At 38.6% G+C, this 60948-nt stretch overlaps 1 protein-coding gene across 4 annotated transcripts; it reads right to left on the bottom strand.

Moving 5' to 3' along the window:
- Positions 1 to 6335: 6335 nt before the first annotated feature.
- tax1bp1.S (Tax1 binding protein 1 S homeolog) lies at positions 6336 to 55336 on the bottom strand. 4 transcript variants are annotated; one of them, XM_041567130.1, is made up of 19 exons: positions 55069 to 55336; positions 48363 to 48545; positions 41453 to 41555; positions 38063 to 38250; positions 37316 to 37474; positions 29875 to 30023; positions 29484 to 29574; positions 27768 to 27953; positions 24940 to 25188; positions 22848 to 22997; positions 20974 to 21064; positions 20132 to 20250; positions 17969 to 18094; positions 16759 to 16854; positions 15171 to 15336; positions 13979 to 14148; positions 13751 to 13753; positions 7651 to 7748; positions 6336 to 7084 (listed from the first exon to the last, which is right to left on the bottom strand). In XM_041567130.1, exons 2-19 carry the CDS (start codon positions 48537 to 48539, stop codon positions 6883 to 6885), a joined length of 2523 nt encoding a protein of 840 aa, XP_041423064.1. In that variant the 5' UTR covers positions 48540 to 48545; positions 55069 to 55336; the 3' UTR covers positions 6336 to 6882.
- Positions 55337 to 60948: the final 5612 nt, after the last annotated feature.

The following is a 60948-nucleotide window of genomic DNA, read 5'->3' as shown; positions in this document are numbered from 1 at the left end:
AGACATGGAGAAGGAACTAGAGAGCCCTGTGAGGCCATTTTAACCCTGGGCAGCGGCGTTGGCAGCGCTACAGAAAGCAAAGTACAGTATCTCTTTGGCCACGTCCCTCTGTATCCCAAGCAGGACGTTAGTGGAGAAGCAAAAACAGTTGTAAAATAATGTCCTTGTTGCATGGAGATTCTGTTCAGCTATAAAAGCGCAACTCCCATTTCTACTTCCCCATTGTGACAGTATTATTATTATTATCCAGGTAAGGATGGGACTATTTTGTTATATTGTGTATAGTGAATGTATTGTATGGTGTCTGTGAAAACAAATGTGCTTAAATTATATTTTCATATGTTTTTGTTGGGGACAGAGTCCATTCAGTCTGGAGGGGCCAGAGTTTTTAGATTTCCAAACTGAAGGCAACGTATTGAATCAAAATCTACTGTCAAAGCTGCTTATAAATGTAAATGAGAGTTAAATAAACTGCCTCTGACTGAGCCTTGGGACAAACGCCTCTTTATTCACTACGTGCGGCTTTAAAGGTGATACATTTGTGGCTATAAAAGAAAGATGCAAAGGAGGAAGTCAGGGATCAATTTGGAGTTGTTTGTAGCCTTCCTGACATTTGAGGTTTTTTCCCGAGAAAAATTGAAATTGAATTTGATTCGAGTTTTCGGGTCGATCCTATTCAGCCAAGTTTGAGAAATGCGATTTTTATAATACATTTCGATTGGTCGAATTTCGAGTTCATGGGAGTTTTAAAAAAACATGAATTCGAAATTCGACCCTTGATAAATGTGCCTCTACATGTTCCAGATGAACCCACAAGCATCACTGTGTATTTACACAACTCAATGTACCACAGGGTAAATCCAGGTTGTGTAAAGCGACCGCATATTCCATTGTTCGGCACAACCATGAAGAGCAGTTACTGGACCAAATGGCTTCTCCTATTATTATAGGCAATTCTTTGGAAACCAGCACTGTGTGTTTATTCAGATCCAGTTGGAAATATAATTGATTACACCATATTGGTCCCACTACAGGGGGATGGGATAGGGATCCAAGTTTTGTGCCTTACCAGGTGATGTACAGTACAGTGTTCAGAATAATAGCAGTGTGTTTAAAAAAATGACTAAAGCTCAAAATCCTTGTAATAACGTTTATTTCCATACACACAAATGCACTGGGAACGCCGCACATTCTATTCCAAATCAAAACATGAAGAAAAATGTATCACATTTCTGTTTATTCCATCACAGAAACTAAAGTAAAGGGACTATTAGGCTGTTCCAAAAATAGCCGTGTCTGCTTTCTTCTTTACAAACTCAAACATTCATTGTATCAACTGAAAAACGTGTCAAGATGTTGCTTTCCTTTGAATCACTGCACTAATATTTAGTTGTATAAACAGTGTTTCTGAGAACTGCTGCACATCTGTGTTACATGGAGTCAGGTCCGGACTGAGAATTAAAATAGGCCCTGGCTTTTCATGTACACAGAGGCCCAATCAGCCCATATAGAGGCCCAAACAGCCCCCCACCAGCCCACTAAATACTGACTTTCAATGGGACCTTATAGCAGCCCCTCTGGCATTTGCTAGAACCCACAGATTGCCAGTCCGGGCCTGCATGGAGTCCACCAACTTCTGGCACCTGTAACGTTGCACAATTCTTCTGCTTTTCTTGATTTTGCCTCAGAAACAGCATTTTTGATGTCATCCCACAAGTTTTCTATTGGATTAAGGTCTGGGGATTGGGCTGGCCACTGCATAACATCAATCTTGTTGGTCTGGAACCAAGATGTTGCTCGTTTACTGGTGTGTTTAGGGTCATTGTCTGGTTGAAACACTAATTTCTAGGGCATTTCCTATTCGGCATAAGGCAACATGACCTCTTCAAGTATTTTGATGTATTGAAACGGATCCATGATCCCTTGTATGTGATAAATAGGCCCAACACCACCGTATGAGCAACATCCCCATATCATGATGCTTGTGCCACTATGTTTCACTGTCTTCACACTGTACTGTGACTTAAATTTAGTGTTTGTGGGGCTTCTGACAAACTTTTTAGACACAAAAAGAACAATCTTGCTTTCATCAGTCCACACAATGTTGCTCCATTTCACTTTAAAGGGCATGTAAAGGTAAAAAAATAATATCCCATGTTTACTTTCTTTAATGAAAAAGAACCCTATCTCCAATTTACTTTAATTAGAAAATGTGTACCATTTTTATAAGAAACCAGACTGTATGCAGTGAAATTCTCCCTTCATTTACTGCTGTGGATAGGAATTGTCAGATGGTCCCTAACTGCTGAGCAGAGAAACAATCATACTTATGAACAGCAGGGGGAGCCCCGCCTTACTTCCCAGCCATGCAGAACTCAAGCAGCTTTGTTTATGACGATCCCTAAGCAGCCCAGACCACACTGAGCATGTGCACAGTCTTAGTCTTAGACTTGTGGTGCAGCAAATTCATGTTTATATTTAGTATACAAAATACAGCATTTTTAGCCTTATTCTATTTTAGACTTTACATGCCCTTTAACTATAACAGTATCACAGGTAACTTTAGACCTTCTTTGATCTTTCCGGAGCGGTCTTTGCCATTTTGGCTATTCTTCTATCCATTCGAATGGTAGTTTTCCATTTTCTTCCATGTCGGGTTTTGGTTGGCATTTTAAAACATTTGACATCATTTTAGCTCTTCATGTGTTTTCCCCTCTCCAATCAACTTCTGAATCAAAGTACGCTGTTCTTCTGAACATTTTACTCCGATTTTCAGAGAGAAATGCTCTATAACCAACATGCGCAACATTTGCTGCCCTCCTTCTTTCCTTCCTTCAATAAGGGCCGTAATGGACATCCGTTTTTTCAAAGAATGAATGAGCTCACTAATTGAACCCCACACTGCTATTATTTGGAGCAAGCTGTTAGTATTTTGAACACTGCTATTATTTAGAGAAATGATTCAGTTACACAGAATCAGCAGCATGAATGTCACGACTGTTTGGTCGATTGGTTTTCTATTACTCTACTAAACCTACTAGTAAATTATTTGCCATGTAGAAATATAATTTCTACCAAACACAGTGATTAATCAGGTTAGAGAGGTCAGACTGCTATTATTCTGAACACAACTGTACTTGCACCCCCAGAATGTACTCCTAATGCCTATAGTTGTGCCTCTCTCCCTCTACATGGCACTACCTGCACTTGGCAGCACTATACACAGGAGGAATAGTGCATATGGGTGCCCTGGCATGTTCCTAGCTTGCATACTAACTACTGAGGAGATTTAAGATAAAAACACTAGGAACCCTCTACTCACTGTCTGCCTAGGGCCCCTGTTAAGTACTCAGCTTACTTGTGTCAGTCACCACTGCATTTTGCCCCAGATTTCTGGCCCAGAACAAGGTGCACAGGGCAGACTGAACAGTCTAGACACAAGTGCATTATGGGTTTCTGAGAGCTTGATTGGCATCCCATAGCATTCCTGCACTTACACCTACAGAATTGATCCCAGTTTTTATATATATATATATATATATAGATAGATAGATAGATACATACATACACACACACACAGTACATAATTACAATATACGATAACATAGTAATTAACTCAGATTCAATCTGCATGGCAGTGCAGAGAGCAACCCTGTAACCTTTTCATGTCAAATGAACCTTATTTTTTCCTTGGATGTTTCCAAACCCCTAAACTCACTCCTCAACAAGTTGCTTGAAGCTCACTGAGCATGTGCAGGGTCACTGACATTCAAATGATTGCTTGACAAGATACAAGATGAGGAGCTGCAGTGGATAAAATTGTCCCTAGTGTTGCAGATATACAGTATTCTGCCAATTTGGGAGCTTTACACTGATTCTGCAGTTTATCTGCCTCTGTATGGGGACCTTCGACTGGCCCATCCAACCAATATCAGGCTGAATATTGGGCAGGTTTGATTTTCCATCTTATCAGGGACCACTCGGCTAGTTGAGGCTCCAATGGCTCGTATTTCTGCTCTTGTAATCTGATCATTTAGCCCTAGAGCTCTTGATCATATTAAAGCGTGATATTGTCCACCTTATGTAACACGCTTGGTGACCTCACTAAAGGAGAGGATTTTATAGTATATGGCCAATCTCTGTTGTATACATTTCATGCTCTACTTGTGCTTTCACGCCATCCAGGATAATGGTTTGTAATTCAGGATGGTTTGTTTGTAAATAAACAGATGAGACTGAAGTTAGCGAGTTGGAGGTGATATAAAGTTTAATCATTTGATTTACAGGAGGAGTTGCACTTGTACATCCCGGTTGCATTTAATCTAACAGAATTTCGGACACAAGCATTGTATAGTGGTGCAGAGTAGCTGCTTATTACCAGGGCACGATACACAGAGAGATACACAGAGACAATTGTCCAAGCTACGTTGGATGCGCTCAGGTTTCTCACAATTGGAAGCAGAAGGACCTTCAAACATGAAAGCACCTGATGGTTTAACTGAACAGAAAGAAACTTAATACAGACATTACAAGAAAGTGTTAAAACATAAAGGGAACAGTGAAAAATTGCTGAGAATGCTCTTCAGAGTACTTTTGCAAAAATATGACATTGTTTTTTCAATTTCACCAAAAATACTAGCAGCTAATATAATGTAGTGCTCCTACAGTTGAGCTTTGGTGAGGGCTGAGTAGAACAGCAAAAAGCTCACTTTACTAAAGCAGGAAGTGCCTTGTGATGTTGCCCTGCTCAGTCTTATTGCTCAACGTGACAGGAGCCTTAAAGGAGAAACAAACCCTTTACCAAAACAACTCCTGCCCCCACCCCATGTAGACCCCCTCCCTCCTCCTCAGCCTAGCTGCCCCCCTGGAAAAATGCTCCTAACTTTTTACTTAACCCTCCGTGCAGATTCAGGGATCGTAGTTCACCGCAGCCATCTTCTGGCTCTTCGTGTCTTCTTCCGGCGCTTCGGCAATTTCCATCCATTTCGGCACAGGTGCAGTTGTTGCAAACCCATAAATTGTCTTAGCTTACCGAAGACCCGGAAGATGGCTGCTGTGTTCTGCGATCCCTTAATCTTCACGGAGGGGTAAGTAAATAGTTAGGGGCATTTCCCCGGGGGTGGAGGGAGGGGGTTTGGGTTTTTTGGTAAAGGGTTTATTTCTCCTTTAAAACTGAGTGTCAAGAGAAGCTTCCTGCCTGAGTAAAGTGAACTTTTGCTGTTCCACCTGGTCCTCATCAAAGTCAAAGAGCAGGGAGCACTCAGGTTACACTAACATGATGTTGCCAGTATAAAAACTGCTAATAACATAAATGTAATAAATCTTTTAAAACAATTCAACTACAAAGTGCTCAGATGATCATTGAGAGCAATTTTACAATGGATACATATGTCAGGATATACGTTTCCTTTATAAACTTCTTAAAACAAGTGATAGTATGTGAAGCCCATCTCATCCAATGCAAGTATTCTAGTCAAGTAATAGGCAACTGTGCATTGTAACTCATTAATGTGAATGGAATCTTATGAAATGACTTTGTAGAATATCAGTTCAGATTTGGAGGGCTATTTATCAAGCTTTGCATGATGTTTTACTCCAAAAACAAATTCCACACCTTGATAAGCTCCACCTTGTTTTGCTCAATAATTTATACTGAGCGCATCTGGCTTTAAAGGCAGTGGCACATGACATGAAGGTGCGGTTTGCCATTGTCTTTAAAGTAAATGGGGATCAGAATAAATTCTTGAGCGCACTGTGGTGCTGTTTTTACACCAGAATGATCCCCTCTGCTTCACATGTATTCACAGCCTGTAGTTATGTGTAGTGTACTGTAACTCCACTTTTGTTTGTGGCACAATTTGATTAATAGAATAAATGCTGGGATTCTCCCGGTATTAAGCACATCAAACAGCTCCTGTAAGAAACAAGCTATTAGCGTAATGTTACATCAGGGTAGAAACGAATAGAAAGCAACGGGTAGATTTCCCCAGTGCTACTAATATACTCTATCAGAAGGATAAATAGGCATGCTGCAATCAGTCCGGCCAATGAGATCACACCCAAACTAGTATATGCCATTACTAAATTGCCCTTCTACTACCACTGATAATATTAAGTTTCGTGCCCCTTAGGGTTGGGGCAGACTGGGGGTGACTAATCGCCTCTTCTGCGTGGCGACAATCTCCCCGAACTGCCTTCAGTCTGCTTGAATTAAGAATTGCCTGCGCTAATGCACTCGCGGCGCTTCAGTTTTCGAAGACGCCTCACGAGGAAACTTCGGGCGACTTTGGAAATCGAAGCACCGCGAGTGCATTAGCGCAGGCGATTCTTCATTCAAACAAATGGAAGGCAGTTCGGGGAGATTGTCGCCACGCAGAAGAGGCGACTAAATCTCCCCGTCTGCCCCAACCCTTATACTGTGGCCTCTTCTGTCTTTAATGGATTAACTGCAAATGAAAACTGGGTTAAATCTATCTTACCCTTAAGAGAAGCAAGAAATTATATTGAAATCATTGCAGAGCATTCCTTAAGGAAAATTAACCCCTCTTCCTTGTTTGTAAGTGGGTTCTCCCACTCTCCAGTAAACAGACAGGTATTAGAATAGTGACTCGCACAACTATAGTCTATTATAAATGTCTACTCAGATCAAATAACTACAGCATAGTAACAGCAACTGGACCAGGCATCTGTTGCACCCATTATAGAATATACTGCCATATTGCTTGCCTTGCATGAGGTGCCCAAGGATAGTTTCCGTCTGTTTAAGGGAAAGTAACGAGAGACCCTACTTCCAAGCAGCTTCTTCAAAGTGATGCTTTAAGCTACATTTCACATCTAGTTTTTAAGGTGATCTCCTCACCACTACATTACAAACATACAACTTTATTCAAAACTTAAGACATTGCCATCGAAGTGGGTTTGGACATGTCGTTCGAAGATCTGCTGGTCACAGTCTGGAGGGAACTGCTCGCTGCACATGGGACAGACTTTCCAGTGACTCTCCACGTGGGCCTCAAACTGGCCCTGGTCATAGTTGGGAGGAAATGACAGTGGACAGAGCGGGCACTTCTTATTTATAGTGTACCTGAAATACAAATGCAGCTGTTAATGGTGTGGTGCTGGGGTAATGAGCTTACAATCTACGACTATAATCTGTTATAAAAGTCACCCATGAATAGAAAACTCCCTGTGCACAAAGACTTAAAATATATTTTATTTGCAAATTCAAATCCAGTTATTTCCGTACAAAGGCAGCTGAAAGTGGACTCTGCCCTGCACCTGGGATGTGCGGGTATTAGAATGGAAACAAACATCACGATGTCTGCGGGTTTACTGGTATTTGGTCCCAGTGACTTTACCCAAAGACACCAAAAAGGAACACATGATAGTTCAGGTATGATGCTGAGGAAGGTTATGGGACAGGCAGGGCTCCTCTATGTGTCTTGGATCATTGAATGTGGAGATCCAGGATAAGCACCTCCAATACACTTATACAAACTCTCCCTGCATGTGTATCAGCCAGTTACAATTCCCAGAGGGGTCAGTTAAAATAAAACCCCATTATATAATTAGAATTCCTAGCTACTGATTCCAATGGAAATGACCAGTATAGTTCATGTACTTTCATAAAAATGTCCCAAAAACTATTACCCTGCTTCGAAGCAGAAGCCTGACTGGTTAGGCATGATGATGTGTGTAGGATCAGGGGTTTGTTCAAAATTCACATTATAATCATCATCATCTTCATCCTTTAAAACAGAAAGAAAGACCATCAGAGCAGTGTCAATATGACAACATTATTAGAGAGATTTATTCTAAATACACACTTTCCATCCAGTTGAGTATACATGACTGCTGCTGATTTTATATGGCAGACTGCAAAATAGTTGGTGCAGTAAAGGGGCAATTAAAGGGGAATGTAGCAACAGTACAGAAAAGGAAATATGTTAGGCTGTATATGTTGAGTACACCTGTGTGTGTAAATGTGTGTGCTTCAGTGTAGAACTATAAAGAAGGAAATGTGTGTAGAGCTGAATGTGTGTGTCATAGTACATATGAATATTAGAGTCCAACAGCAAATGTGAGTACAGCTCAACATGTGTGTTACTGTAAAGAGGGAATGGTGGGGGAAGCTCAACATGTGTGTTACTGTACAGAGGGAATGGTGAGTGAAGCTCAACACATGTGTTACTGTACAGAGGGAATGGTGGGGGGAAGCTCAACATGTATGTTACTGTACAGAGGGAATGGTGGGTGAAGCTCAACATGTATGTTACTGTACAGAGGGAATGGTGGGTGAAGCTCAACACGTGTTACTGTACAGAGGGAATGGTGGGTGAAGCGCAACATGTGTGTTACTGTACAGAGGGAATGGTGGGTGAAGCGCAACACGTGTTACTGTACAGAGGGAATGGTGGGTGAAGCTCAACACGTGTTACTGTGCAGAGGGAATGGTGGGTGAAGCGCAACATGTGTGTTACTATACAGAGGGAATGGTGGGTGAAGTGCAACATGTGTGTTACTGTACAGAGGGAATGGTGGGTGAAGCTCAACACGTGTTACTGTGCAGAGGGAATGGTGGGTGAAGCGCAACATGTGTGTTACTGTACAGAGGGAATGGTGAGTGAAGCTCAACATGTGTGTTACTGTACAGAGGGAATGGTGGGTGTAGCTCAACATGTGTGTTACTGTACAGAGGGAATGGTGGGTGAAGCTCAACATGTGTGTTACTGTACAGAGGGAATGGTGGGTGAAGCTCAACATGTGTGTTACTGTACAGAGGGAATGGGTGACGCTGAATGTGCTTTGTGTCTTGTGTATGAGATTACAGCATGACTGATTACATTTCTGCTTCTCAGCCAGGGCTCTGAGAGATGGTAACCAGTCACATATGTCCTTGCCCCAGAGCTTACAATTGAATCATCCTGCTACAGACAAACACAATAAGGTGAATAATCTGGATATGTATGCAGGGCTGCAGTTCCCTGAATAAAACAAAGCACAGCCTGCTGACATATAAACATGTACGTAGTATCCCATGGCCCTGGGTGCTGCTATGCAAAGCAAGGAAGATGCAACTTTATATAAATCTAGAATAAACTGATATAGTTGCCAACAGAGTCAGACAGAGAGTGCTATGTAGGTAGGAGGAGCCCCAAAGGAACTGATTAGTGCAGAATCATAAAATGAGATGTGCTGCTCATACAGATATCTGATCTGGGCTCCCAGCAAACCCATGCAAGTTAGACGGCCGTCACATCTCAATAGTTCCCCCTGACAAGCAGGGAATGAGCAAAGGCAACATGAGAGTGGCGTGTATGAGTGATGAGCGGGCAGCAGTGAGTGATGTGTACATGGAGCCGGCGCTACCCAAGCATGTCCTATGTGTCTCTTCAATTGCCCTGTGCAACTCAAACTACATCTCGTCAGCTGCACTAACAACACATAAATCTATAGCTGCAGAGAATGGATGGGAATATCTGCGTTGTTGCAATATCACAGGAAAGCTCATGGCAGCCGATACAATAAAACTCTGCCAGCCACAAACTAAACACCATCTATTTCCATGTGCTTCATGTTTAACCCTTGCATGTAGGCAAAATACCCAGGGGCCATGCAGCGGCACAGAGACGCCGACACACAGCTGGTAGGTGCACGCTGCATCTCAATGTGCCTGTATCCTCCTTGTCAAGAACAAGTACGGCAGGTTCTGTGACATTAAAGTGAATTCCTCCTGTTGCTACAGTCTATTCCATCTATCTGCTAGGTGTTTCCACTCATCTTACTGCCTGATGGAAGTGCCAGTTTGTAAGCTCATGGCGACGGAGGGCAGTCTGGGGAAGGAAATGATGAAGGGCAATTTGAACAGAACATAAAGCAGAGAACATTTCCTAGCCAGTTAGGGTAAAACTGGGGGCGGGGGTTTGAGACTATACAAGAATGACATATGAAATTGTTGTAGGATTAGGGACTAAAATAGACTACTGAAATATAATGGCAAACCACATTACCTCCTATCTGCACCAAGCACCAGTCATTATGCAACCAAGTTTTGGGTACTGCCTGGAGTGTGAAACGAATAGCTAGATAATCCGATGGATAGATCAGATAACAATTTCATGGCCAATATAATTATGTAATCATGTAATGCTGGAAAAAACAGATCATGGGTATAGTTTGTGTATTAAGGCTACAGTGTTTACAGCAGCCCCGTGCAGCTCTATCATCTCAGTAAATATATTTCTAATCGGGCTATTGACATGAAATTTACACCAGATGTCAGTAACAACCCAAGTAATCCACACATACAAAGAATTTCCATAAATCCATAAATTAAATTATGTGTTAAAATTAAGTGGAATGACAGAAAAAAAGAAGTATTTAAACTGAAATGTATTTAATAGAAAAGCCTTTGTTGGTAAACAGGGTCAAAACCCCGGCCATACTGCAAATCGCGACCGCGTCAGGAGGAAGAGGATGGGGTCAGCAGTAACAGACAACGGGCCTGCCCAGTCCAATCCTGTTGGTAATGACAACTTAAAGATGCCTCCTTTGCAGAGAAACTAGTCACATATTGCTCATTGCATTTGCTCAAATGTGAGTTTGGCCCACTCTTCCACACAAACTGTCTTCAAATCTTGAAGGTTCTGGGGTCTCTTCTATGATCTTCAGTTCTTTCCATTAATTTTCGATTGGTTTCAAGTCTGGTGATTGACTGGGCCATTCTAGCAGCTTTTTTTTTTTCTTTCTCTGAAACCAATGGAGAGTTTCCTTGGCTGTGTGTTTGGAGTCATTGTCTTGCTCAAATGTCCACCCTCGTTTCATCTTCAGTATCCTGGAAGATGGCAGCAGATTCTTATCAAGAATGTCCCGGGACATTTCTCCATTAAACCTTCCTTCAATTAGATGAAGTCTGCCAGTACCATATGCTGAAAAACAGCCCCACACTATGATGTTCCCACCTCCAAACTTCAGTGTTGGTATGGTGTTTTTGGGTGATGTGCAGTGCCATTTCTCCTCCAAACATGGTGTGTGCAATGTCATCAAAAGAGTTCAACTTTGGTCTCATCTGACCAGACTATATTCTTCCAGAATTTCATTATGCAGCTAACTTTAAATGAGCTTCAACATGCTTTTTCTTCAGCAGTAGAGTCTTGCACGGTGAGCATGCATAGAGGCCATGTTGGTTGAGTGTATTACTTATTGTTAGGGATGCATCGAAACCACTTTTTGGATTTGGCCAAACCCCCTAATTCTTTGTAAAAGATTCAACTGAATACCAAACCGAATTCGGATTTGGTTCGGCCAGGCACAAAGATTCGGCCGAATCCTGGTGAAAATGGGCGAATACCGAACCGAATCCTGGATTCGGTCCATCTCTACTTATTGTTTTCTTTTAAACAACTGTACCTGCCAATTCAAGGTCTCCATGAGTGATCCTTGGCTCTTGGATAATTCTTCTGATTATCCTTTTGACTCTTCTGCCCGAAATCTTGCAAGAAGCACCTGGCCGTGGCTAGTTTAGGGTGAAATTATTTCTTTCCACTTCTGGATTATGGCCCCAACAGTGCTCACTGGAAACAGAATCTTAAAAATATGTCTGTAACCAATGCCATCAGTGTGTTGTGCAACAACAAGGTTGCGAAGGTCTTGAGAGAGCTCTTTGCTTTTAATCTTCGTGAGATACATTTTGTGTGATACCTTGGTAATGAGAAACTGTTTTATAGGTCACCAATTAGGAATAAATCAGCTGATATTCATTTGCACTGATATGGGGCAGGATTGCTTTCTAAATACTGACAGATTTCAGCAAGTTTCTATGTCCTTTTGCACCTCCTTTTCTTAATTTGTTCAATACTTACTGTATCATTCCACTTTATTACACATAACTTAATTTATGGATTTATTTGTTTTGAGCTCTTTGTATGTGTGGATTACTTCGGTTGTAACCAACATCTGGTATAAATTTCATGTCAATAGCCCCAATATGTGTTGCATGGGTGCCTGGACATTTCAGCAATTTGCCAGATTATTCTGCTTATTCCACATGGGAAGAGTTGTATGAAAAGAAATCTGGTGACAGAAGAGCTCAGAGACAATGGCATACAGGCTTTCTATTTCTGCAGAACAGGATTTCAGTACACGAGCACAAGATGAGCGTAGCAGATTCTCTAGACTTGGACAAAACACCCAGGTCAGGAAAGGGTGTGTTTATTAAAGTGTCCCACAAGACTACACCATAGAATGGCCTGTCGTATGTAAGTGATATGATTAAATATGGAGAAGAGAAGTGAAAAGCATGTAATACTACGGAGCAGACACTTTCAACCTTAGAGCAGACAGCAAAAGATATGACAGGTTTTCTAATTATCTTCAATCACGCCTGTTGGGGACCTGAAGGCAGAATCCTCTATTAAAGGCGCTGAGTAGTAAGGCTAAACACATGCCTGTCTCTCCCCTGATCACTTTCTGCAAAGGTTAATAGCAATTATATGCAGCAAATGAGACTAAATGAGAAACAGGTCGTGCTACTGCTGTACTGAAAAGAGCACAGTGCTCAACAGATAAGTATTTCTCATCACCAGTGCCTTGCTAGGTCCAAGAAGCCCTGCCATGGAAATGTGAGATAGCTATTCCAGAGAACACGGTGGCATTTATAGAGAATTTACAGTTCCAGAAGTATGGTTCCTCCTTGCTGCCATGTTCTGCCAAGCAGAGTCAATTATCAAATTGAAATATTTGTCATAAGTAGTTATTTTACTAATACAAATGTGAAAAGATCAAGCATTCATGACATTTGTAAAAGGTTATGAGAAGCTAAAACAAGAAGTTAAACTGTGACATTCCACAAATCACTACAGTTTTTGAACTTTGGGATTTCTAGTCTGTCATTGCCCTCAAAATATTTCTGAATGCACTGGGGGGGGGGGGCTGGGCTTGCTTAAGATTGTACAAGCTTTCAGGCTTGAGCAATCTTTAAAGGAAAACTATACCCCCAAAATGAACAGATATTTTATATCATATTAAGTGGCATGTTAAAGAATCTTACCAAACTGGTGTGTGTGCGCGTGTGTGTGTCTGGCCCTTTTACATCATTTTCCTTGAGCCCCATTGTATGATATTCTGTGTGCGGCCTCGGATATCACCTGACCAGAAATACTGCTGCTCTAACTGTGACAGGAAAAAGTGTGGAAGCAAAAAACAGAATTTTATCTGTTAATTATCTGTTAATTGGGTCATGTGACCTAATATGTATGGTTTGTTTGTTTGCCCCGTGAATCATAGGGGGCCACTTAGTTCTTAAAATGGCAACTTTCCGTTTATAATTACCCAGTGGCGCATCCTACTAAAAAAAAAGTATATTATTAAGAAAATGGTTTATTGACACAAAGCAGGGTTTTTACAAATGAGCTGTTTTATGCAATATACATTGTTCAGGGTTATAATTAACCTTTAAGGATACCCTGTGAGAGTTGACAAACTCATGCTGGTATTAGGGCCCGACAACCTTGTTTTTTCACAATTCGTTTTTTTTTTGTTTGTTTTTTTATTAAAAACCACTTGCAGGTTGTTACAAAATGAAGGAACACTGCAAGATAATGTTGCATCCATCACCCCTTTCATTGAAAGATTTATATGGAGCATTATTTGCAGACAGCAGGATAAGAAACATCTGCACTAGAAAGCATTATGGCTGCACATAAAGGAACAAGTATGAGCACAAAGACATTAATACACTTTCAAACGTAACTTCCTTTGGTTCTTTTACGTCCTAAAGCCTATTCATAAATCCTATTACATTTGCTCAAGGATCAAAGATTCCGGATTGTAGTCAGATATATTTATATAATAATATTGTCTCTGGCAGAGAGGAACATATATTTTGGTTTACTATATGTCAAACAGCGTAATAATAAATTATACATACATAGAACACAGAGCCTGGAAACACTAGAACTGGCAATGACATGCTAGTAACTACCTTAGTAATTAGGCCTGCGTTGTCTTCATCAGGATCTTCCAAACCATCAGGTCGGCTAAGATTGCGAGCAGGTTGACTGCAGACAACCTTGTCTTGGAGACCCCAGGAGGTAGCTCTAATAGGAGGTCCTTGGACTTCATCTGGGTTATAAGCTCCATCTGCTCCATCTGAAAAATAGGATTAACTAGTTGATTGAATTATTTAAACATTTTTTGATAGTTTAATATGGTATTATTACCCCAAAACAGTGAAATTCTAATATTAAAAGGAGAAAATGGGACGGAAGACTGATACCTAACCACATCCCACATATTGCCAAAACATCTGTAGCAAGAAGTTGGCCAGCAGGGGGCCTGCAAAGCTATCCTAGTAATATGGGGGAGAGAAAGGACTCATTGGGGGGAGAAAGGACACAATTACACAGCAAGTCCAGTTGTTATTTTTGAATTACTTGTATTAGATATACAAGGATATCACATTTTAAGACATTGTTCCCAACTTTAAGGCTGGAGACAGTCAAATATAATCTGCATTGAGGAAGATGTAAATTAAATTTGTTTTTGCATAATTATCTCAAAATAGGTTTGTCACAATTTTCATTACTATAATCGATGAGATGCAAGACCATATAATTAATGGCAGAGCACATAGGTGTATAATTAAATCACTGGTCTCATCTTTTATTTTGCAGATGTTTTCTTCTCTTACAGGGGAATCCTAAGTGCCCAAATTGCATAAAAAAAAGTTAAAGCTTCAATTAGCCAAAAAAAAAAGGAAAACAGAATCTCAGATATTTCATGTTTTTGACATTGATCATTCAAAACTGCAATGGAAATCCCAGTAGGTAAGTACTGTGTTAACGGTTACACTCACACACATATCTATATCTCAATCATTCTCTTTCTCTATCTACATCATTTATCTATCTATATTGATCTATCAACTAACTATCTATATCTCTCTCTATCTATATATCTATCAGCTGTATTGTACTTGCCAAATGAGGGTGCCAAAGCAAACAAATAATTTCCACAGAAGAATAATGAGAATCATTAAAACAGTTTTAAGGTACAAGAGAAAATAAAGCAATGTGCAACTGACTGAAGAGTTAACTGCATTTTATTGAAGAGCTAACAGTTTGTATATTATGCCATTAAATTCATGCAGTAAGATTGAACCAGCCACATACCTCTAGTTGCTTGAGATGCATAAGGATTTCCAAACTGAAGAAGAGGCTGCTGAGCTGGAATGACAGGAACTAATTTCTGTTCGTCACAATATGGATTAAAAAACTGCAGGCCTTGGGTGTTACTTGCAGCCCAGTCTGTTTGTTTCTCCAGCTTTTTTTCAAGTTCCTAAAATAATGAACACAGATTAAATACCAGAAGGTATTCTGACAGCATATCAATAGCTTTGTATAATACAAATCAGGCAAAGTTGCTATAACAGTCTGCTAGTAACTGGGCAATGCTTCTTTAAAAGTAATGTGCAACTTAAAGGAAACAATGTAGGTCTCTATAAAAAATATATTGCATAAACCACTCATATGTAATACCCTGCTTCATGTAAGAAAAAACATTTTCATAATAATACACTTTTTTTTAGTAGTTATGTGCTATTGGGTAATCCTAAGTAAAAAATTGCCGTTTTAAGTATTATGGCAATTATTAGGGACCGTCTGACAATTCCTATCCACAGCAGTAAATGAAGGGAGAATTTCACTGCATACAGTCAGGGTTCTTATAAAAACTGTACACATTTTTTAATTAAGGTATATTGGAGATAGGTTTCTTTTTCATTAAAGAAAGTAAAAATGGGATTGTATTTTTTTGCCTTTCCTTGTCCTTTAAGTACAAGTAGTGTAAGTAGTGTCTGGCACAGGAAGGTTTCAGCCACACTGTATGGTTATATACATTCTGTGGTGAGTTCTGCCCTCCTATGTGGTTATACATGTACTAAATGAACAGCAGGGAGTTAATATTACACAGCGCTATGATACACATGTAGATGCAGCACATCTCTAGTATCTGCATCAGACTATTTGAACTATATTTACAATAAAAGTAGTCTGGTATCCAGCTGCAATTTCAGGTACCCCTGCAACTGCCATCTAAGCAATGGTGTGTGTCCACTGCTTCTAGGCAAGTCTCATATCTTGCTTTGTTGCAGAGGACCCTACATGTAAATATAACATTGCTATTGTCATTAAAAAAATGCCAGCAAGACTTTACTACAACGGAAATGTTTATTTTAAAACATGTATATGTTTTGGATGGTTTAGCACACGCATTTGTTCTGCTGCTTAAACATAAAACTTGTTTCTAATATTCACAGCTCATTGTTTTCTGATCACTTTACATTTTTTCCTCAGACACATAGGAATGGGATCCAGAAGAGCTTCTTGACTATATCTGGAGAATACAAACAGCTACCATGTAAATAATACATCTTCAATACAACAGTGTGAAGAAACCCATCAAGACACATGCATCTGAGGACAGTAGCACCTATAAATATTTTATCACATTCAATGACTTAGCGGGCCCAATAGGAAAATTAAGTGCAGGCCAATCCCGGTATTTTCATCCAAAGGGCATAATATGGGTGCAAATTTCCAAAATACAGAGAAGCCTAATTTATGGTGGCTATGGTTTTGTGCAAGGCAATACTAAATATTATTTTCCATGCTTTTTATCTTTCAGAAATATTCTCCACTTGATATAGGTAAATAAATACATTAATAAATATACAAGTTTTTTTTTTTATTTAGTCCTCACTTTTATAAATCGCTCCATTTTTCCCTTTTCATTATGAAGTGTTTCAATACTGTAAGAAAGGTCGCATAGCTCTCGATCTTTCTCTGCACACTGCACCTGAGCAAGGAAAGAATAATTAGAAAGAATATGTATTATCATATCGTTCCTTTAAAATTAGTGTCAAAAAATGTTCAGCATGAGAAGCCCAGCTAATTATGTGGTTATTGGTTAGGGTTTAGCAAAAAGAACACCATTATATTATTATTCCTTCAAAACTTGAATTAGCGGCCATAAATGCAAAGATTTTGCAAAGAAATTTAGAGTATTTTGTATTGGACTGTACTTACAAACTCTGAAATGTATAGACACTTCAGGGGGCATTTCTGAAAGACTAGTATTTCTGAAAGACTAGTGATTCCATTATACTGCAGTTGGTTTGTCTAGAGAGAATATTTCAATGGTTTCCTCTCACTTGCACAGACTAATTAAACAGATCAGAAATATTTGAAATTGAGAAAAAAAAAAAAGATTCATGTAGCAGCTACATATAAACATATTAAGCGACCTTCCAAACCTGCTTAACCAATATATGTTTGCTTCTGAACAAATCTGGCCAAATTACTAGAATGACAGTGGTAAAGAGGGAATATATTACCTGAGCACTAGAATATAGTACCTGACTAGTACCATAATATCCAGTGTGGAGACAAAAAGAGAGGTTTTACCCATCATCTCCCTGTGCCTTAACAAGCTGCAATTAAGATCGCTCTTTTAAACCCAGACATATGATATATAGATAATAAAAAAAGGGACACTGTTCAACTGCAAATAACTTGGGTGCATGGAAGCCAGAGGTCTGCAGAAGTCTGTTTTTCCAGACCCAGTCGGTTTTAGTTTGTTTGTCCTGACGAAAAAGTCTGGACTGTTAATGCCTTGAGGGTACAGGAGACCTCCTAGTTACCGGCAGAGATCAAATTTTAGTGCCGTCAGCCAGATGAATATGGCCAAAAAAATCCAACAGTGCATGATTCTGAGAAATTTGATGCACAAAGAAATTACAGTACTTAAGATATTGCCTACAGCCTAAATATCAATCTAGCTACACTGAAAGCCAGTGTTTTGACTGCACAAAAAAGCTGCACAGATCCTGTTAAGTCCAATTTCTGCAAAACCAAAACATATTCCACAGTGTATCAGTATAATAATAATTTGGATTTAAAATGCACTATACTTTATATTGATCATCCAAAGCAATCAATTGCCGCTTGATGCTGTCATTGACTTTGAGCTGCTCCTTCCACTTTAACTCCATCTTGGCAACATCATCAGCATAAGCACTGCACCGCGCTTTTTCTTCCTAAAGAGGAAAACAAATCAACAACTTCTTACTAGAGGGTATGACATTTCCTTGGTTTAGAGGACACGCATATCTGTTTTTAACAGAGTTGCAAATATATTAGTAGAAACTAAATGAGAGCACATTATATAAACATGTATTTATACATTATCACCAAGTTACACAGCACTTTACAATGATTAATGACAAGCAGGGGTTTACAGTGATGGACAAGAACTCTGCTCACATTATTTTACTATCTAAAAGTATTTGTTATCATACATTTTATCCATTTGCATGTTAAAACAAACAACTATAGGAATTAAAAAGGTCAAAGAAAAGACTGTTACCATCAAGTGTTTCAATTAAGAAATTAAGCCAACACAGAAGTAAATGCAAATGAGCATTTCATCACACAACATATTTCACGTAACACAATCCTTTACCCACTACACTTGGGTAGTAGCTTGCATCAGGACCTGAAGTATATTTATAACGATATAATTATCCAGTGCTTAGTGATGTAATCAGTTATAATCAGTGCTTAGTGGTGTAATATGCATCACATGACTCACTGAAACTTGTGTAATATAACAAAACATATACTCCCCTTTGTAAAATATGAGGCTATTAGAAGTCACATCCAGTTTCCATGACCTGTATTGAAGCACACAAGCTTCAACCTTGTGCCATTATATCAGTGGTCTCCAACTTTTTTTTTTTACTGGTGAGCCACACTGAAATGTAAAAAGAGTTGGGAAGCAACACAAGCATGGAAAATAAAAAGTTCACGGGATGCCAAATAGTGGCCTACAAGAGGTTATGTTTGGCATTACACCTGATTTTTATGCAACCAAAACTTGCCTCCAAGCCAGGAATTCAAAAATAAGCATGCTTTGAGGCCACTGGAAGCAACATCCAAGGGTTGGGGAGAAACATGTGGCTCAAGAGCCAGTGGTTGGGGCCCACTGCTTTATATGGACAAATAAAGTGTGGATGCTAGGTGTTCCTGGAAGCCCACCATAAAGGCAGCAAACACATATACTATGCTAATAATAATGTATTTTATAGTATAGTGCAGAAATATAAAACAATTTCCCTGTTGCCTTATTCTGGTATTTATTTTCTGCTCTTCCTTCCTGGGATTTACTTCTATTACTTCTGTTCCATCTGCCTGCTGTTCTATGCTTGTGCATTTCCACTTATAGCTTTAAAATGCAAAATGCTCTATGCATAAAATATGGTTTACATTTATCATTTACAATGTAAACAAAGCAAACACAACATATTAAAGGATAAGTAAGCCTTCAATATTAAAATTTTACACAAACATATAAGAGCCCAACAAATAAGTAGAAAGCCTTTTAGGTCCAGTCTTTTCTTAAGCACCCCACTACAGGTGCGCAAATTTAGGAAAAGAGAATGGAAGACAGACCACAGCAGGACTAGCTGCTAGTGAGTTTTATTGCCAAATCATGTTTGGAGCAACACGCTCTTTACTACACTTGATAAAGAGTGTGTTGCTCGAAACATGTTGTGGCAATAAAACTGACTAGCAGCTAGTCCTGCTTTGGTCTATTGCTTCCAAGCTTTTTTCCTCTTTTTTATTAAAATCCAATAAAAGGACTATAAACAATGTTTAGGGTGTAGAAGTCTGGGCAGGAAGTGGGGTGAGTAATGTTGTGGGAGCAGGTGATGTCAAAGGCGGTGATGTCTTAGAAGGGGGTGCAATTGGCAAGATGACAACAGCCGAATCGCTATACCACTCATTTCCAAGATTTTACGAAGCCCAGAACACAGCTTTCACTAGCACTTCTGATGTCCAAGTAAACTCTATCCTGCATCTAGTCTCATCCTGTTTATACTGTTAAGATGGTCAAACAGTTGTGTACATGCTTGCTACATCTGCTCCAATGGAAATCAATGAAGCATCCACAGCAGACACCTCTTTGACCATATTCAAAATCCAAGAGTGAAGGAGAAAAAGGGGTAGTGTATCAGTTTAAAAAGAAACAAGCTAAAATTATCTGCTTACGGAGCAAATAATATGACACTTACAGCCAGCATTTGCTTACACTTCCGATATTTTTCTGTTTTTTCAGCTATTTCTAAGCTCATTTCCTGCACTTGCTCTCTTATGTTAAATTCGGGTAAAGTCTCTGAAGTAAATGGACTCACTAAAGGAAAAAAAACAAAGCATCAGTTAGATTTTGTTTAAACACAATCAATAACTACAAAGCTCCACAAACAAATGCTGCTATAAATGTTTAAGAAAGAAGAATCTTAAATATCTTCTACAGATATATTTAAATTGTTTCATGTTATGAATATGGCAAAGTAAGTAAGTGGTTTAGAGATCATTCTGTGTTGCTAAAGGCAATCTGCAAATGGAGTGTGCTGGTGCCTAAACATCTCCTATGCAGCCAAGTTGCTGCCAGTCACATGAGGGTTTGAGTAGACTGCAGTTTTTAAGAAGATGAGACTTGGCTCCTGCAAACCCCTCTTCTTTAGTGATGCCCCTGTGCTGTCCTAAGTCAGAATGTGGAGAAACTGTTACGTAAGAGTTTAATACTGGAAGAAGGCCAAAATAAAGAAAACAGTTACGGATCTAGAGCATTTAGTTATTTCTTGTTGAACCACATCCTTCGCTGCTTACATGCCATCTACAGTAAAACCTCTAAATGTTTTTTATGCAGGTCCACCAATCAGTATTTCTAACAACAAAGCCAGAAAACTGCCTTTTGCTCTGCAGTATTTGGGTTGAAGACCCTTGTAGCCCTTCTAATAACAACACTACAAATCTCTTTTAAAAAAATAGACATGCAAAATATATGAGAGACATAGAAAAAAATAAAATTCAAAGGGATTTCTAAAAGCCGTCCTAAAAGGTTTAGACTTACCTGGTGGAATACATTGCTTCAGAACAGTAACAGTTGCAACCTCTGTATTACCAAACGCTTCTCTTTCTTTCTGCTGATTTTCAGAGGCTTTCTGTTATGAAGACAAAAAAATATACCAACAAGTATCAAGACAAGATGAAAAGGCAAAACAATGGCCTATTAAAACCCATTTTTATTTTATTATGCCAGAACACATCCATCCTACCTTCCTTAAATAAAGCATTCCTGAAACAGTAACATTAACATTCAAAATTACTTTCAAATCTTTATATAATTTGTTCATAAATAACTTGAGGAGGTTATTCTAAGTAATCGATTAGTGATTTTAGACCAATTAATTCCATCAAGGAAGTGGCATCTTTGGATAAACTAGTGCTCTGGTCGGCTAAGTGTCAAGAGTTTATGTTGATAATTGTAAGGTTATGCACATGGGATATAAAAATATGCAAGTTTTTGAGCTGAATTAAAAGTAGAGATACACAGGAGGAAGTATTTCCCTTGAAAATCACTGGTAAGGCCTCATATCTGGATCAACTAGCAGTTAGGCAAGCTTTACTTAGAAAAATTTAACTCAATGTATGTGTGCCTTTTTTTCAACCTACATCACTAGGTTACTGTGTAACAATAAAAAAGTCAGAAAATATATAAAGACTTATAAGATGTTTTAATGCCAAAAGGGAACTCAGCATATAGGTCTCCTAGTAGAGCGTTATTTCCATAAAAGAAGGATGTAACATAGCTGAGGTATCCCAATTTGCCCATCTGTCAATGAATGCATAAGGTGTTGAATGTTTTTTTAAAAAAAAAAAAAAAAGAAGAGAGAAGAGGTCAGTGTATTACTATCACCTATGGGAAAATGACCAAGCATCACTATTATGTGGGACAAATACAAGATATGCCTTTTTCTCCCAGTACACTACTCAAATGCAAGGCTCCTAAAGAAGTCCCAATCAAATCTCCATGCCAAAAACATAATACATAGTCTGGCTATTTTCAGAGGTAAAAATACTAGGTCCACAAACTCTCCAAACAACTGGAGGAGCTAGGCTTACAAAGCAACTCCCCATAGTATTGGTCTCCAAAGATCCAATCAAGAAAAATGGACAACTGCATGAGTTAACCCACCAGAAAGATGGAAATCTTCTAGCAGCACAGCTCCATACTGATTAAAACTCACATCAGGGTGGATCATTGATGTAGAACAATTGTTTAACCAGTATATGCTAAGTTTAGAAGCGTTTATTTGAGCTTACTGCTGTATACGATGGGCCCGGGTGCACACGCCCCAGACCTTCAAAAAGGGGAGCAAAAAACCAAAACACTTCAACAGAGGCTGGCACAAGCCTGGACCCACGAAGTAATAAAGCCGGATTCAGATTGTAAAAGAGTTAAAAAAGCTTAAATTTTATATTCCATAATTAAGAATTATGGAATATAAAATTTAAGCTTTTTTAACTCTTTTACAATCTGAATCCGGCTTTATTACTTCGTGGGTCCAGCCTTTCGTGTCTACCATGGACACTTGATTGCCCTTGGTAGACACGAAACGCGTCAGGTCTGGTTCTTAATTATTGAAAATAAAATGTAAGCTTTTTTTAACAAAAGTCCTTTAGCATGCTGCATGCATACAGTAGGTGGTTACATAAGTGATATTTCTTAAGACTTCTTTAACTTTGTGCTCCACAGTCCCCTCCAAAAACACAGTTTGTCATGGCAACAAATAAAACAAATTTGCTGCTTCAAAAAGATTCTAAGGTTAAAACTTTATTCCCACAAACGGATGTGTTGGACAAGAATATACCGCTCCTGGTTCTACACAAACACACATGTATAACCAGAAAAAGCTTCAGCTGCTGGTAACCTTAGATACTTACAAGCTGCTCTGTGAGTTTTACTACTTGCTTCTGAAGCTTCTGGCATTCTTTGAATTTATCTTTATAGTGGTCTGCTGCCATCTGCAATCTCAGCTTTAGGTCTTCAATCTCTTTGCGAAGTTCCTGCTCCACTCTTGTATTTTCTATCCCCTAATAAGAACACAAGTACTCAAAGTTTACTCACTTTTGTCACTAGTTACTATGAATATTACTAGGAGTATCAGTGTTATATCTAGCCATTTGGACAGCTGTTTCCACTTGGGAAAGCATAATTGTTTAATCAATTAAACTATGAGGGAAGACTATCATGGGTGGGGTTGTTTTGTACTGTATTTGCCTAGTACTGTTGTTTTATTTAGCACCACAAATGGACTCAGTGCTTTACAAGCATAAACACAAACATGGGTATAGCTGTAATAAAATTAAACAGTAATGATAAATAAATCTGTGCTTACATGCTTAGGTGTTTCAATACAGAGTTGACATGAGGTCCCTGCCCCAAAGAGCGTATAATCTATTAGTCTGAAGAAGCGGCATTTGCTAGGGGACATGACTACTCTTTACAAGTAAATTAGAGGGCATTATAGACCAACAGCAGCAAAATCTTTTTTTCATAAACAAGTGAACTTTCATTTAAAGGAAAACTATACCCCCAAAATGAATACTTAAGTAACAGTTTATATCATATTAAACAGTATATTAAAGAATCTTACAAAACTGGAATATATATTTAAGTAAATATTGACCTTTTTCATCAAGTAAAATATGATATTCTGTGATGCCCCAAATATCACTGTCACGATCGCCGTCAAGGTAAACCCCATACGGCGGTCCCTAACTTGTTTACCTGTGATCAAAATATAAAAGCTTGGTTTCAATCTGTGGACTAGATCCTCCCCCGCCACCTGCACATGCGGCTTTTGAAGGGGAGACTGCCCAGACCAACGCCCATTTAAAAAAAAAAAAAAAAAAAAAAGTGATTGTGAAGAGACTATAATGAAGGCAAAGTAAAGTTGTATATATAAGAGCACACTTGTGTGTGTATGTGTATGTGTGTGAGTATAAGTACAGGTGTGGGTATAGATATAGACGGAGATGAAAAAGGAAAAGCTAAATGAGGAGTGTAATAGGTGTAATGTGTGTGAATCTATGCAAAAGTGTTACCTAGTGATAAGTGCACACAATCACAATCTTCACAATCACTTTTTTAAAAATGGGTGTTGGTCTGGGCAGTCTCCCCTTCAAAAGCCGCATATGCAGGTGGCGGGGGAGGATCTAGTCCACAGATTGAAACCAAGCTTTTATATTTTGATCACAGGAAACCGTTTAGGGACCGCCGTATGGGGTTTACCTTGACGTTGTATGGCGGCTTATCAATTTTATGATCATAACTTTGTAACAAAAAACCCTGTTTTTCTTATTTTTAGACAGGGGATTATTGTATTTAAATATGTTTTTACATGGCCTTAGGAGTGCACCCACAACCCTCCTTTTTTGTACCATTTATAGTTTATTTGGTTTGTTTGTGTGCACCATGAAATGTAGAATCCCAGGGGATGGCTCTTAATTCTTAAAATAGTAATTTTCTATTTAGGATTACCCAATAGCACATACTACTAACTAAAAAACAATATTTTATTTTGAAAATGGTTTATTTACATGAAACAGGGTTTTACACATGAGCTGTTGCATGAAATAGATTTTCATACAGATCTACATTGTTCCGGAGTATAGTTTTCCTTTAAAACAGCTTTAAACAGCTAAAATCATAGGATGATTTTGAAAAAATATGTTCCCAGTCGTTACGTGGAGGGGTTGAACTTAAAAGGACTTCTGTCTGTTTTCAGAATCCAAGCTTACCTCAAGTAATCTTCATCAGCAATTGTGAAGGAATCTCCCACTGTAATGCAACAGCCCGGAATACAAAGTTCACTCAGGGGACTTTGACCTTAACTGGGAAGTCTTAGTATTAAGTATTGTGTAGATAAAGGTGAGTAAGTGGAGACCCAGTTTACTGATTAAAGTTTAGTGCATGCTGCTCTCTGATTGAATATATGTCTGATTGAATATATGTCTTTCCTGTGTGTTTTACCTGGTCCTTTTTGACAAAAGGGTTGGACTTGTGCAGCTCATCTCGAATACTAAGCTGAGCCAAAGCATCAGCCAGTTGCTTCCTCACACAGTCTGTGTCAAGACGAGCTGCATGAAGATCAGACATGGTTTTATCACGTTTATTTACTGCCTCACTCAATTCCTTAGACATAAAGGAAACTTCTTGTCTGCTGGCTTGGTGTTGATCCTCCAACTTTCGTAGCTGTTGCTTTAAAAAGGGGATATCCTCCTATTAAAAAAAATTAAAAATCACTTTATTTTCAAAAGATCAAAATCGGATTACCTTTAAATAATCAAAAGCACTGACCGGGGTTAAAATTGCCCATAAGGCCTTTGCCTAATGCATGGGCACAAGGACAATAATCAAGCTATTTTTGCCTGAGGAAAAGCAATGCCATCAAAAATAACTACTGTACCGCAACAGAAATAATTCTGACTTAAAACACTGCCTGGTTGCTAGGGGAATGTAGACCCTAGCAACCAGATAGGTGCGGACATTCCAAACTGGAGAGTTGAACAAGATCTTTTAATTTAATATAGTTATGGCCATTCCATTTTTTTAAATGTTCATTTTTGATATTTATGAGTGGCTTCTATTCTGTACTGGGGGGTGCGGGCCCTTAAAATGAGGTTTCCTGGTGGTGAACACAAAATGAAGGTGGTCCACATTTCAAATGTCCACAATTCTCAATAAATATACCAACGTTTCGGCTCTTGCTTGGGGCCTTTTTTCAGTAAAGTTTTTTCATATATAACCTCCCATTCGAGCTGTGAGTACAACCAAATTTATTACGGTTAAAAAAATGCACATAACTTTGAAATTCGACCTTTGATAAATCTGCCCCATAATAATCACATACATAAATAAAATGGCAGCCATGGATATTACTATAAAATATAACTGCCTGTCCAAGAAGGCATCCAAAAATATTTGAAAGACATTAAGAAAATCACTACATCTCCAGGCAGACCAGGTTCATTGTCCTCACAGAGAATGCCATTAGCACAGAAAATCACAATTCTGCACTTGCTAGATGTCCCTGCAAACCTCACATCCCCCACGCCACTACTTCTCTCTGTCAATAATTGTGCATCCTGTGCATCAGGTCGCCCATTCGGGCACATACACAAGACTTTGGCAAGAAATGAAGCTTGCCTTATTTAAATAATTTACATAGTGTAAGTAAAGTTTTATTTGCTGCACCAGTATGATGTAACAAAATTTGGAATTATTAGGGGCCTATAAAATGGCATAATTATTCATTACATGAGTCCATTTTGTGAAGTAATAAGAGCAGTGTACACTGGAAGATGATTACATTTTCAAATCTGCCTGAACAATGAACTGACCGATATCCATGGTATTTAGGAGATTCACCAGGATTCGGCCTTTTTCAGCAGGATTAGGCCGAATCCTTCTGCCGGCCGAACCGAATCCTAATATGCATATGCACATTAGGGACGGAGAGGGAAACACCTTTTTGTCACAAAACAAGGATGTAAAATATGTTTTCCCCTTCCCACCCCTTATTTGCATATGCAAATTCGGATTTGTTCGGTATTCAGCCGAATCTTTCGCAAAGGATTCAGGGGTTCAGCCGAATTCAAAATAGTGGATTCGGTGCATCCCCTAATATATATATATATATATATATATATATATATATATATATATATATATATATATATATATATATATATATATATATATATATATATATATATATATATATATATATATATATATATATATATATATATATATATATATATATATATATATATATATATATATATATATATATATACACACACCAAAAATCATACAAAGATATTACTATGTTTAGGGCTAGCTCACCAACAAGTCAGTGGCAAGAGTTTATATGAGTGGATTGTAAAAACCTGTGTAACTTTCTCCTCCTATATAAGTAAATGATAAAACAATGCCTTCATTGGCCATATGATCAGACTAAAACACATTGTACTGAACAATACAATTGGAAAAATATCTCTTCTACAAGGAATAACCTTGTTTACTAAGAAAAGTAATGACTATGAAGATTTTCATGTATCCAGGTCATGGTATATATCTAGTATAAGTCATTCTAAAACAACTGGACTTGCTGAGTAATCTTTGAAGACGTTTCACTACTCATCCAAGCAGCTTCTTCAGTTCAACTGATGTGTGGGCCGGCCCGATACCAGCGGAACGGGGGGGTTCAGACTGACCTCACACCTCCGGTTGCGGGTGATGGGCATACTGCCGGTCTCCTTTTTTTTATAGACGCATGCCTTATCTCCCCGCCCCTTTTTGTGACGTCATTGGAGGGACAGGTCAGCGCGGGTCTATAAAAGGAACCCAGAAGTCACGGGTTGGCATAGGTTCAGGAAAGGTGGGTTAGGGTCGGGTAAAACCCGCACATCACTATTAGGCATATAAACTCTTTTACTAATCCAATCACAATGGCACATTGTAACTCTTCAGAGAGGTGACATCTGAAACTCACAGGGGTATGATTCTGTGGGGTTACTGTGATAGTATTACCATGCAACTCCTAGAAAATTGTGATTGGATTAGTGAAAGAGTTTATATGCCAAGGATTTCCCACACCAGTCAGTTGAACTGAAGAAGTTGCTCAGATGAGTAGTGAAACATCTTCAATGAGCTGTTTTATAATTACTAGATAAGAAAATAAATGTTTTCATGTGCTGTGGTTCATTTTCAGAATTCATAATTGGTATATATAATGTAATAGCAATCAATATATTGTTTGGGCTGTCATGTTAGCTTAATTCCACAGTTCCCACCTTATTCGAAGAATTCTGCAGAAATTCTTTATTTATTTTTTCTGTATCAGCTAGACAAATCTGCAGCTTGCCAAGCTCTTCCTTGTAGTGGGCAATGAGATTTTCTTTGCTTGTATCCAAGTTCTTTAATGTCTGGACCTCAGTTAGAAGTTTAGTGTTTTCAATCTCTGTATTCTTCAAATGAACCTATGAATTAAAAAAATCCACAACAAACAAATGGCCAATGCATTAGCAAATATAATTTATGTTCTTAATAGGTATATATTGATGAAGGCGTCTTAACACTAGAACATTAACGGCACACTAAATAGAATGCTACAATTAGCCCTTTAAAATATAAGGTGTCAATTACAAAGCAGAACACAGTTGGACTGTTACCTATAGTAACCAGTGATAAGCTTTTTTAAGCCAGCTGCAAGTCAAATGCAATAATTTGATTGGTTGCCATGGGTTACTGCCCATGGGCAAATCTACCCAGTTTTGATAAAAGATCCCCATTTTGTAAAGTGTTGAAAAGGCCATTTTTTGCACAATGTGTTCTGCTGTTACAGAACGACTACAGAATACGCGCAGGGCCCTTTGAATACGACTTGCATTCACAGACTACCACTTGCGCCCCAGGGATTTGTATATGACCCCTACAGACTAATCACATATTGGGAGACACGTTCATTTTTGATTGCCACTGGGAATAATAACATGTACACACACACACACACACACACACAGACACTCTGGTCCTTTAAGAATTCTAATTCGACGATTCCCTACCTAAAACCTGCCGAATTACTGTTTAAGGCCCAGGGATCAATTTGGAGATGTTTGCAGTCTTTATCTAATTCAAATCAAATTCGATTAGAGTTTTTGGGTTGTTTAAATTCATTTAAAATTCGATTTTATTGATCATTTTCCCCAAGTCGAATTTCGAATTCATTCGAATTTTAGGGAGTTTAAAAAAAACTCACATGAATCGAAATTTGACCCTTGATAAATGTGCCTCCCCATGTTATAACAACAAGAACTGTAGATTTTACAAACGGAGGCAGGTAAATGGTTAAGTTACACTATCCTAGCAATCTACTGTGTATAACCCTTCAAGAGATTTGTTGTTCTTTTATAGCAGGGAATTATTTGATTCCAACATTGCACAGCCAGATATGTATGTTAGTGTTCTATTTCTCTGGTTTGGGCAAAATTTTTGGACAGGTAATAACTGCCATTCAGGTTTCTTCACCTCCTTATCCATCCTCCAATACCACAAAGTTTAACCCTTTATCCTATAAAGTTATTTTTAGGCTTGCACCAATAGAATTAGTGTGAATAATCATGATCACAGCATTGTCTGTTTTCAGGCTTCCTAATATGCAGGAAATAGTTGGTATGTTTTTATGATAACATCTGTGAACCAATATGTGGCAATAAAGGAATTCCTTTTTTACAGAGCAGACATATATTTCTAATTCCGAGCACTATCCATCTGCTCTGTCATACACAGTGTGCCACATGTAAGCCAGCATGTTTAAATAAGCTCTACAGAATATATATAATCAAACAGTCTAACTAAAACTTTACCTATCCATGCAGACATTTACAACAGATAATGACCAGAGAGGGTAGTATGCCAACAAGTTACCATGAAGTACAACACTAGCTTGAGTTTGGAGGTGCTGGTGTTAAGCAGCAGCTGCTAATAATATGACTGTTATATATATTTACCTTATAGAGTTCTTTTTCATCCTTCTCATATTTCAACTGACATTCCAGTTGTTCTTTCTCCACTACTATTTTCTTTAATATATCTTTCAGGCTAAGAAGATTAAAAAACAAAACTGATCAGAATCCAAGAATCATGCTCTTAAAGGGGAAATAAACCCACATGCCTACAACAAGGTAAAATTGCTTAGATGACTCCTGAGCACTTTTAAAATGTACATTAAAGAAAAGAAGTTAGAGAAGGAAAGTGTAAATCACTGGGGTGACAACGGTGCTCAAGAGAACCCACGGGTTGGTATGAGGTAAGTTATTATAATCACTTGACGGTGCCTACTATCTGCCCCCCCAAGTGATTTACACTGCAGTTTATATATACTTGATCTTCAGAAGTTACCTGTCCAATTCAGTTTCTTTTGCAATAGCCTTCTGTGTCACGGATATGATATCTTCTTCTAGCTGAATAAGTTTAGCTGACATGTCCTTATATATTCTCTTTGCTTCATCACTTTCAGTTCTTAAGATTTCTGATGCATTAAACAGTTCCTGTCACAAAAGAAAAGTCAGATAACACTAATATAAAGGCATGCATAGCTAGATAAAAAAAGTGTTTACAAAAAACAAAAATACAATGAAAAATAAAACAAAACTTCTGATAAGAAATACAGCAGGACTCAAGGAATACATAGGATACCACCTTTTTTTTTTTTTGCCTACAAAATACAACCACAATGGCCTCACATCAATTGCACTGAAATTTGATAGTTTTCTCTGTTAAATACATTTTATAATTAAAGAGATACTTACATCAGAAAATAACCTTTTTTTATATCTATCATAACATTATTTTTGAATGTTATTTTTAATTTTGCCATAAAAGTATTTGCCTGATGCTTTTACATTACCTTTCTTACCCCTGTGTTTCTCTATGAGGGGGCTGCCATATTTGTAACTGTGTCATTATTTCCATATTAGGGACAGACTCACAGTCTCAGTACAATAGCCAAATAAGGTGTAACTACTGTGTCAGCACAGTGTCCAGAATGGTATCTATGCTGTAGTTTCTGAGACGATGTGTCTTGCTTGGCCTTGCACTATACTTGTGACATGAGACAACAGATGTATTCCTTGTTCTGTGCAAACATTCTACATTCTAATAACAGAATGGCCTTTAACCTTGAGCTTCTTCTACAACACAGCAATTCTGTACTAGTGTCCTGTTCCATAATCTTTGTTCTTTGATAATAACCACTTATGGCTTAAATCTAAAACTCTGATATCTACAAGCTGGATAAATCTGGCTTCAGTTAGTTGCTTTTTCCTATCATTGACCGCTGTATACTAGTAACAGCTACTGTTTTATGAGTAGATGAGGGTTTCTCTGCAATGACTTATACAAATACTATCTCTTACTGGAAACAATCATTTACAGAAACACCATATATACCATATCTTAGAATAATCCCACAGTTAAGAAAGACGAGAAAGAAAGATTCTCTGGTACATTTTCCAGCTACTAGGTTTAATTTCAGTGAATAGGCTTCTGCTGAAAATACTTTTTGCCTATTTTTTTTTTTTAACATGAAGAAATTTATGGATTTTGTTGTTTATTGAGCTAAACAGGGCAAATAAGCAAACTGAAGTTTCTTCATGTTTGATCTTTGTGACGCAGATAAATAAATTACCATTATGCAAAAGCCTCTCTTCCCCCATTGTTGTGACTATTTTGTTAGCATGAGCCCATTGTGTAGGGGAATTATCTATGCACTGGAAATGTAATGATCAACACCACAAGGACCAAACATGGAGTAGTTTCAAATTCCCTGGTTGCCCTGTTTAGCTTTAGAAATAGCAAAAACAACAAGTTTTAGACGGTTAAAAAAATAGACAAAAATTACGTTCCTCACACGCCATATTCATTACACTCATGCAGAATAATGGGATATATTGCCTGTTTAATATATAATGATGCAAGATTTAGGATGCAATGCAAACAGAATATGCATGTCAAATATGTTTGTTATGAATTAATTTCATGTATTTAATGCCAACCAGCATATGGATGCATCTCTTAAAAAAGAATAAATGGCAGAGCTAGCGATACACATTCTGAAGCACATCTGGCAGGGAAAGGGTCAGACTAACCTGCAGTGCTCCATACTTCTTGAAACAGCACTGGACGACATCCAAGTATTCAAGTACAATAAAATATAATGAGGAGCTGTGTTTACTCATTAATTGTGAAAATCATGCTCAGAGCTGTAGTAATTAAGAAAGGAACTTTTACAAGCATCCAGGGGGTAGAGCAGATACATACAAAGTAACATGTCTTCAAACCAAACTTACACTTTTTCCTTCCCGCAGCAAAAACAAGTTTAATTCAATGGCAAACCAATTTGACGAATGAACCAAAAGTTCCACTACATGGGTCTATTTTGCTTTACAAAAAAAAAAAAAAAAACCTATCTTGGTCTCTCAAATTCCTCCCCTCTTGGCAAAGGGTACGCTGCCTACCACTCTGGCTAGCAAAACATGATCGAAAGATAGGGTCCAAAATTAACTCCAGTTATATATGCTAATATAAAATTGTGCCCAGCTGAGTTTTACATTAGAGAAATATGCTCACTTTGAGACAACTCTAAATGTACGGTTGCCTTTCTACTAGATACCAAACTTTGGACTTTTGTTCTCTGTTCACACTTCATTGCCCCCATTATCATTTTGGCTATTTATAAAAGAAATGTTTAATGTATTGTTTGACAAGTTTATTCCATTAAATAAATTATAAAATAAGTTATAATCACTTTTTTATGTACAATATGTATATTTTGGGGCAATGCACATTTTTGGCAAACATTTCTTCAGCATGTTTCTTTACTGAGGTACAAGTCTGCCGAGAATCCACATATTGAGAACACAAGGGGGCAGCAGAGCACTATAAACTGTAACTGGTTTTATATCCACCTTTCAACATGATCATCACAACTGCAATGATAGGGGGTGGGTAAAGATTCATTAACTGTGTAGGCTAAACAGCTCCAAATCAAGAACATTAAAAAAATAAGATTTAATTAAAAAAAAAAAAAAAAAAAAGATATGCCAAATTCTATACTATTATAAATGCAAACCAGAAAAAAAATAATTTATAAACTTGGTCATTTTCTCCCAATATCACTTGTTTTAACCAAAACAATAATTCAATATTAAGGAAACTAGAGAATAAAAGAATAAAAGGGCTCATTTGTCTGGACGACTGTCAGGGGAAATAAAAGCTTTGGAAGCTGAATAAAAATGCAGGATGGGGTTGTGTTCAGTATTCATGTTTCCTCTGCCTAAGGCTTAGTCCACACCAGGCGATTCGGGGGGATTTAGCGCCCTGGCGACTAATTGCCTCTTCTTTGAGGCGACTAATCTCCCTGAACCGCTTCCTCTTCTCCTGAGCCGGCTGTAATGAGAGTCGCCTGCGTTATGACACACGTGGCGCTTCGTTTTCCAAAGTTACTCGAAGTTTCCTCGTGAGGCAACTTCGGAAAACGAAGCGCCGCGTGTGTCATAATGCAGGCGACTCTCATTACAGCCGGCTCAGGAGAAGAGGAAGCGGTTCGGGGAGATTAGTCGCCTCAAAGAAGAGGCAATTAGTCACCAGGGCGCTAAATCTCCCCGAATCGCCTAGTGTGGACTAAGCCTAAAGCACGATTATATGGCTATGAAGGAGGGCCAGAAACCCTAAAGGTTGCACTATAAACAGTATCAACACAGCCTAGAATACCAAGAGACAAAACTCCTGTAAAAATCTGAAAAACAGAGCTGCACAATCAGAGTTACTTCAGATCAAGATGCCCATGAAAATGTGCCGACAAAAAAATGACACATATTGTACATACCAATTGATGCAGAATATTTAAAGAGTTTTTATGAAAATGAATAGATCACATGCAGCAAGCTCCAAACTGGAATAATATTTAATAGTATCATTGGTTTAAAATAATTCTTTCCATTTAAAAAATGTATACAGGTGTGGGACATTTAAATCATTTAAATCATTTAAACATAAAACAAAACGAATAGGTTTATTTTGCTTCTAATAAGGATTGATTATATATATCTTGGTTTGGATCAAGTACAAGGTATGGTTTTATTATTACAGAGAAAATGGAAATATTTTTAAAAATTTGGTTAATTGGTTAAAATAGAATCTATGGGAGACAAACTTCCAGTAATTTGGAGCTTTCTGGATAACGGGTTTCCGGATAATGGATTCCAACCCTTGGCATTAAAAAGATTCTATAGCGTATTCACCACTTTGCTCTGGCAGCTTCCTCATTGTATAGCATGAACAACAAAGTAGATGCAAATATCCTGGACCCTTAAAAAGCAATACAGGCGAGTATCTATTATATAAAACTTATGGCACTGGGATTTCTACATAAATGGCATTTCTTTAATTTGGAGTGCCAAGCTTTAAGGCTACTAGAAAAAAATATTAAGAATAAGATTTAATGCTAGCGTAGTTACCATCAAGTATATTAAGAAGTATTCATTTAAACAAGACAGCATGGAAAAATTGCAAAGACTACTTGCTATAATGGCAACAGAAAGAGAACTGCTTGAGAAGAAGTAGCTGGATTTTATGGTAAATATATTGTTCTGTGCTCAGATCATTTCTCAGTGCAGGTATGGGATCCTTTATCAGGAAACCCATTATCCAGAAAGTTCCGAATTACAGAATGACTGTCTCCCATAGGCTCCATTTTCACCTAAATAATCCAAATTTTATAAAATGATTTCCTTTTTTACTGTAATAATAAAACAGTACATTGTAATTGAGACATACGAAGATATAATGAATCTTATTGGAAGCAAAACCAGCCTGCTGGGTTTATTTAATGTTTACATGATTTTTTAGTAGACTTAAGTTATGAAGATCCAAATTACAGAAAGATCTGTTATCCGGAAAACCCCAGGTCCCGAGGATTCTGGATAACAGGTCCCATATCTGTACTATTATAAAACAACAAATCTAATGAATCATTAACTTCTTAGTTCTGAGCCATAATGCTTTGATACTGCATGGATTATATTAGTTGTTCATTTCCAGATGTCAAGATAATGGAGTGCACATATAAAATATTATCTTATACAGTTTTATTCCTCTGCTCTACATTGCTGCAAAAGCTATGCAAGTGAAGACAACTGTGCATGCAATGTTGCCTCAGTCTATCTCCTACTCGAAACATGGGTCAATGATAGCATTATAGAAACAATGGTATAATGAGTGTGACATTGAATTACATTTCTATCATATTGGGAGAATTTACTGATTTTGTAAAGCAAGGGAAGACTGGAAAGAAACTGGAAGAGTACTCTGATGGGACTGCCAGATTAAAGGGGTGGTTCACTTTTAGCATGTTATAGAATGGCCCATTTCAAGCAACTTTTCAATTGGTCTTCATTATTTATTTTTTTATTGTTTTTTTATTAATTATTAGTATAAATAATTTATAATTAATTATTAATTATTTGCCTTTTTGTGACTCTTTCCAGCTTTTAAATGGGGGTCACTGACTAACTAAAAACCAAATGCTCTGTAAGGCTGCAAATTTACTGTTATTGCTACTTTGTATTACTCATTTTTCTGTTCAGACCCTCTCCTATACATATTCCATATTTTATTCAAATAATATGGTTGCTAGGGTAATTTGGACCCTGGCAACCAGATTGCTGAAATTGCAAACTGGAAAGCTACTTAATAAAAAGCTATATAACTTAAAACCACAAATAATAAAAAAAATGAAAACCAATATTTCAGAATATCACCCTCTACATCATACTAACAATTAACTCTAAGGTGAACAACCCCTTAAAGAAACACACATCAATGAATAAAAAATAGCTTGTTGCCTACAGTGCAATCTGCATGTGAACGTCCAGTCAATATATGGGAGACTTCAGTGAATACAGGTTTTTATTTTACCACTGCAGTATGCTGCAAACAACAAATTTTGCCCCATTGTGTGCCAAATGCAGCAAGCATTCTGTAGCCTACAGTGTTCTCCGGGTCAATACTGGTGATATCCTGCTTGCACCAGGACACTATACTATACATGAAATGCAGCTTCTTGCAAGAGCTGGGTGTCCATGCTGCTGGCTAGATCAGTGCCAAAAATCTAATCAACAGATCTCAGGTAAATAAGCAACTTTATTAAAGATTATATGGAAAGACTGAGAATGATTTTCCCCCAGGCAGTCTATTTATGTACACTCTGAATACAGAGATCTGTGCAAAACATGGCTGTTCCAATCAAATAAAGAATAGGTGGACTGCAATATGCTGATTTGGGTTGATCTACTGGCAGATATTTACCTACTGCAACACATCTGGAAACTGTTTTGATCCAAGTTTTGTACTAAAACGTGAAAGCTTTCGAATTGTTTTACAACATAAAAGCCAAAGTGGCAGGAGGTTAATAGAATTAACCTGTGCTCTTTACATGCAAACCTCCTTCACCTTGAACTATATTGCCTGTCAGCATCCCATTCAAGTTCTAACAGAGCTTCAAAGAGAAGCAACACATACTAAAAGTACAACTTACTTAGACAGTGGCAAACTGCTAGCAATTTGCTATAAAGGACTTAAGCCAAAAAGGTGCCGTGTCATTCAACTACTATATCAAATTATTCTGGATTTAAAAAAAAAAAAAACACTTATGTTTGCAATCAAGATTGCTTACGTGCCTATAGCAAAGCAAGTTAACCTCCCTCTACTACTACTCTACTGTTGCTGCACTACAATTTCCCTTAGTTTAATGGCATATGATAAAATTTGTTGCCCGTGGTCAAATCTGGTCTATTTCTTACAATTACTTTTGCAAGAATAAGCAGTTAAAGGGAATGATTAGGAAGAAGCATGAAGTTGTTGTTTAATAAATGGCATTCTCTGAATTTCTTGTCTTGTGATCATGGATCCCTACTCAGTTGAATAATACAATGGTGAACCCCAACCTACAGTTTGGGAATCTGATCAGCTTTCTCCCTTGGCCCCAAAAGATATGCTTCAGCTGTAGAGTTTTACGTTGCATTTCACCATGCAAACACATTTTTCTCACCTAAGCAATGCTGGTGTCCAGGCTGTCTGTGTGCCTACAAGCCTAGTGCATGCACAGTTCATAGTAGAAAATGCCACTATATAGGACAGGCTTCAATATTGCAGCACCAGAATTTGTTAATGCTGAGATTTGAATCATGCAAAAGGTATGCATGTAACATACAGGAATCATGGGGGGGGGCATTTTTAAGGGGTATTTTTTTTTTTACTTTTTTAAACCCTGATTTGCTTGACCTTTAATAGTTCTTCAATTTTATCAACCACCCGTTCCAACCCCCCTCTTGCCCGTGATTTGTACTGCAGGCAGAAGCACTCCCCACCTCCCTCTGGGCAGCCAGTGGCACAGGTATATATTTGTGGGCAATATCTTGGCTGCTACTTGCACAGGTAAACAGATGATTAGGGGCAATATGATAGATGTTTTGCTATGTGATGGCACAGGTACAGATTGAGGCCTTGGGGGCAATCTGAGGGATTGACTGCCGTTGGCACAGGTACAGAGGGCAATATGAATAGTAAGGTAGGAAATGGTAATACAGGACTGGGTGCAGGGCAGGCACTGATTGATGCCCTTGCCTAGGGTGCCAAAATACCTTGGCCCGGCCCTGGGTTTATTGGCAATAAGTGCTAAAACATTGGATAATCAGATAAATAGGTCACGGCATGACATCTACATAGGAAGCTTCCAATGTTACGTAAGATAGGTTTACAGCTGACAATTCTAAATATTTACCTCTCGCTCTGACGTAAGCTGCTCAGATCTCTTTTGCTCCCGTAGAAGTGCGCCTTCTAAGCTTTCCACATGATCCCTCAACTGTAGCACTTCCTTTTCGAGCACAGTTGTTATTTTTACAAGCTCTTCCTTTTCTTTCATGGCTTTTTCAATTTTTACCTAGAAAAGGTGAAAAGCAGCTAGTGAAAGAAGGGCTTTAAGCATTCATATTTCCCAAGTGACATCTTAAAATAAAAACATGATTAGCTCATAAGAAATTGAATCACTTCAAGGGTAGTGTTTTTCAGCACCTACAAAGTAAGTTCCAAGAACATCCTGTTAATGATGTGCAGGCCGGCCCCATACCCGTGGGTTTATCCAGGGGTCAGATGGGTTTGGGTCGACCTTGGCACACTACTTATCAGTTACCTTACACTGCCAGCTTTCACATTCTGGTGTTATACGGGTGTGCCTGCCCCGCCACCTTTTGTGACATCATCAGCAGGGCAATGTGGGTTTACAGAGGGGAGCAGGTGGGAGTCGGAAGGCTCGGGTCAAGTGTGGGCTAAGTTTTTCTCGACCCCCACATCCTATGTAACCTGTGGCTTTAACAGCATGCTGAGAAAAGCAGCTCCAGGAAAGAAGAAAATAAGTGGACATGGCAAATGACTGTGCACCAATATGTCAGTTAAGTATATTTTCAGTTTCATTTTTACACTGAACTGTTTGTTTGTTTTACAGTAAAAGTAAATACAAATACTACCATACCTCAAGAAGCCCAGCTTTAGTAGTTACAACCAACATGTCTGAATGCCCCTCATCTTCCATGGTCAAGAGTTCATCTATCGGAGAAGATGCCCGAAACTGGAAAGGTGTGCTTGCACCACGGATTTCTCCTTTGCTTGTTACATAGCAAAACTGGTAAAACTCACCATCATCATTTGGAAGATAGTATCCTAAACAACAAAATAAAGTATATTAGTTGTATATACCTTGGTGGTCTATAACAACTGTGAACATTTTTACATAATCTTAAAGCTCTTTACAAGATTCCTATTTGTTGTGCTGCTGTTTTCTTTTGTGTGGCTGCGATAAAATATAATTTTGTTTTCCCCCTAAACTAACACAACTCCCTGGTTTAATCAGAAAGGTACCAAAGGGGTAGGTATCAGAAAAGAAAAATACATTTTTAAGAATTCTATTTTTATGAAGTGCGAAAACCAGAGCCTAGTTCAAACCAAGCAGGATTATACCACCAAGTCTCACCACCAAAGTAATTTAAAAAACACCACCGCACACATGCGTTAATAGCACAAATGATCACAAGCAGTTACACCCCTAACAAGTCCAAGATATGCCCCAAACCCTGTCCCAGTGCTTTAGAAAGCCTTGCCCCTTGTTACCGGCAAATTGCATCCTTTTGTCTGACCCGGCCTTAGGGCCCCAGACTCTCTGTCACAATCTAATATTATATATATATATATATATATCTATATATATCTATATATATCTATATATATCTATATATATCTATATATATCTATATATATCTATATATATCTATATATATCTATATATATCTATATATATCTATATATATCTATATATATCTATATATATATATATATATATATATATATATATATATATATATATATATATATATATATAGCGCAACCAAAAAAACGCACTCACAGGACTTGATTTGTGCAAAAAAAAAGTGGTTTTTATTCCGCCGTTTCGGCTCTAACACTCGAGCCTTCTTCAGGAATATAATGTTCAAAGTGGACCAGCACACCAAAATCTTCAATCAAAAGAGGTTTATGTCAACATCACTCATGTGTCCAACGTTTCGGCCCACATTAGGGCCTTCATCAAGGATGTGGGCCGAAACGTTGGACACATGAGTGATGTTGAAATAAACCTCTTTTGATTGAAGATTTTGGTGTGCTGGTCCACTTTGAACATTGTATATACTCTGATTGACCAAGCACCCACGTTGACCAAAAAGGAAGGAGTGCAGGTACTTTGTGAATGCATATATATATATATATATATATATATATATATATATATATATATATATATATATATATATATATATATATATATATATATATATATAGATATATTATGTACACACACAGTTAGTTATGCACTTGGAATATGTGAAATACATGCAAGATCAACTCTTCATATAATTTTATACAAATGATATTTTGATGTCCTCCCCACATGATGTTATTCATGTAGTGTTGATACACATGTAGCATCAGGTGCACATACAGGCACAGATGCTACGCAGAAGATCCATCAAATCATTATAACACTCGATATAAAAACTGGAAAACAAAGTTACATAACATAACCTTAATCCCTAACTTTACAAATTAAGCAACGGAGTACTTTGGTTTGTAAAACCACAAATATTTACTCTGAGATGCAGTTAAAGTGTAACACTTTCTTTTGGAGTACTTTGGATATTTATATACTACAAACCTACATAACAATCCAAAAGAGAATAGCTATTAAGGTACAGCTATTTAAACACAAAAAGAGTTTTTCTATCAACAGCACATTTTAAATTAAACCTTTGGTCTGTGGCTTTTCAGAAAAACCATATTTGAATACTTGCCATTACATGAATATATAAATACAGTCAATGTTCTTGCAGTCTCAAGCTACACTTCAGAGCAATAGGTTTTCAATATTTTGTTTTGGGATTCTGATGGTTTTATAAATCATGCATATTTTCTGGTTGCTTTAAGAGAGAAGTGGGTGAAAAACATAATAAAAAAAACAGGCACAAATCAACCTGTTCTCTTTTTTTCTGTTAAACCCTGACAGCATTCAGCTCTGTATGGAGAATACATGTAACAATAATTTCGGCCCCTTGTGCCCATAAATGAGCTCTAAACATATAGAATAAACAGTGGGCAGTAAGCTCCATAGAGAAATGATAAGATGGCTGTCAAAGCTAGTGATTGTTAATATATAAAAAAAACAGCATCTGTACTTCACATGCATAACACCTCACCTAATCCGGTTTTGAAATTTATTGATTCAGTTTTCTCACATAACATATTCAAAGGGTTTACAAATTTTTGATCGCAAATGTTCTATGGTATGCATGTTTTTGTTAGAAAAAAATATAGCATATTAAGAGCAGCACGAGAGAAGTCAAATATAAGTCAGACCATATAGCACAGGCTCTTTGGGGCAGAGTTGGGTGCAAGTTGAGAAGGGGAAGATAAGGTTTATTACTAAAATAAATAGTTGACTGGAAACAGACTTGTCTATCAGTTAATGTCACACCAACAACTCCTTGGGCCTTTAAGATAGGACAATGCTTGATTTGATTGGTGGCTTTCTGGTATCATCATTGGGCCGTTACCGATTCTGTTTTTTGGTTGCAGCAGCTAACCCGGGAGTCACACTGCTTGGGAGTGTGCCTTGCCAATAAGCCACAGCTCATATACATTATGACTAGTGTGTTTATGATGATACACAGTTTTCTTTTTGATGTAAAATGTGTCTGGTGAAACACAACAGCCGACATATGCATAGTCTCAGGCCTGGACTGAGAATTAAAATAGGCCCTGGCATTTCAGGTACACAGAGGCCCACTCAGCCCACACAGAGGCCCAAACAGCCCCCACCAGCCCACTAAATACTGACTTTCTCTGGCATTTGCCAGAACCCACAGATTGCCAGTCCGGGCCTGCATAGTCTCAGCCACTAAGGATTGAAACTTGTTCTAAGCTGTCATAGGTCTCTTGGTGGCCACCCTCACTAGTCCAACCTCTTGCACAGGCATTCACGTTTGGTAAAAGGCCAAAAGGCAGATTAAAGCTGTGCCATACACTTTTCTTGATTAAACTGTACTCCAAGGGATGTTTAGTAAAATTGGAATTTTCTTGTATCCATCACATTACTTGAGCTTTTAAATTATCTTTTCATCTAGTTGTTTGAAGAGGAGTTTCGTTGTCCTGATGGTGTAGCTTACTTTAAAATACTGACTCACCAAAAGTTCGACCTTCCAGATACCCATGTATTTATACTATAAATCACAACAATCAAAGAATAATACTAAGCTAATGACTGTGAGAAACAGTCTCTGCCCACAAGACTAAGAAGGATAAAGTTAATAATTCTCACCTTGAAAAGTCAGCACACAGTTACAAGTGGACTCTGCCACATATTTTTCTGGCATGGGTGACCATAGAAACGTAAAATAATCCCGAGGAGTGCTCCAACCAACCTGAAAAATAGAAATACTGATTACATACTGAACTATGTAATGTGTAAAATAGTAACAAATTATCAATAGCAAGGATATTGCTATTGTTATTTTCATATATAAATATAAAAAATAATTTTATTTTATGTAATGGTTTCGTCTCCGACCCACGTTGCTTCCACCAGCTGTAACACTCCATTAAACCAACTTGCACAGTAACACGGACATTACAGGGAAAGAGGAGATTTGATGAGCCTTTTTAAACTTCTCAAATGTGAGTGAAATTGATGTTTTTACATATACGTAATAAAAGGTTTTACACTATTATCTGTGCTCTACATCTCTTAACAGCATGGAGTAAACACTGAGAATTTCATCATGACTATTCTGATGAATGGGATTTAAAGCTTAAACACTTGTAAGTACCCAACCTAGGGTAAGGCCACACTGGGCGTTTTGGGGAGATTTAGTTGCTTGGCGGCTAATCGCCTTGTCTTTGCGGCGACCAATCTCCCCAAACGCCTTCCCTCACTCTGACCCGACTAAAATGTAAAAATGCCGGCGCAAAGCATATGCGGCGGTTCTTTTTCCGAAGTCGCCCGAAGTTGCAGGAAACTTTTGCGACTTGGAAAACGAATCGCGTCGTGTGATTAGCGCCGGTGTTTTTTCATTTTAGCCGGCACAGAGTGAGGGACCAAATCTCCCCAAAACGCCCAGTGTGGCCTTACCCTAAGCAAACACGTAGTGATTATAAGATGTAATCTGACACCCTTTAGTAAGTTTTGGGAAGGTGTGATACTACAACAACCAACAACCCACTACACTTAGGAAACACGAGGAAACTTCGGGCGACATCGGAAAACTAAGCACCGTGTGTGCTTTAGCGCAGGCGACTTATCATTATAGCGGATGGGAAGACACACGAAGGCAGTTCGGGGAGATTGTCGCCCAGAAGTAGAGTCAATTTGTCGCCAGGCGACTAAATCTCCCCGAATCTCTTCGTGTGGACTAACACTAATGCTGCATTCTTGTCTCCCCGAGCTTTCTAGCGCTGGCCCTTTCAGACCTTAATATTGCAAATTTCTGCCCAAGGAGAAACGGGAACCATCGAGTCGAACCAAAGGGGAACCCTGGGAACAGCAGTTACACTATTACCTAATTACAAGGCTAAAAAGGGCATCTCAGACAGGCTAGGTTTCTCAGAAGTAAAAATAGGAAGAGTACTGTACTGTACTGTGTGAAATATTCACAGTAAAAACATTCAACAAGTCGGATTGTAGTCATGTTGGTCAAAATATAATGGGACCGATTAAAAAATTTGATGTGTCAACTGCATGGAAATTTTTTCATCTGACAACACCCCTGTCAAATGCTAACGCTGCATACTGTGTCTTCATCCTATGAGATTAAATCGGATGGTGTCTGACCAACTTTTTTTTCCATTGAAATACATGGACTGTCAGCTGTAGATACATAAACAAGCTACACCATCTGACTTCATCTGATGTACAAATCTTGGGCTATTGCATGGTGTTGCAAGGCAAGATCAGAAGATCTGACCTACAAAATCTGATCAAAATCTATCATATAATTTTACCCTAAAGTGACAAACACAAGGCAGTCAAAACATTTTTATTTAAACACATCTGTGTGTGTCCTTAAATCAATGCTGAACGCAATTGAAATTGGTTGTCATACAGAACAACTGGTAAACATGAGATATTTTTAAGCAGTAATGAAACTAGCCACGGGGGGGGGGGGAATGTTTTACATTTGAGAATCTGTATTTAAACATCAAAAGAACACACAAAAGATTGTATGCAATGGTGAAGTCCCGCCATAGACTTCCAATGCTTTAATATTAACTCATCGCTTGCTAATTTTGTAATTTTGCAACTTTGCGAATTGGTTGCCTGATTATACACAGTCAAACAATGGAATATAAACAACTTAACCTGCCGAAACTTTCACAGAAAAAATAATTTCCATACAGGAAATATGGGACGAAGACAAACTCCAATCCAACCTTATTTCTCCTTGTATGTTTTGTAAGGAGAACAACTTTTTAAAAGAGTATTGGCTTAAAATATAATGAGGGTTATTTATCAACACTGGGCAAATTTGCCAATGGGCAGTAAACCATGGCAACCAATCAAATTGCTGCATTCGTTGTTTTACTTGCAGCTGGCTTTAAAAAGCTAATCACGAATAGGTTGCTATAGGTAACTGCCCATGGGCAAATTTCCCAGTGTTGATAAATGAGCCCCAATGTCTATAAATTCTTTGGTCCTCTCTGGTCTCCAAATAGATCTTTAACAAATTTAACAGTAATTAAATTAATTGGGATTTAAACAGCGAGAATCACCTCCCATTTGCAGATAATGGCAATGCAGTACAGAAACCTGCAGACTTGGTGATGATTTAATCCAGGCATGGGTCAGATTTAATTAAAAAAAAAGACATTAATTACACCAAATACTTCCAAGGATACATAATAACAGTAGCTAGTCTTCCTATAGTTTATAGCTCCCCTATAATCAGTTAAGAGCAACCTACACTTTCTGAGGGAAAAAAATTCCATACAGTCAAGAAAATGTCGCTAAATGCAATAAAAAGTAAAACAAAATTCAAACTACTGGGGAAATGTGTGTTCAGGAATCCATAATTAAACATATGATGGGTTTCTTGGAGCAAACACCCCCTTTATGCGAACAGCACACATGTAGATTTGTTACCCACGATTAAACCTGCCTTATAGTTGGCGACAAATTTCCCAGAGATTAATAAAAGAAATTGGGAGAAAACTTTGGAAAACAAAGCGTGACATGTTTTCCCACTGGCAATTTACTTTACTGCCAGCAGAAAAAGTATGTTGGGGATGTTTCCATGGTAGCACACATTTTAACATAAGCAACAAATGTTTTAAGATTTAGTGGAAAGTACAGGTTTGGGACCTGTTATCCAGAATGCTCAGGACCTGGTGTTTTCCAGGCACAGATCTTTCTGTTATTTGGATCTTCATACCTAAAGCCTAAAGGTTTTGCTTCCAATAAGGATTAATTATATCTTAGTTGGAATCAAGTACAAGGCATTGTTTTACTATTACAGAGAAAAAGCAAATCATTTTTACAATTTTGGATTATTTGGATAAAATAGAATCAGTGTTGCGGACAGGGGTTTCTGCAATTCAGAGCTTTGTGGATAACAGATCCCATACAAGTACTAGACTTATAAAAAAGCTAGAGGCAAGATGAAACATTTTAAATTTAATACAGCAAGCTTACCTGAAAATGGACCTATATGACATGCTACATTTCTAGAACTCAATGTTTTGTTTTTTTAATTACAATACCAAGAAGTCTAACTTTGTCCCCTTTACTCTTATGAAGCAAAATGCTTTACATGCACCCAAATGTAAATATTGTTATCACAAACTGGTTCTGTTATTTATATTTAATCAGTGCACCTAAGGGCAGAGACACACGCTCAGATTCTTCTGGCGACTAATCTCCCCGAACTGCCATCCTGCCGGCTAGAATCGAAATCGACGGCGGGATTCTTCATTTTTCGTGAGGCAACTTTGACCGACTTCAGAAAACTGAGCAATCTGAGTGCCATCCCACCATCAATTTACATTCTAGCGGCCGGGAAGGCAGTTCGGGGAGATAAGTCGACTGAAGAAGAGGAGATTTATGGCTGGGCAACTAATCTCCCCGAATCTGAGTGTGTGTCTGCCCTAAACTAATTGTTTTTTTCTGCCTGCTGCATAGCAAATTGTTGACACAATATGACTTACAAATACACAGGGCTCTCTATGATACTGATAAACAAAATAAACCTAGTTTGCCATTTGTAATACAACTATTCACATGCCAATGTGCTTATCACACTACTCTTTGCAAAAAACGCTGCTTTATCTTGGGCTGGGTTTCAAAATTTTGTCATCCTTTATCTGCTCCATATGAGAGTGTGTATGTGCAGCTCTGATAACAATAGCCATTTGTGGGGAAGCAAGTTATACAATCACTGTCACTGGAAGTTTTGTTTAACCTTTTAGGGCTAGTCCACACGGGGAGATAGCCACGCGTTTGCGGTCGCGGCGACAAAGCGCCGCGCCAGTCGCCGCGACCGGCGCAGGCGACAGTTTTGTATGGGCGCCTATGTAAAAACGCCTGTGCTAACCACACGAGGCGATGCGCTGGCGAGGCATTTTCAGGCGACTGTTGAAAAGCGCATCGCCTCGTGTGGTTAGCACAGGCGTTTTTACATAGGCGCCCATACAAAACTGTCGCCTGCGCCGGTCGCGGCGACTGGCGCAGCGCTTTGTCACCGCGACCGCAAACGCATGGCTATCTCCCCGTGTGGAATAGCCCTTAGGCTTCAAGCACACAGACCGTTTCCTCGTGAGGCAACTTCGGAAATCGAAGCGATGCGAGTGCATTGGCGCTAGCGTTTCGCCATTATAGCAGACGGCAGGCACAGCGAAGGCAGTTAGGGGAGGTTGTTGCCCCGCAAAAGAGGCGATTAGTCGCCAGGCAACTAATTGTCCCCGATTCTGCCCGTGTGCTAGCTCCCTTACTGGTAAAGAAAATTGAAATAAAGAATCATGTTTACTGTACAGTGTAACCCAATTTAAAAAGTATTTTGTCTTGCAGATAATTTAAAGGGGCTGTTTTGAATTAACTTTTAGTATGATGGAAACAGTGATAGTCTGAGACAATTTGCAATTGGTTTTTATTTTTTATTTGTGGTTTTTGAGTTATTTAGCATTTTATTAAGCAGCTGTCTGGTTTTAGAAATCTAAATTTCTAGTGTCCAAATTATCCTAGCAACCATGCACTGATCTGAATAAAGCCTGGAATATGAATAGGAGAGGACCTAAATAGAAATAAAAAAAAAATATAGCGATAACATACATTTGTAACTTTACACAGCATTTGGTTTTTTTTGTTTTTTTAGATAGGGTCAGTGACACCCATCTGAAAGCAGGCAAATCATTTAAAATCTATAAAAAATAAATAATGAAAACCAATTGAAAAGTTGCTTAGAAATGGCAATTCTATAACATACTAAAAGTTAACTTAAAGATATACCACCCCTTTAAAATCATTAAAAAAAAATCACTGACTGTTCCTAAATTAAGAGTCCTAATAAGTGCATAGGGTTTCAAGAAAATCTTGCTTCTTAACACAAAACCAGCCTAAATTAAAATAGTGGCTTAGTGACTTTTTGGAATGACCAAACTCCAGGATACAGATTTCTGGCAAGCATATATTTTAAGAGTCTTACATTTTCTTCCAGAAAACCAATGGCTACTCTCCAAAAGAGTAATACTCTTAGGGGAGCTCCAGATGGCATTAAGAAAGATCCCAAACAAAGACCTTTTAAACAGTGCCAGTGCTGTAGTAAAACAACTGTATGCATTCATTAAAAGTGGGGTTTACTGTACCCAACGTTTCATTTACACAGGTACCTTTCCCTGCAGAACTCAATACAGTGTCAAATATTCCTTGTTAAGGGTCACTGTATCAGCAGATCCCACAAATCTATTAAAGTACCTGTACATAAAATGGTATCATTTTTCCGAATCACTCTTTTTGCAGATTTCCATAGACCACTTAATGCTCTAACTGAGCTGACTTCAAAAATGGCCTTGCAAAAGGTGTCTCATAGTGTAATATTAATTCTGAAGTGCTTATTGTTATATCCACAGTAAAGTTCACGCGCATTTATGCATGCTTTTTTTTACATAAGCCCAACTGAATGAGTTTTTTTTTTATTACTTCCATTATCAGAGCATAATTTGAAATTAAAAGTTCAATGCTAATTCTTTTTCTCCAGAGCAAAATAAATCACTTATCCCCTGGAAAGTCCTCTATAGATCGAGATATTCCTTATCTAAAAGTCTAACAGGTGACAACTGGGGAAAGATAGGGGTTTGTTTATACAGAGGATTTCATTTTGGACACTGCTCCCTGGATCCTGATATAATATCATCGTTTCAAGCCATGCCAACTGGAGGCAGAATATATATAACACTGCCCCTTATAGGTGAGCTATATTTGTTGATATTCTGGTTTCTAACTTCCAAACTATTCTGATTACTGCCTACTTTAATGTGTGATGGATATTTTGACTACGATTCAACCCTTTGGATTGCTTGCTACTGAACTTTTGTCTGTTCTGCCTGATCTCCAGAGCCAGCATCATCCCTACCGCCTGGTCCAAAATGCCTTGGAATACTGACAGATAGATAGACAGACAGACAGAAAATACTTACAACAAATTTTGCAGTTTGACCCTGCACTGTAGATGCATGCCTTGCAATATAAACGTGCGATGACAACACTTTAATTATAATTATCTAAGTTCAGTGCAGCATCAAGATGGGTATGAAAGGAATACCTGCATTTTGAGTGGGATTTTCCCGGTTTACCTAACTGTGCTAGTTGTCCACAGGTACCCAGGTAAAGCGCAGTCTCTAATGAGTATTTGCCCCACTCCCTCCACAAGGAAAATATTTTTTTGTAACCTGCTTGGTCTGCCTTATGGAGACCATTTCTGATCCTCAGTAACAACCACCTTGCATGTAGAGTCAGGTAACGGGTCTGGGGGTGGGAAAGGGGTTAAACAGGTTGTGGGTAAGGCACGGGTTTGTCATGCTGGACCCATACAGAAACCTAACCTAAGTCTAAAATAGATCAGCTTAGAAGACATCCTTAATTTAACACTAAATCTGTTTGATAGACCAAATAATAAGCAAATCACGAATTGCAAGTTTTTTTGGAGAAAAAAACCCCATAATAAACATAGAAAACATGTTCTTACCTTAAATATACCAACCCAATCTTTTTGGTCTGGATGGATATACTGAGTGAGAGTGTAATGGCACTCAAGAGGGGTATTTGGTAGGTAACTTTTAGCCACATTCTGAAAGATCACGTGTGCAAAGTTGGACGCCTGCATGTTACTGCTTGATGGTGAAATGTCTTGTAAAGTTGACATTTTAACCTGTAATATACAAAAACATCTATAAATATAATATTTAAGTTGTTGTGTTCTTATATGTTATGATTACTGCATATAAAAGCAATACAAACTCATTAACCTTTTGAATTCCAAGCATAAAAAAGAATGTTATCCCAAATTCTTTTAATTAGCTCCTTGCACGTTTTCTATAGCGTTCATTTTAAACTCTCTGAGGCAGTGCAATGCAAACTGCAAAAAATCTTCCCAATCCAATTATATTGCAATATTACTGCAGGTCTCTGTGTTCCCTTTTGGCACACAGAGACTGGTGGCTGCCCAATGAATATAGGACGGTCTGTATTTGGCATCAATATAGCCACTAGGAGCAAGAGAGGGGAGGCATGTCTGTGTTTCCCACCTTTGGACATGCAAGTTACGGTAGGTGCAGTCTTCAACCAGACCAGAGGAAGAAGTGCTTGCTGGATAAGCACTAAGGGAGGGGCTTTTGCACCACTTAGTGCTGTGTACTTCTCCCCCTATCATTTGTGAGTGTCCCATTAACTTTGTGCAGAAGGAATACTAGATAAAATTTTCAATTGGAAAAAAAGAAAGTTAGAGAAACACATGAAAGGATGGGTAAAATAAGATGAAACAATGGGTCACCCAACCACATTGCTTGTCTCTGAAACATTTCCTCTACATACAAAGTAGTGTAGCAGGGCTAGTGGCTGCAGTTACCTGGCAGTCATAGGCAAGCAGGAATATGTCCACTGGTGTTAATGACCGCCCAAGAGCCTAAACTGGATGTGATGTGACCAAAGAGATCTACCAACCAAGCTGATCAACCCTGTATGTAGAGAAGGTGCCAGCAATGCAGCTGGAAAGAAAGCAGGGGGCCCTATGTGGGGATGCTAAGAGTTAAAATGCTAGGGTGGGGCATTATTTCTTCACTTTACAACTGTAGATAATTTTTACTTTGAAATGCAACACTTTTTCTTTGGTGCTGACAAGGAGCACTTTACACCAGAAAGTTTCCCCGACAGTTGGTAGTTGTAGATTATATTCCATTTAGTAGTGACACTGTATTTATTCATCCGCTTACTGATTGATCTTAACCTTCTTCAGCCTTGGGGACAAGAATCCATGGGGAATAGGCACCTATTTTGCAGAAGGTACTGTTAATAGTCCTTTTTTGAAGATAGAGGCAGGCATGATTTAGCAGTGATCCACACAACCAACCAATTCCTTGGATGTTGCTCCCAGTGGCCTCAAAGCAGGTGCTTATTTTTTTTAAATTCCAGGCTTGGAGGAAAGTTTTGGTTGCATAAAAACCAGATGTACTGCCAAATAGAGCCTCCCGTAGGCTGCCACTTCCCATAGGTGCTACCAATCACAGCCCTTATTTAGCATTCAGGAATTTATTCATGATTGTATTGCTCCCCAATTTCTTTTACATCTGAATGTGGTTCACAACTAAAAAAGGTTTGGGAGCCCTGATTTAGAGGATAGGGGTGAGTTTTTTCAGTAGAGGGTAGTGCAGTAGAGGAAGGAGTATATAGTACTTGGCTCAAAGTCTTTGGATGTTGGGTGTCTGGCTGTTAGAGACTGTCTTTTAATAACAAAAGTAAATGATTTCGAACATATGTATGCGACAGGCTGTCTCAAGAGAATACTTTAAAGTTTCTAAAATGTTCCCACTTTATTACTATATTTTTAGCCTTGTTTCCCTTTTTTGCCTAAAACAAATCTGTCTTCAGCTTCAGGGGTGCCTACTCCTCATGGATTCTTGTCCCCATAGCTGAAGGAAGTCACTTTGACTAACTTTATATGGCCTTGAACATCTTACTCCAGAAAAGAAATACCAGAAAAAATACCAGGAAGTAGGAATCTATTTATTTTCTCGCTAAGATTTCTCAGTTAAGGACTAAAGAGAATTGACCCATCAAAAGGAAAAAAGAAATATTGGGGGGGGGGGGGTTGCTGAATTAGCTGTCCAGGCATTATACCAAAGAGAAAAATGAAAAGGAGAGTATACACTTCACAGGTAAATAAAAATAGACATTTTTTTCTTAAAGGGGTTGTTTACCTTCCAAACACTTTTTTCAGTGGAGTTATTTTCAAATTGTTCACCATAAACAAAAATACTTTATTCAACTGCTTTCCATCTTTTATTTTTTACCATTTTACAAAAATTTAAGTTAAATTTAATCCTAAATGATCTCTTCTCTAGTGTCTCAGTCTGGTAGCTCAGTGATCCAGGAGCATCTCATTGTTATATTTTGCTACATTTAGGTGATACATTTTGTTGATACATTACTTGGCCACATCTGTGGAATATTAGCAACTATTGTATCAATTCTAACATCTGCCTTTTAATGAAACTCAGGGATTCTGCTCAGCAGGGTCAAAGATAACAAATCTATCAATTAAATTTACCTATTTAGAACAGTTACAGAGTTGGCAACCCCTCCCATCAGAGCTGCTTTAGAAGGTCAGAAATAGAAAATGTTTTAAAAAAGGTCTTATTTCTGGTGAACTATCTGAAACCAACAGAACTGAAAAAAGTCTTTGAAGGTGGGAACCCCTTTAAAGTGCTAGTAAACTTTTATCAACTATTCAACTGGCCTTCATAGAAAAGCACCGTTTTCATATTTGATGTGTTTATTAATTTTACAAAGTAAAATTCAATTAAGTATACAGAGATTGCATAGAAAATGACATGTCAATTTTTTTTTTAATTACATGTATGGAATCCCTTATCCAAAACCCATTATTCAGAAAGCTGCAAATTACAGAAAGGCCATGTCACATAGACTTTAATTTTAAAATGATTTCCTTTATCTTTGTAATAAAAAAAAAAAAAGTACATTGTACTTGATCCAAACTAAGATATAATTAATCCTTATTGGAAGCAAAACCAGCCTATTGGGTTTACTTAAGGTTTACATGATTTTCTAGTTGACTTATGGTATGAAGATCCAAATTACGGAAAGATACATTATCCAGAAAACATCAGGTCCAGGGCATTCTGGATAACAGATCCCATACCTGTATTTATAGTTAGGTCCTTAAATATTTGGACCAAGACAACTTTTTTCTAATTTTGGTTCTGTACATTACCACAATGAATTTTAAATGAAACTCAGATGCAGTTGAACTGCAGACTTTCAGCTTTAATTCAGTGGGTTGAACAAAAAGATTGCATAAAAATGTGAGGAACTAAAGCCTTTTTTTAACATCATTTCAGGGGCTCAAAAGTAATTGGACAATTGACTCAAAGGCTATTTTATGGGCAGGTGTGGGCAATTCCTTCGTTATTTCATTATCAATTAAGCAGATAAAAGCCCTGGAGCAGATAAAAGCCCTGTACCTTCCTCTTTCCAGCTGGCAAAGCCCATCAGCCAAAAACGACTGCTTTTTTGTAGCAATAATGTTGTTTTTACTTCTTTGATATTTGATATCAAAGTCACATGACTAGGGGCAGCTGGGAAATTGACAATATCTCTAGCTCCATGTCAGATTTCAAAATTCAAAAATCTGTTTGATCTGTTGAGAAATGGATTTCAGTGCAGAATTCTGCTGGAGCAGCACTATTAACTGGTTCATTTTGAAAAAAAGTTTTTTCCCATGACAGTATCCCTTTAAGGAGAATTACCCCTTTGACAATGAAGGAGACACTTGAAAACGTGTTGCCAAGAAGACAACTTTAACACTGTCCATATCACTTCCCTTGTGTGAATAGCATTCTGTCTTTTTGCGAACAACGTGAGCCATTTTTAACCAGCCGTTAGCATGTATGATCAGTTCAGGTCAGATGCAGTTTGATTAGTGACAAGTATACAGCAGCAATATTCAGCATCTCACATGGGGCATTATACAAAATGCGAGTGAAAAAAAGAGACTCTACACACCAGTTTTTGTTGTAATCTGTTCCTTGACTCTGTGTCTCAATATTTGCCTTCTGGCAATGCAAATCTCATGTATAAGTCTCATGTATAATTTTAAAATGATTTTAAACATACAGATTTTTATGTGTAGGTGACTGGTCCCCTTTAAAAATGCCAGTAACTCAAATATGTAATATGAAAAAAATTAAATGCAAAAAAAATAAAATAAATTAATGCATCCAATCGAATGGAAAGTGACTCATATTTTGTGCAACTTCAAAGTTGACAAAAGCGACTATTTCTGGCAAGACTGTTTAGATCATACTACAGTTTTGAAAAGCTGGAAAATCCTTCAGAATTTACAGCAACTGTACATGTCAGAACTGCCTATTTTTGTCAGCTGCATCCATAATAATAACTCAGAGTTCTAATGTGAGCTAGAGTTTGAAATAGTCTGTAAGCCACATTTTACTTAAATATTCAAAATGTAACTTACAATTATCATAAATAAATAGAGTAGAATCCCCATTTAATTTTCTCCAGGTGACCAGAAAAAATGGTGTAAAATCAGGGAAAGTATAATATATATATATATATATATATATATATATATATATATATATATATATATATATATATATATATATATATATATATATATATATATATATATATATATATATATATATATATACAAAAATAGGCAAGCACTCACAGGGCTTATGTGGAAAATGACTTCACTTTGAGAAAGGCTAGAGTGCTAGCCGAAACGTTAGCAGTTTTTTTGCTGAATAAACACCAATATCTTTTTCCACATAAGACCTGTAAGTGCTTGCCTAATTTTGGAACCTCTCTCACTGTTTGCATACTGCATCCAGGCACTTTAAACCAATAAGACACGCAGTGCCAGCTTCCAAAGGTTTTTTTTATATATATATTATTTATATAGGATGTAAAATTTAGGTTTCACTGTAGCATTTTAGCTTACTTCACTTTACAAAATCTTTTTCAAACAAAACTGGCCAAAATACGAAGTAGGTATTAGGCAATGGCATGGGGGACTTTTGGACGCTCAAAATAAATCTTAGCTACCAAAATGTTCCTTGTTTCCTTCACATGGGCTACAATGCAAATCACTGATACAAAAATATACATCGGAAAGTCTAGGGCTAGATCATAATGCCACAGCAAGCCCATTAAATCTGGACAGTAATTTGTCACTTGACAACACAAGGTGCGAGAGAAGAGGTTGCCATCTCTCTCTGTATTGGAGGATAATAATATTAAAAACACTGCTTAATTCAAACGAGCTACGTGGATAATAACACACACCCCCTTTCCCCAATACAAAACAAAAACAAATGGCACCATGCCTAAATTTTAGTTACCACAGCTTTGCCTAAACCCAAGACTCTTCCCATACAAGCCAACTGCTTTAATAATAAGGAGTCAGGTATTGCTACTATTAGCAGGAAAACACATTGCAAAATGTGTAATGAATAATGGATATCCTATTTTAAAATAGAAAGATATTATAAGTCACCAAGGAGTTCAAAGACCATTAAAAAGCAAAAGGCTGAGTGCTTTTATACAGGTCATGGAACTCCAAGGTGAATTCTAACATCCTCACACTGTACTTAACAACTTATTTATAATAATACACAAGTTTCAGCGAGATTTAACAGAAATGGCATCACTAGTCACCAATTATAAACAATGTCATTACTAAGCGCTGTTTATAATTTTGTAATTTACACAACTGTGTTTTATGTGTTCAAGGCATGTTTATACACATGCTCAGTGTCGGACTGGGATGCCAGGGGCCCACCAGAAAACTTTTAGACCATGGGCTCACTTTTCAAACTATTATTCCTCCTCTCCTCACCTGTTTATTCTCCTAGTCTTTTATATATCTACTTACTATATTCTTCCATTATTACGCATTTCCCCCCATAAAGAAATAGAGAATGATCATGAAATAGGCTAGATGGTTAGAAGCAAAAGGGCCCACCGGGAGTTTTCCTGTTATTCCGGTGGACTAGTACGACACTGCACATCCATAACACATGTTACATGCATACTAAAGTTCCCCATAGAAACAAAGATGTGCACAGAAAAAAAAAGGTGCACAGCACTGTTATGGAGCACAGAGCTGTTACCTCTCAAAGCTGAGTCACAGTCGTGCATGACACACCCAGGCCTGGACTGGCAATCTGTGGGTTCTGGCAAATGCCAGAGGGGCTGCTATAAGGTCCCATAGAAAGTCAGTATTTAGTGGGCTGGTGGGGGCTGTTTGGGCGTCTATATGGACTGATTGGGCCTGTGTATACCTGAAATGCCAGGGCCTATTTTAATTCTCAGTCCGGACCAGGACACCCCCCCACACAGGATTCTACATACAAGTAATCCAATTAGCGGGTGTCGGATCAGAGCTCGTCCAGGCCAGACACTATTCTAACAGCGTCACAGAGGCCCCTGACCTTCATACCAGGATATTGACCACAGTGACGTACAGCACGGATCTGCTACAATCGCCTCTATATACCTAAAGTAAAAAGAACCCCTACCTTATACAATACTTTAAACAGCCATAAGCTTTCTTTAAATAGTGCCAGCCTGTACCAAAGGCCACTGCAATTGCCTGGGCCAGTGTGACATATACTGCCGCATCGGTTTACCTCTTGGGGTCGCGGAGTTGTGCTTCAGCTGCTGCAGTCGCCAACGTTAAAGACAGACGGTCACAGAGACAGAATCGGCGAACCCCAGTAATCTAATGCGCAATAAGGTTCTTCCGCATGCCAAGCACTGCGATTGTTTTCTTTCCACTGGGTCTTGCTTGTGTATATTTGCATCACTTCCCTTATTTGGAACGCGGAAACATTTTGCCTAGCACAGCTTCGAGTCAGCTGATGAGTGCAGGTACTCTAGTTCTTACACACCCACACTTGACGCCTGGCGTCATGGTCACGTGGTAGTTACTAAAAGTAAACGCCGGAGCTGCTGATTATTCAGCGTATTATGAATTGTGTCGCTTCTCTGTGGTCTCATCGAGCTGTAATGCATCATTTCACAGATACGCGGAACAGTTTTGCAGATTGAGCTGGCTGTGTGTTTTAATATTTTGATGGGCTGCTTTTGACTGGAGTCAAGCTATCAGACTGTTTCTGAACAGCAGTCAAGCTATCAGACCATTTATTTCAATGCACACAGTCAAGCTTTTTTTTCAGCAAATTACATTTTCCGTGCATTCCACCACTACTGCCACGAAGCACAACACCACCTTACTCAGTCCACTTAGTTTCGTGAAATTTCACTGTCTAAATTTTTCGACATACTTCGCCAAATATTGCAATTCACACTAAATTCTAGTCCTCATGTGCCGATTTCTGTTACCCATAGCAACAGCAAATCACATTTTCTGTGCATTCCACCACTAGTGCCACGAAGTACAACACCACCTTACTCAGTCCACTTAGTTTCGTGAAATCACTAGTGCCACGAAGTACAACACCACCTTACTCAGTCCACTTAGTTTCGTGAAATTTCACTGTCGAAATTTATCTCAATGCTTTGCCAAATATTGCATTTCGCACTAATTTCTAATCCTCATATGCAAAGTTCTGTTATCCATAGCAACAGCAAATCACATTTTCCGTGCATTCCACCACTAGTGCCATGAAATACAACACCACCTTACTCAGTCCACTTAGTTTGGTGAAATTTCACTGTCGAAATTTTTCGCAACACTTCGCCAAATATTGCAATTCACACGCGATAAAATTCGACAGTGAAATTTCACGAAACTAAGTGGACTGAGTAAGGTGGTGTTGTATTTCGTGGCACTAGTGGTGGAATGCACGGAAAATGTGATTTGCTGTTGCTATTGGTAACAGAAATTGGCACATGAGGACTAGAATTTAGTGTGAATTGCAATATTTGGCGAAGCGTTGCGATAAATTTCGACAGTGAAATTTCACCAAACTAAGTGAATTGAGTAAGGTGGTGTTGTACTTCGTGGAACTAGTGGCGGAATGCTCAGAAAATGTGATTTGCTGTTGCTATGGATAACAGAACTTTGAATTTGAGGATTAGAAATTAGTGCGATTTGCAATATTTGGCGAAGCGTTGCGGTAAATTTCGACAGTGAAATTTCACGAAACTAAGTGGACTGAGTAAGGTGGTGTTGTACTTCGTGGCAATAGTGGTGGAATGCATGGAAAATGTGATTTGCTGTTGCTAAAAGCATAGTCTGATAGCTTGACTGTGTGCATTGAAATAAATGGTCTGATAGCTTGACTGCTGTTCAGAAACAGTCTGATAGCTTGACTCCAGTTGCTTTTGTTGGGTGTTGTGAGTTTTATGTGTTGTTGACTAATGAAATCTGTATAGGGTGCTGATGAGCTGGATTGGATTGGGGGTGCTGATGAGCTGGATTGGATTGGGGGTGCATTGCTGATGAGCTGGATTGAATTGGGGGTGCTGATGAGCTGGATTGGGGGGTGCATTGCTGATGAGCTGGATTGGAGGGTGCTGATGAGCTGGATTGGAGGGTGCTGATGAGCTCGATTAGGGGTGCTTTGCTGATGAGCTGGATTGGGGGTGCTGATGAGCTGGATTGGATTGGGGGTGCTGATGATCTGGATTGGAATGGTGCTGATGAGCTTGTTTGGAGGGTGCTGATGAGCTGGATTGGGATGGTGCTGATGTGTTGGGATTGGAGAGTGCTGATGAGCTGGATTGGGATGGTGCTGATGAGCTGGATTGGGGGTGCTGATGAGCTGGATTGGATTGGGGGTGCTGTTGAGCTGGATTGGATTGGGGGTGCTGATGAGCTGGATTGGAGGGTGCTGATGAGCTGGATTGGGATGGTGCTGATGAGCTGGATTGGGGGTGTTGATGAGCTGGATTGGATTGGGGGTGCTGATGAGCTGGATTGGGATGGTGCTGATGAGCTGGATTGGAGGGTGCTGATGAGTTGGATTGGGGGGTGCTGATGAGCTGGATTGGGATGGTGCTGATGAGCTGGATTGGATTGGGGGTGCTGATGAGCTGGATTGGATTGGGGGTGCTGATGAGCTGGATTGGAGAGTGCTGATGAGCTGGATTGGGATGGTGCTGATGAGCTGGATTGGGGGTGCTGATGAGCTGGATTGGATTGGGGGTGCTGATGAGCTGGATTGGATTGGGGGTGCTGATGAGCTGGATTGGGATGGTGCTGATGAGCTGGATTGGGGGTGCTGATGAGCTGGATTGGATTGGGGGTGCTGATGAGCTGGATTGGGATGGTGCTGATGAGCTGGATTGGAGGGTGCTGATGAGTTGGATTGGGGGGTGCTGATGAGCTGGATTGGGATGGTGCTGATGAGCTGGATTGGATTGGGGGTGCTGATGAGCTGGATTGGATTGGGGGTGCTGATGAGCTGGATTGGAGGGTGCTGATGAGCTGGATTGGGATGGTGCTGATGAGCTGGATTGGGGGGTGCTGATGAGCTGGATTGGATTGGGGGTGCTGATGAGCTGGATTGGGATGGTGCTGATGAGCTGGATCGGAGGGTGCTTTGCTGATGAGCTGGATGGGGGGGTGCGGAGGGTGCTTTGCTGATGAGCTGGATGGGGGGGTGCGGATGAGCTGGATTGGAGGGTGCTGATGAGCTGGATTGGAGGGTGCTGATGAGCTGGATTGGAGGGTGCTGATGAGCTGGATTGGAGGGTGCTGATGAGCTGGATGGGGGGGTGCTGATGAGCTGGATTGGGGGGGTGCTGATGAGCTGGATTGGAGTGCTGGATGGGGGGGTGCTGATGACCCGGATTGTAGGGTGCTGATGAGCTGGATTGGATTGGAGGGTGCTGATGAACTGGATTGGAGGGTGCCAGCTCATCAGCACCCCCAATCCAATCCATCTGATGAGCTGGATTGGGGGGTGCTGATGGCTGGATTGTGAGGTTGTTGAGAGAGCTGGGTCGGTACTGAGGATATATGGGGGCCTCAGTGTTTTTCCCTGGTGGGGCATACTAGGATATGCCATAAAATATGCCAAATTCTAGTGCAGTGATCCCCAACCAGTGGCTCGTAAGCAACATGTTGCTCTCCAACCCCTTGGATGTTGCTCCCAGTAGCCTCAAAGCAGGAGCTTATTTTTTTAATTCTCAGCTTGGAGGCAAGAACTGAGCCTTCTGTAAGCTTACAGACCACATATGGGGCTGCCAATCACAGCCCTTATTTAGCACCCCAAGGAACATTTTTCTTGTTTGTGTTGATCCACAACTCTTTTTATATTCCAATTTTGTTCATTTTTTTATCTCAATGTTGCTCATCTAGTGTCTAACAGTATCCCAATAGAGCAGGGTGTAGGGCCCATTAACAGTACAGATATGGGACCTGTTACCAGATTGCTTGGGGTTTCGGGATCAGGGGTTTTTCTATAGTTTGGATCTCTGTATCTCAGTCTACTAAAAATGATTTAAACATTTATTATTGTCTATTGTTTATGATCATTTCTTTTCTAACTAGAATTTAAACTATTTAAAAATATCTATTTCCTCACCTGTAAAGGTGCACCATTCCATTATCAACGTGGAATTAAACACAAGTGTGGAGAGTGCGAGGGAAAATGAATATCTTTATTTCCAAGAAATTAGGAAAAGTGTAACTTTACTTTAATGTGAGACATATAAATGAACTATATTAAAGCTGTGAGGATTAATACCATAAATGCTGAAATATTTGCAGAGCTTGTGTTTATTTACACATAGGGTAACACTGATATGCAGTGCTTGACCAGTAGCAAAGCATACCTACACTATTCCATAAAGAATGTTGTCCGTGAGCAGTGGATCATCATATGTTTATATGATTGGTGGGGTGTTATGTTGCCATAAACCCAAAACAACATCTGGGAACATAAAAGCTTGAGCTGGCTATTGCCGTATCCTGCCTTGCCTGATTATGGATTGTGGTGGATATTTATGATTATTGAGCTCTGCGTGGTGTGCTTTATAAGCCTGTTGCTGATTTGGTCTTTTGCTCCTACCTGCCCTGACTTGAGCTTAATTCACAGCCTTGTTACTGCCTCTCCTGTCTCAGTATGTTTATGATTTTCTGTTCTTCTACTCTCTCATCCTCCTCTTTCACCTTATTTTCATTAGGGCAAGTCTGCTTTGCTTTGGGGGTAATGTTTTCTAAACTGCCACCTTCCTTACATGGAGGAATTCTCCTCTGTGATTTCTTGTTTTGACAATTCTGATGTGTTTGGGCAGGTGATTTTAACGATTTAGTATGCATTTATGTGCAGTTTTCAGACTTTTAATACTTGTAGGTCACACGCTTATTTATCAATACCAGGGCCTCAGACATTAACTCACAATAATGACTACAGTGTCTGGGAAAATAAAACATGTACAAGGCTACTCAGTGATTGCAAAATGTTAAAAAAGGAGACAGGTTGAGATCCATTACTTGTTTTGAAGAATACCTGGGATAAGAACAGGACAGGTGTGTGTAATCTTCAATGAGTGATCTGTGAGTATAATGGAAGTCCAATAATCTGTAGATTCAGTTTGTAAGAATTTGTAAGATTTGTAAGAATAAATGGCAAGCTCCTCTTGGAATACAGTTTCTAGAAAGTTCATTGCTGGTGTGCTATTTTGGGGAGATCTAGTACTGGTATGGGAGTTGTTAACCAGAAAGCTCAGAATTACGGAAAGGCTGCCTCCCATAGACTCCACTTTATCCAAATAAATGAAATTATTTTTAATGATTTCCTTTTTCTCTGTAATAATAAAATCATACCTTGTAATTGATCCAAACTAAGATATAATTTAATCCATATTGGAAGCAAAAACCTGCCTATTATTGGGTTTGGTTATGTTTTCATGATTTTCTGTTAGACTTAAGATATGAAGATCCGAGCATTCTAGATAACAGGTCCCATACCTGTACACCAAAATGGCACAACACAAATGCTCAAGTCAACCTTGAGGGTGGCTTGGGTGTTTGTGGAATATAGAGGAAAAAAAGATGTGCTATAGATACAAGTATCAACAGGAGAGTTTCAAATTGCAGGTACACATTAGAGAGAAAGGAGGATGATGTGAAGTTAAGGAGAGTGTTGTTAGGTTTGTTTGATGGCTTACTCCAGGAGCAAAATATTGATGAAAAATGTAACCTATGTCTGAATTACAGAAAAGAACCAAATAAAGAATATAATTTTTACTATGTGGTGTTGATGGAAATGTGCAGAATTTATCAGGCACTGGGAAATATATTTTTGGGTGGTGCCCAAGAGTACACTGTCCCTGTGATTCACAACTTTTATTGCCTCCCAGCTGCCTGGCCTTCTGCCTGCATCAATATACTGAACTGGGCAGAAAATTTGGGGGCGCTACAATTTGTTTCATATCTTGCTGTTATATATATATATATATATATATATATATATAAAGCTAGTTTAAGAGGTAATTGTAATATGAATTCAAACGCGTTATAGGTATTTCAAAGTAGGCCAAGATGTATAAACATACCTTTACACCACCAAACGTTTTATAGACATAACTGTCTT

This window comes from Xenopus laevis, chromosome 6S (genome assembly GCF_017654675.1).
Source record: "Xenopus laevis strain J_2021 chromosome 6S, Xenopus_laevis_v10.1, whole genome shotgun sequence".
NCBI classification, from domain to species: Eukaryota; Metazoa; Chordata; class Amphibia; order Anura; family Pipidae; genus Xenopus; species Xenopus laevis.
This window is presented reverse-complemented; position numbering and strand designations above follow the sequence as displayed.

Bases quoted from the DNA above. Each gene is read 5' to 3' on its own strand.
- tax1bp1.S (XM_041567130.1), bottom strand. From the start codon at position 48,539: ATGTCAACTTTACAAGACATTTCACCATCAAGCAGTAACATGCAGGCG. The intron at 37,475-38,062 runs GTATGGTAGTAT...CACCTTTTCTAG, and splicing joins CTAAAGCTGGGCTTCTTGAG to GTAAAAATTGAAAAAGCCAT. The intron at 29,575-29,874 runs GTAACTTCTGAA...TAATCTTCTTAG, and splicing joins AAAGAAACTGAATTGGACAG to CCTGAAAGATATATTAAAGA.